This window comes from Odocoileus virginianus, chromosome 1 (genome assembly GCF_023699985.2).
Source record: "Odocoileus virginianus isolate 20LAN1187 ecotype Illinois chromosome 1, Ovbor_1.2, whole genome shotgun sequence".
Taxonomy (NCBI): domain Eukaryota; kingdom Metazoa; phylum Chordata; class Mammalia; order Artiodactyla; family Cervidae; genus Odocoileus; species Odocoileus virginianus.
The window spans coordinates 63,422,938-63,495,026 of record NC_069674.1 but is presented as its reverse complement, the minus strand read 5'-3'; the positions used below and the strand labels follow the sequence as shown (position 1 = coordinate 63,495,026).

The 72,089-nt window shown below is 38.2% G+C and overlaps 1 protein-coding gene across 3 annotated transcripts; it reads right to left on the bottom strand.

The window, feature by feature from the left end:
* Window positions 1-14,522: 14,522 nt before the first annotated feature.
* Window positions 14,523-67,442, bottom strand: TES (testin LIM domain protein). 3 transcript variants are annotated; one of them, XM_020874469.2, is made up of 7 exons: window positions 67,227-67,442; window positions 39,621-39,706; window positions 26,563-26,815; window positions 25,249-25,584; window positions 24,074-24,289; window positions 23,512-23,670; window positions 14,523-15,776 (listed from the first exon to the last, which is right to left on the bottom strand). In XM_020874469.2, the coding sequence occupies exons 1-7, from the start codon at window positions 67,251-67,253 to the stop codon at window positions 15,588-15,590; spliced, it is 1,266 nt and encodes a 421-aa protein (XP_020730128.1). In that variant the 5' UTR covers window positions 67,254-67,442; the 3' UTR covers window positions 14,523-15,587. The 3 variants fall into 3 exon arrangements, with proteins under 3 accessions (XP_020730128.1, XP_020730129.1, XP_070324801.1); XM_020874470.2 differs by lacking the exon at window positions 67,227-67,442 and adding an exon at window positions 66,697-66,947; XM_070468700.1 differs by lacking the exon at window positions 67,227-67,442 and adding an exon at window positions 56,219-56,310.
* Window positions 67,443-72,089: the final 4,647 nt, after the last annotated feature.

The window sequence follows — 72,089 nt, the reverse complement described above, 5'->3', positions numbered from 1 at the left end:
ATGTGAGCAATACCGTGACGTTTATCTTCTTTGTCTGACCTGCTTCATTCAGTTTGACAGTCTCTAGGTCCGTCATGTTGCTGCAAATGGCATTATATGAATTGACCTTTACTGCTCCATCTCTCTTCTGAAGAAAAAGACCACATCCCTGTGTGTTCCTTTTCCTGCTCACAGAGAACACTTCAGTGGCCAGATCTGTGTTTCCTTGCAATCACACTGCACTACTTTACTTCTGGCATTTCTGATCACCAAATATGTGGTACTTTTCCCACACCAGACAATTTTGTGACAGCAATTGGGTATTCTACACTTTAACTTAATTCCGATACTGTCTACCTGGAGATGGCATCAGATCCCACAAGTTAAGGGCCCAGACCCACAAGACTACTTCCCCTCCATTTCAGATGCCAGTCACAAGTCCAGGTTGTTACCTGGAATCTGACCACTGGCTGTAAGTTGGGAGTCCCTAGAGCCTACTCCTCGGGTCAATTAATTTGCTAGGGAGGCTCATAAAACTTGGGAACATAGTCTACTTACAAGAATACCAGTTTATTATAAAAGGTATAACATAAGAAAAGCCAGATGGATGAGAACAATGGTGAAGTTTTGTGGGGAGGGGCACAGAGCTTCTCTGTTCTGTCTTGACAGACCACTTACCTTGTATCTCCACGTGCTCACCAAATGGAAACTCTCAGAACCCCATCCCTTTGGGTTTCTCTAGAGGCTTCATTACCAAGGCATGATTGATTAAATCATTGGCCATTGTTGACAGGTCTCAGTCGCCAATCCTTCTGCCCTCCCCAAAGATCAGGGACTGGGGCTGAAAGTTCTAACCCTCTAATCACATGATTGGTTCCCCTGGTAAACTCAAGTTTGGTTGAAAGGGACTTGTTATGAACAACTAAAGACATCTTTGTCTCTATTATCACTTATGAAATTCCAAGGGTTGTGGGAGCTCTGTGACAGGAACTGGACAAAGGCCAAATACACGTTTCTTACTCAAATATGTATTTCTTAAATCACGATATCACAACCTCCCACCCTTCTCCTGGGTCACTTGCACTCCTGTTAGTGACCCAGTTCAGCTGTTGCCTTTGTTCCTGAAGTCTGCTCTGCTCTTCGCCTCTCTGCTTCCTTCATGCTCTCTTCTATTGATGGCTTAGCATGCACTATACTAATTACTTGTTTCCATGTCCGCTTCTTCCCCCATCGTGAGCTTCTTGAGCTTATAGACCTCTTGCACACCTTGTAAACATCACAAAATTTGGCAAGCCTTGAGAGGTTGATTGTTGAATAAATGAGTGAACACACGCCTGTTATTTTCTATATACTTATGAGATTGCTAACATCAGCCATATCCAGTGACTGTGTCAGATGATTGATACTGAAGGGACTTTTGTATCAAGTCAAAATTATGAGTATCCAAAAAAGGATTACTTTTTATTCATTCTTCTTTTCTCACATCATTCACCTTTACCAGGAAATACATGTTGCAAGGAATATGAGTAAAATAACTTATTTCTCTGAATATTAATCAAAGATTCATGAACTAAGAAGTTATAATCATTTTATTGCCTGGTAATCAGAGGAAACTTTGTGACATACGTGAATTTTATACTTCTGAAACATGATTTATCCTCTATAGTTTGAGAGAATATGTGAGCTTGATATGAGCTTTTAGGGCAAATTCTAAGCTTCTAGCCACACATTTTCCAGTTTTTGTGTTCATTCAAAAATGCCTTTGTTGTTGTTTTTCAGTTGCTAAGCTGTGTCTGACTCTTTGCGACTCCATGGACTGCCTCACGCCAGGCCTGCCTGTCCCTCACTATCTCCCGGAATTGGTCCAAGTTCTTATCCGTTGAATCAGTGATGCTGTCCAACCACCTCATCCTCTGCCTCCCTCTTCTCCTTTTGCCTTCAGTCTTTCCAAGCATCAGGGTCTTTTCCAATAAGTCAGCTCATCACATCAGGTGCCAAAGTATTGGAGATTCAGTATCAATCCTTCTGATGAGTATTCAGGGTACTTTTACTAGTTTTTTTTTTTTTTTCCATTTAAGATATTTGAGTGATTAGTGCAGTCTAAGAAGAAAAAAAGATTTGGTTCGTACAGTGTATCTAGTTTCTTTAAAACGAAATTTAGAACTTGATAGCTAGTTGCAATTCATTTTGCCAGATAAGTGCATATTGCTGATAAGTAAATCCATTTTCTTTACGTAATATAAACAGGTGATGGCAAGTGGGCCCACATCTATTCTGACTTTTATAAACATACCGATCTTGTAATGTTCTTAGTCTTCTTGCAGTTAATGATGTGAGCCATCAGACTTCATATTTGTTCAGTAGAATTAATGAAAACTATTATTTATGGCAACTCAGTCTTCTCAAACTCATGCCTTTCCACTTCAGCACTCCAAAGGATGGGATAAAAGCACATTAACTGACAAGGAAAGCTGGGTCACCTAAAAGGGTCAGGAAATGGACTCCTTCCTAATCAGAGCTCAGAGCCCAGAAGTGTGCAACTTAGTTCCTGTCCCTTTGGAGACAATGTTAATGGGAATAAACTTTTCCATAGCAATAGAGACACAGTGCTTTTTCCATATTGCACTCCAGTTTTTTTTGATAGTGTGCTTGAAGTCAGATGTTGAACTAAACTCTAGATTTGTCTTCTATTTCAAATGCATTCCATACAGATTATGGCACAAGTGAGGGGTATACCACTCAGTCTCCCCACGCGCTATGATTCATAAGGAAACCCCTTTTACCGGCTGCCAACAAATCAAGAGCTTGGGAGAGCAGGGTGTGAGAGTGCTCAGATTCAGAGTGAGCTGGGGCTAGGCAGGAACACAATGTGCATTCCAGGTTGGCAAAAGTGTGTGGTTTACAATTACAAGGCAAGGCGGAGCTGCTGGTGCTGAAGAAGTCAAAGAAGCTAATAAAATGAACAGTTCTCTCTCTCTGTATTTCTCTCTCATTTCTTCAGTGTTTTCAAAACTGAGACATTAATTATAAATTTTCCAAAGTCTGTTATTCATTGTTAATGGGCAAACCACCGTGTTATACTAAGCAATCTCTGTAGCTAGACACTGATCATTCCTTAAAACTACAGCTAAGTTTACAGTGCTGAGCAATGTGGTGGTTTGAATCGGTGTTACCATACAAGGCAGCTTTGAATTCCTCATGGTAATCTTTTGTTACTCTTTTCACATTTTCCCTAGCACTGCCAAATATCTTGAACTTTGTGGAACGAATATAAACTCTATAAACATAAACCTTTGATTCCACTTTGAAATCTGTTAAAGAATGCCAAAATTATATTAACAATGCACATTTCAAAATCAAAGACCTAGATTATTTTGGTTACTTTAACCCTAGAAAACATCTGTTGTTATCATTGGACAATTAGATAACTGGGCATTGCAACAGCTGTTTTCAGAAAGAAGATTATACAACCCAGAAGCAATGCTTGGGCTGCAAAGCTGGCCTGTATCTGGGGTTACTTGCAAATGTCTCAGATATTTAGAAAGCTGTCCCTTTAAAATCTCCAAAACATTTGTTAGAAACAGTTCATAACGTAAGTATGTTTCCCTTGGCACCTCGGCAGGGCAGTTCTTGTTTTCAGCTCAAAATATGAGGGATTTGGTTGAGAAACAGAAAGGATTTTGTCTTTAGCAGGCTGACATGGGGCTGCTGCTGAGCTGCATGGCCCACGGTCAGTGTGATGTGGAGCAAATCCTTAAGGAGAGAAAAACTTCCTCTAAAGGACGAGCTAAATCTTTTGGGAGATGCAAAGGTGCATATAAGAAATCCCTGTGCAAAGGCAAACAAGTGAAAAAAAATTTATGTGGTCTTGACATAGTTTATATGAAAGAGAAGATACATATACTCGCTATGGCAGTATAGCAGAAAGAAAGAAAGAAAAGAAAGAAGGGAGGGAGGGAGGAAGGAAGGAAGGGAAGTCGCTCAGTCGTGTCCGACTCTTTGCGACCCCGTGGACTGTAGCCTACCAGGCTCCTCCGTCCATGGGATTCTCCAGGCAAGAATACTGGAGTGGGTTACCATTTCCTTCTCCAGGGGATCAAACCCCGGTCTCCTGCATTGGAGGCAGACGCTTTAATCTCTGAGCTACCAGGGCAGTATTGTGAGGTGAATAAGAATTCAGACTTTTGGGCCGGATTGCCAGAATGTGAATTTCAGTTCTTCCCCTTCCTAGGGCTGTGACTTGGGCCAAATTACGTAATTTCACTGTCCTCAGTTTTCTTATCTGTCAAAAGATTTAATAAAAATACCTACCTGAAAGTGTTGTTATAAGGACTGAGTGTATGTGCATAAAACATTTAGAACAGTGACTAACTCAGTTGTTCAAAAGAATCTAAAGGAAATTTTAAAAAGGAGAGAGTGACTAAGAATGAATTTTGTTTAAAGAAAATGTTTCAGCCCAAATTCGCTCTCATTTAATGCTTGTCCCAACACACACGAGTAAGAAAGATCACTCTAAAGCTGTTAACTCTTCCTTTGGTAAAATCCACATTAAGTACTTTGAAAAAGGCTTTGAAATTATCCCCCGAAGATTTTTTGACTGGAAATAAGTAATGGAAATGCATGTTCATTTTATAAGTGAAGAAGCAAGAATTATTCTCAGCCTTCGATAGGATTGCAGAACTCTCCCTCTGGGATGAAACCTTTTATGCCTGTAGTGTTTGCTCTCTCTATATAAAAGCATAAATATATATATATATATATATACATATATATAAAGTTTATATATAAATTTATATATAACTAATATTTATAATATAATTATATGCATAAATTTATTTATAATTTTGCCTAAATATAAAATAAATATAAATTTGTATAAATATAAATATAAAATCCTATATTTATAAAAATAAAACTTTTTACTATCTGTAGCAGATTTATATATTTTGCAGGAATGCTCCTTTATGTATAAAGTATAGTGTGTATATATTATGATAATACATACATATGTGTGTATATATATGTATATATATATATATTATGCATAGTAATACAGAAATTGAAATTGAAGTAGCTCAATCATGTACAGCTCTTTGCGACCCCAGGATTGTAGCCTACCAGGCTCCTCCCTCTATGGGATTCTCCAGGCAAGAATACTGGAGTGGGCTCCCATTTCCTTCTCCAGGGGATCTTCCCAACCCAGTGATCGAAGTTGGGTCTCCCGCATTGCAGGCAGGCACTTTAACCTCTGAACCAAGAAGATTCCTGTAAAACATATATATAATAATTCTGTCCAATCGGTGTTATAGATATCATGACTGCATAGACGATTACCCCAGATTTTGTGGCACTAAGTAACCTTTATGCTCATGGATTCTGTTGTTCCAGAAGTTGGCCAGGACACATGGGTTTAGCTTGTCTCTGCCGATCTCAGGGTTTCAGCTGGAAGACCCAAGGCTCTGGATTGGCATTATTTGAAGAATCATTCACTCACGTTTCTGGCAGTTGATGTTGGTATTGGACTGGGAGCCTTAGTTCCTCTCCACATGGACTAAGTGGGCTATTTTTGTCTTCCTTACAGTATGGTGACTAGGTACAATCCTTGAGGCAAAGAGCCTGGAGAGGTCATATCACTTGTTATGACCTAGCCTAGGAAGGCATGCATGTCACATTCTCTTCATCCAGGTAGTTACAAAAGTCCTGCTCAGGTTCAAGGGGAGGGAAGATAGACTCCAGATGGTGAGTGGCAAGGTTCTGGAAGAGCATATAGGACCAAAACTATTACCACAGCTCTTTTTCAAAATGCAGTCTGCCACATAGGGATTGATATTTTCATTTTATAGATGAAAAACTGAGACACAGATAGGTTATGGTTGTTCAGAGCTTGTAATGTATATCGTGGAAGTACCAAAACTGTTAGTATACTTTTTATTTTCTCAAAAAAGAGGAAATACCCTAAACTTGTCTTAATTTTATCATGGAAAAGTTAGTAATATGAAAATCATTTCAAGAGTATTTTTGACATATAGTCACATTTCATAAGAAAACTTGGGCCCCTTTTTGTAAGTTAATATGAGATATTAATGTAACTTTTATCCATTGGTTTCTTAATCTACATCTGCAGGCAGAGGTTTTTCTTGAGCATCAGATTTCAGGTTCTAAACTTATCTTTCTACTTGCCTCAAACTCAGTGTGTTCCAAAGCAAGCTCATCGTTCTTTCTCTCAACCTAGCTCCTCCATAAGCAGCTCTCCCATTTCTCTGGATTTTACTGTCATCCTTTCGACTGTCAGGGCTGGGGCTTCAGAGTTGTCGTTGACTACTTCCTGTCCTTCTATCCCACTATGATAGGTCTCTTAAGACTATGTTTTTGCAGTGTTTCTTCTGTTTATCCATCCAGTCACCTAAGAAAATTAAATACAACTTCTGCTATTAGAGAAGACATCTCAGTATCACAGTCACTCTGGGATCATTTTCATTGTCTTCTCTGAGGGACAGGTCTTCATTATTTTAATTTCCAATTGACCTGTCTCCTGCATGAGACTATGGAGAAGATAGCAAGAGAAGAGCAGAAGCCTTGCCTTGTTCACCTCCTGTTCCCCTGCATCCCAATATAACACATGACCAAGTCAAGGGATGTTTGTAGAATGAGAAGAAGGTCTGCTTTATTTATCGGTATTAGTTGGGAAGGTTAATTCCTATGCCAAACAAACCTAATCTCAGTGCTTACAACAGTAAAAGCTTGTTTCTGGCTCACATATGTTCCAGTGTGAAACAGTTTATTTCTTGGCTCCACCATCTTCTGGGGGATTCTGATTTTTTTAAGGCCAAACCTAGAAGGAAACTACTTATTTTTGTTCATTTTCTCTTGAATAAAATCACAAAGCCCTACACAACTGTAATGGATGCTGGGAAATATAGTCCCACTGGAAATAGGCAATGTTTATCACACTGTTGGGATTCCATCATGTCTCAGTGGTAAAGAATCCACCTGCCAATGCAGGATGTGTGTGTTCAATCCCTGGGTCAGGAAGAACCCCTGGAGAAGGAAATGGCAACGCTACTCCATTATTCTTGCCTGGGAAATCCCACAGAGAGAGGAGCCTGGTACATGGGGTTGCAAAGAGTCAGACACAACTTAGTGACTAAACAACAACATCACACTATCATTCTGTGTACATGTTTGCAATCAACAGTAGTCATCTTGAGCAATATCTTTCTGCTCACAATGACTCCCTAAATAGCTGACCCTACCCCCCTTATTCTCACTGTTTCTCCCTCAAATCTCATTTAGGCAGATTTTTAACTGTTTACTTACATTGCATGAGTCTAGCCCCTGGAATTAAACTATTTTGTCTAGTATGAAACAACTAGTATCACTTAGATTTTCTTTTGGGGAAATTTGGAATCAGAACCTAAAGACAGCCTAGAGACAGTCTCTCATTGTGACTAAACCCAGAAATGTGAGGGCAGGCATCTTTCACTAATCACATGGACTGAGGACCGGAGAGAATGCGTCTACAGCAAAAAGAAACATGGAGCTGATGTGCACGGGAGACCTGCAGTGAGGGAAGGATGGGACGAGATCTGATGGTTGCCCGGACTATTTCTGTTCTTTCGTTAGGCCAATGACTTCCGGCCTGTACCCTTATGATGAATAACCTTTTTGGCCATTTGGAAAAGAAACAAAAATAATGCTAACCAAAAAGATATGTTACCTAGTTCCACAAAGAATTTGAAGTAGGTCAAAGGGGGAACTCATATAATAATGTAGTCTGGAAAAATAATAGAGATACTTGAGTCATAGTTGCTATGTTAGTGGAGGGTCAGATTTTGCTCAAAATTTCCTGGAAGTAAAATGAAAGGGAAATTACAGTTATTTTTTTTTCACTCTCAATTTCAGAAATGTGGAAATGAATGCCTTCTTTTGGAGAGTGAAGCTCTATTAATACTGACATCTAATAGTAATTTTCTTAGGCCGTGGGGTAAATAATCCATGTGAGAGAGTTTACAGCCTTCCCTCAGTCCACTCAAGAGTGTCAAAGAGGTTCCCAGTTCTCACATGTAAAGATTAAGGGCAATGCTTAGAATCATAGAATAATGTGGACCTCCGTTTGTAGCTACTAGGTAGGTCCTTATTCTTTAATATTTTAATGGCTTTGACCTCTTTGTTATTTGTATATATTCCGACTTTGAATCTTATTTTCCCCAGTTGGCCACATTTCATTTTTTTGTGTTAGAATTCTTTACTTCTCGTCTCTCTAGAACATAAAGCACCATAACAGTAGGGATCTCGTCTCATTTACTACTTTGCAAACTGCAGCCATTCCAGACATATAGCAGATGCTCAATAAGCATTAATTGAGTGAGTGAGTGAATGGATGAAGCACTGGAGAGAAGTGGAAATGGTAGAGGTCAAGAGAGGAGAAGTTGGACAAGATTGGGGTTTGGGGACTTGTGGACAGAGCCGATGGAGGTCTGAGGAAAACTGGCAGGACAGAAGAGGGAATTAAGTATTGCTGTGAGCAATGTACTTTGATTCTTGTAGCAATATATTTTTTAAATATTTAAGTAAACCTTGATTTTTTTAGCTTACAGCTCCTGAGCTGTTTCTTCTACTGTTGTATTCTTTAGAAATGACCAAATGAATTCCATCAAACTTAGTAAAATTCTTACCTGATTTTCATGGCTTATAGAGATCTCACTTAATTCATTTTGTTATTCACCATTTTGGAGGCACAAATTAGACAGACAGAATGAGATGGTGGTGGTGGTGAGGCTAGCCACACAATATCTGGTAATGTCACCCTAAGGACTTCACAGTGTCTTGCTCTGACTCCACATAACCTCTGGTCATATAAGTGATGTCCTGCCTAAGAAAGATGCTCCCAAATGATGCCCCTGTCTCATCTCACAGGCCAACAGAAACCCCGTTTCAGAATAAACAGTTGCCCGGCTGTCCCATACCTCCCAGCTAAAAGACTCCAAGCTCTAAACGACTATTCATTTATGTGGTCTTTGTCATCAACAACTCAGTGGTCATTTCTTTTCTTCCTATATTGGAACATTGATTTTGCTCTGGATGGTCATGCACTCAGCTCTTAGGGTATGAATTATGATCAGAGAAGTCAACCCTAGGTACTGTTTTTTCTTCTCATGTGAATGAGCATGTGAATTAGTTCTAGCTAATGAAATGGAAGGGTAGGTAGGTCTGCTGGGGCCTCTGGGAAAAGGTTTTTCTCCTTATTAAGAAAATGAAATAACCTTTTGCCCTCTCTCTGCTCTGTATCTTGGAGGCTATTACGTGAGGGAGTGGTGCTTGAATGGAAGGACAAACCTGAGAATGGAACGCAATACAGAGAGAGAGGATAGCAGAGCAGAGAGAGAAAAAAAGAGCTTCTTCTGAGCCAAATTTGGACTAGCCTATGTCTGGTCTTTAAGCTAATCTTAGCTGTTTTCTTAGTTATGTACAGTCAAAAGCTCATCCTTCACTAGCAATCTAAACTTGGTACGCCCCTCAGTCCTGTTTACTCCAGATAGCTAGATTTTTCTGGCCTCATTTGCAAACTTGATATCCATTCTTTGTGGATTTCCTAATTTGGCTCTTTTCCTTCCTACACTCCTTAACTTTACATCTGGGCTCTCTGAAGTTCAACTTCTATGAACTGCAAACTCCCTTGTACTCTCAAGAGCTTCATCTTGCTCCAACTGATCCCTGGTTATCCCGTCTTTCAGCTTTTTCTCCCATATAGGAGTCCTGCAGTGCCAGTGGAGTAAGTACCTTCCTCATTCCCTTGTTATTTCTGATGCCCAAAGCTCAGCCTCTCTGTACACCAATGTAAAACTGAATCTCAGAGATAGAGTTTTGGGTAAAGAATAGCTTTATTGTTTAGCCATGCAAAGGGGGATAAGTGAGCTCCTGCCTTCAAAAGCTAGGTATCACAACCTTGGGGAATCTGATGGAGTTTTATAGCAAAAATGGGGTTTATATGGGGTTGCCAGGGATGGAGGAGCCTGGTGGGCTGCTGTCTATGGAGTCACGCAGAGTCAGACATGACCAAAGCGACTTAGCAGCAGCAGCTGACAAGATTAGGGTGTTTGCAGGGCCTCAGATGGTTGGTCTCCTAGTCTTTAGGAGCGTCTCTGGTCCCTTTAACGTTGCCTCACGTGGTTTCTTGACTGCTTCTCCTCTGATTAGCAACTGTCCAAATTTGTCTTTTGGAACTCAGAGAAGACCGTGGAAACTGGAGTCTTGCCTACAACAAATGGGGCATAAAAAGACTTCTGTGCCCAGGAGCCCCTGAAGATCCTTCTTGGTTTCACGTCAATTCCTTTTTGTTTCCTCAGTCACAGCTCTTTAAAATGTATCTAGTACATGGCCACAGACTTTACCACCTATTTCTATCCTTAGATGCCATGTGCTACCAAATCCAGCACACGCCTTCATTTTTTAACATGATTTTGGCCTTTGGCTCATCTTCTCTCTGCTAATTTCCCTATTGTTATTCTTGGTGGTGGTGGTGTTTAGTTGCTAAGGTTTGTCTGACTCTTTGCAATCCCATGGATGGCAGCATGCCAGGCTTCCTGTCTTTCACTATTTCTCAGCGTTTACTCAAACTCATATGTCCATTGAGTTGGTGATGCCATCCAACCATCTCATCTTCTGTCACCCTCTTCTCCTCCTGCTCTTAATCTTTCCCAGCAACAGGGTCTTTTCCAGTGAGTCGACTCTACACATCTGGCCAAACTACTGGAGTTTCAGCTTCACCATCAGTCCTTCCAATGATTATTCTGGGTTGATTTCCTTTAGGATGGACAGGTTTGATCTTCTTGCAGTCCAAGGGACTCTCAAGAGTCTTCTCCAACACCACAGTTCCAAAGTATCAATTCTTTGGTTTGCAGCCTTCTTTATAGTCCAACTCTCACTTCTGTACATGACTACTGGAAAAACCATGCTAAGTCACTTCAGTTGTGTCCGACTCTTTGCAATCCTATGGACTGCCAGTCTCCTCTGTCCATGGGATTCTCCAGGCAAGAATACTGGAGTGGGTTGCCATTTCCTTCTCCAGGGCATCTTCCCAACCCAGGGATCGAACCTGCATCTCCTGCCACTCCTGCATCGCAGGTGGGTTTTTACCACTGAGTCACCAGGGGAAGCCCATACCTTCAAGTATATGGACCTTTGTCAGCAAAGTGATGTCTCTGCTTTTTAATATGCTGTCTAGGTTTATCATTGCTTTTCTTCCAAGGAGTAAGTGTCTTTTAATTTTGTAGCTGCAGCCACCATCCACGGTGATTTGAGAGCCCAGGAAAATAAAACCTGCCACTGTTTCTACTTTTTCCCCATCTATTTGTCATGAAGTGATGGGACCAGATGCCATTCAAATGTTTTTTGAATGTTGTTTTAAGCCAGCTTTTTCACTTTCTTCTTTAACCCTAACCAAGAGGCTGTTTAGCTCCTCTTTATTTTCTGCCATTAGGGTGATATCATCAGCATGTCTGTGGTTTGTTCTTTCTCCCAGCAGTCTTGATTCCAGCTTGTGATTCATCCAGCCTCGTCATTTCACATGATGTACTCTGCATGTAAGTTAAATAAAGTGACAATATACAGCCTTGACATACTCCTTTCCCAATTTTGACATCACCGTTCTTGGTGACTTCAATATATTTGTAGATGTCCAACCCACACTCAGGCCTGTTATTCTCTAGACTCCTCAAATCCAACAATCTTTCCTCTGTCCCACTCAGTGTAACTGTGAGGAGAGAGAAGATCAGTGGGACTTAGCCAGGTCTCCAGACTCCTAACCCCAACCCTCCTTTGAACTACGCCATAATGCTTTCAAAGTTAGTCACTACTTGGGAACATCAATTCAAATGTTTCTGCATTCAATAATGGCTGGCTCTAGTAAAGATAACTGGGTACAAGTTGTTTGTGTTATTGTCTGAAGGTCAAGATATCCTAGGGAAAAGTATCACTGAAGAAAAATCAATAGTCTCCTTTAAAAATGTCAGCATAAAATGCCATTCAAAACAACATGAAAGGTTAATGATGTCTTGAGGGTTTCAAACTACATTATCAGATTAAATAGAAGCTACAATGACATGTTTTCAGCCCACGAAGAGACAAAATACTTAGCTAAAGCTATTTAAACATCTAGTAAATACATGAAAAAGAAATCTCATTAATCAAGCAAGAATATGTTTTAGGTTGTTTGCTCAAAACACACCCATGTACCCCAGTGAGTCCTTTCATGTATGTGAATATCCAGTTCAATGTTAAGAGGTCTTATTGAGCACTCAAACTGGGAGAGGTCAGGGAGGGGCAGAACATATCTAGCAAGAATGTGTGGTAAAGTGCTATTTTATGGAGACACTGATGGAGTCATAAGTTTTCTGAGGAATTAAGTGAACAGCCAGAAGACAAGTTCAGATATGCCAGGGCATCTTAAGACAAAGGCTTAATGCTCATCTTGGGCTGCGGTGTCTCTTTGGTAACCATGGTGAAGTTGGATGAGCTTAAACACTTCATGTTGAAAATTCCTTAAGAATGAGTCAGGAATGAATCTCTCGCCTTTGGTGAAATTGGGCTGAAATACTTCAAAGTCAGATTTGGAAATCTGTGCTTGAAGACTTCAGAGTCACAGAAATTGCAGCTAAAGTTGATTAAAAGGAAAAACAACCTTCAGCCCCTTATTTAAAAAAAAATTTTTTTTTAGATAAAAAAAGACACCATACCAAAAAGTATGACTAGTCTCTTGAGCAACTTGTATTTCTTAAAGGGACTGGATAACAAAAATACACTAATTTCTTAAAAAATTACAACTGTATTCAAAAGTTGCGAGCAAAATCCTTCTCCTTAGAGATGAATACATGTGCCCTCAGTCATGTCTGACCCTTTGAGACAATCTGGACTGCAGCCTGCCAGGCTCCTCTGTCCATGGGATTCTCCAGGCAAGATAATGGGAGTGGGCTGCCATTTCCTACTCCAGGGAATCTTCTCAACCCAGGGATCAAACCTGCATCTCCTGCATTGGTAGGAGGATTCTTTACCACTGAGACACCTGGGAAGCCCTTAAAAGAGGAATAGGATATGCAGATTCTGTGATGAGTTCATGATTGGTCATTCTAGTATGTCTGCTTCTTCCAATAAGGATGAAAAGTGTATTACTTCAATATACTCCACCAACTGATGTGTCAAAATCTTTCGAACTTCCTGGGTCTCAGGAAAGAAATATCTCCCTTCTCTTTCTGCATCTAACATTGCTGTTCTGAAGTACCCACTGCTGAACAGGTGACTAAGAGGGGAAATTTTATTTATTTTCTTACTGTCTGTGGTACCTTTATTGTGTGGTTCATATCCCAGTATTCTGTCCCTCCTGATCTAGTCCATTTCAGGCTAAGTGTCTCTCAACTGCTAATTATCAATACACAGACATGTTAGTCAAATACCTGCTATACTGAGTACAAAAAAGGGATAAGCTATATATTTGAAAAATATAACTTAAATGGGATTTGGATGATAGAAATTTCCATTTATTGACCCCAAAAGAAGTAAGTAGGCCAAAAGGTTATTCTTCATATCTATTTTTGAAGGAAAAAATGCACACATTCAGATAGAAATATTACTTTCTTATCTTTTCCCCATTGCAAGTGAAGGATTTAATGCTGGCACCTGTATCAAGTAAGCCATTATTTAGAATTGAAGTCAATGCAAAATATATAGTGATCATTATATAAAATGGGGTGACCATATCCTAAGTGCTAGAGAAAAGGAAAATCTTATAGAATCTAGTAACCATCTTACTCTCTTGTTAAGTGCTCAAAGGGCAAAGTATTCGAAGAACATTTAAAAAAAAAACTGTGATGAACAATGAAAATGGTTCACATTCTCTTGCATTACCTTTCATTACAGTTCATTCTATTGTACTACAAGGCCAAAGTAAAACTAAGTCAGGGTAATGAATCAAAACAAAGGTTCTGTATTCCTCAGGCAAAGTAGTTTCTTCTTCCAGGAAATGCCTAATATTCATGCAATCAGTATCTCAGGTAGTGAGTGATGGATTTAGCCAAATTTCTTGAGCCTCTACATCTCCTTGGAGAAGGAAATGGCAACCCACTCCGGTATTCTTGCCTAGAGAATCCTGTGGACAGAGGAGCCTGGTGGACTGCTGTCCATAGGGTTGTATAGAGTCGGACACAACTGAAGCGACTTAGCAGCAGCAGCAGGAGCAGACTTACCTCAAAAGAATGTAGCTTTCCCAACTTCAATTAAAACGACACTTTCTTTTTTCTGAAAGAAAAAACTCATTCATACACGACTTGAAAACCAACTATTTAAATGTTTTCACTTACTATGAAGTTTCGTAAAACTTATCCCTTCACCATAATGAAAAGTCTAGTTTGTCCTGTTTCGTCAGGAAGTAGCCCTTATTTGTCAGGTTATTTTTTATCCTTGGAAACACTGCCCCCTGCTGTAACAAATGCTTAATTGCAGAAGGATTTTTTCGCTCTCAAATGAAAAAGATACAAAAAATAAAGGTATAATTATTAAAGTGAAAGAGACTTTATTTTGAGTAATAATACATATATCATTCATTACATTTAATTTTAATAGTGCATAGCTATGTATGGAAGTAGAAAAGGAAAAATAAACATTAGAAATACCTAAGGAAGGAAGTATACAGGCAAAGAAGGCATTTGTTATATATCCACAAACAGGCATTATATCATAGGACAGTATCCATTAGAAAAGAATGGAAACCATGCAAAAAGTTTATTCAAACCACACAGCCAAGTGCAAAGAGTACAAGTTATAGTTTCTTGGATACAAAAAAAGTATACATGTTCTTTGGATTGAAAATATAACATTAAATGAGTGGCTTGCCAAAAATCATCTATAGAAGTAAAAAGTGTGGAAGCCACATGTGACAATAAAATATTCAAGGCCACAAATGGAGGTCATCAGCTTACAAAGAGAATATTGAGAGGTAGAGCAGATTAAAAAAATAGAGATACGCAGTAAAGCCATCCCTGCCTAAGTTAGGAAATAGCAAATGCATAGACATTAAAATGATAACAGTTCTTCATATTATGCTGCATTTCTATTTTCTCTGTCAAAAGAATTCACTGTGTATTACTACAAAATTCAGCGAATAAGATGAGGCAATAAATGTAGAGCCCTGGCATTAGGGCAAGTTTAATTTCCTTTTCATTTTATACAAGAAGGGAAAAAGAATATAGAACATGAAATGCTCATCTTTCCATTCAAACACTACCTTTTAAGTTTTCATATATACTGTGTTTGGCACAAAGAAGGTAGGAATATGAAGATATTAAACTCAAGCTTCCAACTCAAAAGATTTTACATCTGGAAAGCCAAAGAAAGGTAAAATTCTTTACCATTTTAAAAATTAAATGCTTAACGCAGGTTTTAAAAATTGAGATGCAAAAATTTGGTTAGGAAAAACAGCAAAGAAAGATACTGAACAAATTTCCTGGTTTCCTTTATAGTTTCTTTTTTTTCCCTTTTATTTTTCCAAATTGCATTTTACAGTAGAAATGCAGACCACTCTGGATAGCTAGGGCTCAATATTGCTTGGTGCTCTCCTCTTAAGACATCATCTTCTTACACTCCACTGAGCAGAAAACCATCCCTTCTACTGGCATGAACTTCTGCCCAATGAGACACTTGCTGCAGCAGGAGCACAGAAAGCACTCTGTGGACGCGTGCCAGCTAAAGTTGTTATAGGTCACCCGCTGCACTTCGGGATCAATGGCATTGTGGCATCCTTGACATACCTGTTAAGGTGGTTATACAAAGAAGAGAAGAGGATGAGAGATCAAACTGTGATGGGAACATTTTCACGTTAGAACAGTACATTTCTTTAGATGGCAAAATAAACCAAGAATGACAACCTCAAAGATACACAACTGAAAATGACCTTCTAGTTAACCTTCATAGCTATATGCGGAGCATGTGAGAAATAACAGGTGAAGTCCAAATAGCACTTGATGCTTCTAAGATAAACCATGGGTGTTCAAGGCAGAAAGTCTTGAAGTTCCAAAGCAGTGTGTTCGGTTCCAGTGTATCTATTAGATTGTATATTAGCAGTTATATATATATTTTAAGTTTTATGATTTTTCCTAGATTACAAATGCTGGCAAGAATAACAGATACTCTCATTCATTGCTGGTGGGAATGCAAAATGTTTCAACTCATGTGGAAGACAGTTTGGCTGTTTCTTATACTAAAACTAAGCATACTTTGATCATATACTCCAGCAGTCATGCTCTTTGGTATTTATCTAAATGACTTGAAAACTTATGTCCACAAAGAAACCTGCACATGGTGCTTTAATTTTAATTGCCAAAATCTGGAAGCAACCAGGATGTCCATCAGTGGGTAAATGGACAAAGAAACCATAACACATTCATACTTCTTAGAGCTAAAAAGACATGAGCTATCATGTCATGGAGGAAATGCACATTACTAAGTGAAAGAAGCTAATCTGGAAAAGCTATATGCTATATGATTCCAACTATATGACATTCTAACAAAGGCAAAACTACGGAGAAAATAAAAAGACCATTGATGGCTAGGGGTATGGAGTAGGAGACAGGCAGGTTGAAGAGATGAATAGGCAGAGCACAGAGGGCTTATAGGCCAGTAAAAATATTCTCTTTTACAATAATGGATATATGCCATTTGTCCAAACCAGAGACCACACAACATCAAGAGTGAACTCTAAGCTAAATTATGGACTTTGGGTGATTATGATGTCCATGTAGATTCATCCTTATTAAAAAATGTTAACACTCTGGTGAGTGATGTTGATAATGCACAAGGCAATGCATGTGTGGGAGTAGGGAATATATGGGAAATCTCTGTATTTCCCTCTTAATTTTGTTATAAACCTAAAACTGCTCTAAAAAAATAGTCTTTTTTAAAACGATTTTTTCCTCATTCACTAAAGCTCGGAAGTGATAATTTTATCAGTCTTACCTATGACACGTGAGATGATTAACACTACTAATTTCTAGACAACAGTAAGTGAAAATCTCGAGAAGGGAATGGCAACCCACTCCAGTATTCTTGCCTGGAGAATCCTATGGACAGAGGAGTCTGGTGGGCTACGGTCCACAGGGTCGCAAAGAGTCGGACACGATTGAAGTGACTTAGCACACAGAAGTGAAAACTATGTTCAAAATAATTCAGGACTCAATCAAAAATACTGACAGTGTTTGAGAATAACTAGTGTGCACTAAAAATATCTCTCCTGTCATGTCATAATTTATGTGAAATCAAATATCATGGAATATTAGCACTTATATTCCATATGCCATTCGGTATATATGTATGTTATGTACGGATAAATATGAGATATACACATCCACACCCACAAACACACATAATTTTCTTCTTTAGCTGAACATGTTTAGCAAGAAAATAAATGAATAATTGGCATTATCACAGCAGAAGACAAAACTACCCAACTGAGAGCTCCAAAACATTAGATAGTTCATATGCCTTCTTGTTTATATGTGTTATGAATGAAACTGCCGCCTAATATTCTTGTTTTAAATATTTTATAACAAATGAGGAAACCAGTAAGATTGTCCAGCATTACATAAAAGTGGCTAATCTTCTGCACTCTTGGTCTCTTAATGTGATTGTCAGGAATTCCTGTGTGATGAAGGTGGATGGGTTGAGGAGGGTCACAGGTGTGTGACTGCCACTCACTGGGTGAATTGAATTAACATGTGGTGGAGGCCTTGGTATAGATATCCATTTCAGACCTGCAATATAGTAATATTTTCTATATTTTTGGATAACTACAAGGTTTCTAATTACAGAGACTGTAACTCCTTATCTCACAGTTTATGTCAACCCAGTCTTCCCTGGGAAGCAGGGGAGATCTTTGAATGATCCGATCTTGAATACAACAAAAATGACTTTTGATTACAATGACTCCTAATCTATAGCTGCACCATGCAAGCAATGGCTTTTGAACACTTAGAATGTTGCCCTTTGTTGTTTTCACACTCAATTTTTTATTCCCCTGATTTTAGATCATGATCTACCCTCTGTATTTCAGCCCTTTAATAATATTTTTAGATCATTTTATAGTCTTTCAAAACTCATGTTTTCACTGTAATTTTTAAAAGTGATAAATACTGTTCTATGTACAATTAAGGAAACTGTTTTGGAAAAAAATTTAACATACTAAATAGCAGTAACAGGCAAATTTAGAGTACAATTTGGAGTACAGAATGAAGCAGGGCAAAGGCTAATAGAGTTCTGCCAAGAGAATGCACTGGTCATAGCAAACACTCTCTTCCAACAATGGAAAAGAAGACTCTACACATGGACATCACCAGATGGTCAACATCGAAATCAGATGGATTATATTCTTTGCAGCCAAAGATGGAGAAGCTCTATACAGTCAGCAAAAAACAAGACCAGGAGTTGACTGTACCTCAGATCATGAACTCCTTATTGCCAAATTCAGACTTAAATTGAAGAAAGTGGGAAAAACCACTAGACCATTCAGATATGACCTAAATCAAATCCCTTATGACTATACAGTGGAAGTGAGAAATAGATTTAAAGGACTAGATCTGATAGAGTGCCTGATGAACTATGGATGGAGGTTCGAGACATTGTACAGGAGATAGGAATCAAGACCATCCCCATGGAAAAGAAATGCAAAAAAGCAAAATGGCTGTCTGAGGAGGCCTTACAAATAGCTGTGAAAAGAAGTGAAAAGCAATGGAGAAAAGAAAAGATATTTCCATTTGAATGCCGAGTTAATAGCAAGGAGGGATAAGAAAGCCTTCCTCAGCGATCAATGCAAAGAAATAGAGGAAAACAACAGAATGGGAAAGACTAGAGATCTCGTCAAGAAAATTAGAGATACCAAGGGAACATTTCATGCAAAGATGGGCTCAATAAAGGATGGAAAAGGTATGGACTTAACAGAAACAGAAGATATTAAGAAGAGGTGGCAAGAATACACAGAAGAACTGTACAAAAAAGATCTTCATGACCCAGATAATCACGATGGTGTGATCACTCACACTCACCGAGAGCCAGACATCCTGGAATGTGAGTCAAGTGGGCCTTAGGAAGCATCACTACGAACAAAGCTAGTGGAGGTGATGAAATTCCAGGAGCTATTTCAAATCTTAAAAGATGATGCTGTGAAAGTGCTGCACTCGCTACGTCAGCAAATTTGGAAAACTCAGCAGTGGCCACAGGACTGGAAAAGGTCAGTTTTCATTCCAATCCCAAAGAAAGGCAACCCCAAAGAATGCTCAAACTACCCCACAATTACACTCATCTCACACACTAGTAAAGTAATGCTCAAAATTCTCCAAGCCAGGCTTCAGCAATATGTGAACCATGAACTTCCAGATGTTGAAGCTGGTTTTAGAAAAGGCAGAGGAACCAGAGGTCAAATTGCCAACATCTGCTGGATCATCAAAAAAGCAAGAGAGTTCCAGAAAAACATCTATTTCTGCTTTAAAGTCAAAGCCTTTGACTGTGTGGATCACAATAAACTGTGGAAAATTCTGAAACAGATGGGAATACCAGACCACCTGGCCTGCCTCTTGAGAAACCTATATGCAGGTCAGGAAGCAATAGTTAGAACTGGACATGGAACAACAGACTGGTTCCAAATAGGAAAAGGAGTACGTCAGGGCTGTATATTGTCACCCTGCTTGTTTAACTTATATGCAGAGTACATCATGAGAAATGCTGGGCTGGAGGAAGCACAGGCTGGAATCAAGATTGCCAGGAGAAATATCAATAACCTCAGATATGCAGATGACACCACCTTTATGGCAGAAAGTGAAGAAGAACTAAAGAGCCTCTTGATGAAAGTGAAAACGCAGAGTGAAAAAGTTGCCTTATAGCTCAACATTCAGATAAATAAAATTATGGCATCCGGTCCCATCACTTCATGGCAAATAGATGGGGAAACAGTGGGAACAGTGGCTGACTTTATTTTTTGGGGCTCCCAAATCAGTGCAGATGGTGACTGCAGCCATGAAATTAAAAGACTCTTACTCCTTGGAAGGAAAGTTATGACAAACCTAGACAGCGTATTAAAAAGCAGAGACATTACTTTGCCAACAAAAGTCCATCTAGTCAAGGCTATGGTTTTTCCAATAGTCATGCATGGATGTGAGAGTTGGACTATAAAGAAAGCTGAGCACCAAAGAATTGATGCTTTTGAACTGTGGTGTTGGAGAAGACTCTTGAGAGTCTCTTGGACTGCAAGGAGATCCAACCAGTCCATCCTAAAGATCAGTCTTGGGTGTTCACTGGAAGGACTGATGTTGAAGCTGAAGCTCCAATATTTTGGCCACCTGATGCGAAGAGCTGACTTATTTGAAAAGACCCTGATGATGGGAAAGATTGAGGGAAGGAGAAGAAGGGGACAACAGAGGATGAGATGGCTGGATGGCATCACCGACTCAATGGACATGAATTTGGGTAGACTCCGGGAGTTGGTGATGAACAGGGAGGCCTGGTGTGCTGCGGTTCATGGTGTCGCAAAGAGTTGGCCATGACTGAGTGACTGAACTGAACTAGCATAGAATGTAGGGTTTGTGCGTTTCAAAAAATTTAGGTTTATTAATAATTTGATTGCCATTCATCCCCAAATCTGACATGTCCCCAAGTAAAAACTACTGATCCATATCCCTAATTCTTCATAAGTCTGAAAGCTGCCCAGGAATCAACTAAGGGTCTGGAGCCTCCAGGACCAGTCAGGGAGTTGATGGACTTCATTCACCACACTATGCTTGATATTTGTTTATCCTGAATTCTTAATTAAACTGCTAATAATCCAATGTTATTATTTCCTTCAATTCCTCCTACTTCTTTTACTTATTTGTATATAAATTATAAAATTTAAAAATTGATAATGACGCTTGCTCTCTAGCAGTAGGGTCCTGTGAAATCTCAGAGATGTGAAATCTTGGAGTGGCCATTTGAGACTGGAATTCCAGAAACCATGCAGAGACAAACTAAGTGTATTTCCCACTTTCCTCCTTCCAGGTTAATTTTTTCTTCAGAAAAGTCCTTTTTTGAGTTGAGGTTTTAGCTTCAGGTCTAAAAATAACTATATTCTCACTCCTTTTTTTTTTTAAATTAAAAGATCTAAGCAGATCAATGCCCAGAACTAGACAATCTTCCAATTTTTATATCCTTTAGCATGCTGCTATCACCTAAGTTTTGTTCAGGTGATGAATATTCATTTTAGTATTAAGTATGTGGCAATAAGTGTATCTTATTGAGAAAGTATACCTTCTAAAATAAATCATGCCATATTATAAAGCTAAATAATTTAGAGTTTCTGACATTCTCTCTGTAGTTATTCCTCTCCAATAACTACTGCAACGTAATGGAGAGAAGCCTGCATTAATAACAAAGTAGCTTCATCTGTTAAAAGCTTTATTCTATAAATATGAGTGCCTGCTGTGTTGTTCTAGTGTTGAAAACAGAACAGAAAAGAAGCAGACAAAATCCCTGCCCTCATGGAGTTTACATTCTAGTCCTTAAGGCCAAGGTAACACACCATACAGTGAACTGCATGCTATGGTAATCCTCTTCTCTACAGAAACTGTTGCAACTACATTCAGGGAAGCATTTTTTTTAAGCTAAATAATCTATTAGACTGTATGGTAATTCAACATCTTATCCTCAGATATACAGAGGGTCCATGTTGACCCTCAAAGAAAATGAGAAACATTAAAACACAAGTCAGTCACTCAAACATTTCCTAAGTGCAAACATTGAGGGTATGGAAATAGAGGGAAGCTCTGTGCTCCAGCTATTTACAGTCTGGTGGAAGAGACAGATGAGTGATTGACAGTCACACATGTGGGCAAGTACACAAAGAGCCCCAAGGGAACAGACGTCCTGCCTAGCCGGAGAGAAAGGGGTGGCACGTGGGTAGGGAATCAGGAAAGGTGTTCTGAAAAAGTTAAGCTTAAACTGAGTCTGGAGGAGTGTGCAGGCATAATCAGGTAAAACAGAGAGGGGATCCTCGGGCAATCCAGTGGTTAGGACCTAGTGATTTTACTGCCAGGGGCCTGGGTTCAATCCCTGGTCAGGGAACTAACAGCCCACAAGTCACGTGGCACAGCCAAAAATAAATAAATAAATAAAAACAGAATAGGAAGATATATCAGACAAAGGAATGAGTGTTAGCAGAAGACAAAGAACAGTATGAACTGCGAAGTGCAGGTAACTTGGGAAATGGTATGATTTGGGTTAGGTAACTAGCAGGGGAGCCTGGCCTGCTGCAGTCCACAGGACCACAAAGAGCTGGACACAACTGAACAACAACTAGTGAAAGTGGCTGGATAGGTAAGAAGGGGCTGGACCTATTAAGTAAAGGCTTGATGTTCAGATTTGCATTTTAGAAAGATTATTTCCATCATTATGGAAGGTAGCTTTGAACAAGAAGAATGGAAATGGGGAGGCCAAATTTGAGGTCGCTATAATAATCAAAATGACAAAAAAATAAAGCTCTGAAGTGGAATAGTTGTGACTGTGATAACCAATGAGATACATTGATGAGGCAGAGTTGATAGAAAATGATAGCTGATAGATTATATCTGAGGGCAATGGGTAAAGGTTGAAAATTGGCACTGACACCAAAACTTCTTAACCTATTTTCATATTAATATCATACTCCTAAAACTAAATAAATACGTCATTATATTCCGCAGCCAGGAGTCTCCTCTAGTTGATAGTTCAGGGAGATCTTTAGTACTTATTTACCTGAGTATAAAGTAAACATCTATCCTTTTAATATTCCTGGATTATAAACTTTATATGGTCAACTCTTTATCTACTCTTTATCTATCTATGGGCCATCATGCAATAGAAGCTCTGTGTAAGCATGGTAGATTTTATACATATACTTATATGTGTGTGTGTGTTTGTATACACACAGAAGACACACACACACACATATATATATATTTTTTTTTTCACATTAAATATTTGAATGTTTGGCTTATGCAAATAAACATGCAAGTCAAATTTTGTTCTGAAATTTTGTTTCACATATATATTAACTCAGTGAGGGTTTAAGAAAGGGCACTGTACAAGCTCCAGGTAGCAAAAAGAAAGCCACAGTGCGTAATCTGGTAACATGAACAGAAACATAAACATTCAAATAGAGCTAAGGCATATGAACAGTCTCTAAAAACCTTTAGTTAAGTGAAAGCTGATCTGTATGATAAGAATCAATCAATCTTACTCCCATTAAGGAATTTTTTTGGTGGAGATTTGGTTATCAAGTAGCACTTTATAGTGTAAACTGCACATACAGAATCTTGAGGTGGTTCATCCTAGTCAACGCATGTACCTGGATTTTAACGAATTACCTGGACTTTAACACCCTATGGTAGAATTCACCTGTTTCCTATTTGAGAGTAGTACTTTGTTTCTCCTCTGTAAGAGACTTAAATAAAGCAGGTCAAGGCTACCGAATCCCAAGATGTCTCTTACCACAGCATGGTTCTTCACATAACAGGGTTTGCACACGGGCTTGTCATTGACCATCACGTATATTTCCCCAGCTAGGATGTTGTCACAGTCAAAGCAGCAGAAGTGTTTCAGATGCCAGTTTTGGTTTTCTGCCTGGGTATACTCGTTACTGAATATCAGCTAGAAAGAGAATAAAAATAAAATCAATCATGTTTTTTCCTTTTTGCTTCAAATGACCAAGCTACGTTCTTTACACAACAGATTTAGAACCACAAGAAACATCAGTCTACTTTTGGGGGTTTGAAGTCTGAAGATAACCTAAAGCTTGAACTTGAATGATTACTTGGTTAGTTCAAATCAATGTTTTAGGTATCTGGACAGTCTTCATTTGTCAACACAATAAACATGGCATTCAGAATGACTGAACGTTTTTTTCATTCAACTTTTTTGGATGTAAATAAAGCACACGATACTGGGTTAATTCATTCTGCTTTCTTGCTAAGGGAGGCCTGGTTAGCATGGTGAGGGAACCATAGGAAGATGCAAAAGGGCGCCTGCATGCAGGTGGCCCTCGAGAACATACCTCATCACAGCCAGCGCACCGGGGTTTCTCACTGTCACAGTAGTGTCTGCCACAGTACAGCTTGCCATTCTTCCAGAAATAAATCATGTCGACCAGGAGTTCATGGCAGGTACTGCAGACAAAACAAGCTGGGTGCCACAGTTTATCGTATCCGGCCCTTTCAGCGTAGATGGCTGGGTCTCCTTCCTGCATACTCAGTTTGCAGCAGTAGCAGGACTGAAAGGGAAACCAGCCAAACAGTCTAGTCATCCAAGACCGGCACTTCTCATCAACAGTGCTGGTAGGAACTCAGAGAAACCACTTCCAAGAGAAATAATTTCTACTGAAATTAGTAATTCGTCCATATAGGCAGTATGGTGTTAGTATTTGTGAAAAGGAATCCCTTGTCTTTTTCCAGTTCTCCAAACATAATTCTTGCACCCAATGTGTAACAGAGCACTGTTTACTGAATCAAAGTTGCTCATGGAAAAAGGCTAATAGTAATTTGCACCTCAGTTTTAAGTAGTTCTCTCAAAAATGATTACCTTAAAACTTACTGTATCATTTTTTTTTTTCTGTTTTAATACAGGACTAAGCCTGGTTGGTTGATGTGCTAACAGGATCTATAAGAAATATATTACAGTAAGTTTAGTTCTTATTTTTGGTTCATCTGGGTCACAATTTTTTTCTATTTTCAAGGCATAAAAATGACTTCAATTTCCCTGTCTTAGGAGACATTTTTTAAAAGTATGATTGATTATATATCCACATATTTAAGTTTGAATTTTATGCCCATTCTCACGAGCAAAACCGAATTAACCTAAGTATATATTATTCTTATTTATGGGAAGAGAATAACAATTAACAGAAAAATTATGTTTAGAAACAGATTCTAGATTGTATGTTTTATTCCAGCATGACACCATGTTAACTGCTGTGTATACATAACACTTGTAATTATCTTTGGCAACAGATAATCAGAAAGCTTGGCTTTAGACCAAGGTTTCAAACATGATACATGATAATTCTCTAAAATAAGCCTAAACTGAAATTATAATTCAATTTACTTCCCTCATCTATTCCCTTCTGGAAACAGAGGAATGCAACTTTCCCCCAATAGTCTCCCACAATTCAAAGAACTGGAATGAACCTGTAAAATATACCAAAGGGGCCACCATCATGACTGCTTCACTTACATACTGAGTTCTTTTGTGTTCCGCTGACTTGTCCTCCATGGCCCCTACTGCTGTTGTGGTGCTTCTGTCCCCTCCAGGAATGTACATTCTGTTGGGGCCTTGAGTGTTCATGTCACGGGGGAGCTTGACATCTCCTACGCCCAGAGCCTCGCTCTTGTATTTCTTCACAAACTGCTCCATCTCCTTCACCTCTTTGGGAGACAATTCGTGGCATTTTGAAGGGTCCTGGTCGTGGGCAGGGAGTTGCTTTGCCAACTGCTTCTTCCGGTACTGTGCCCCCTCTGAGCCTGCCACCGGCTGCTTCTCTTTGGGCAGCATTTGCATGTACTGCCTGGCCTAGACCACAAAGGAGACCAGTGTTAACTGGGAGATGCCCTGGCCATCAGACAAACGATACTATGTAATACTCATTAGAATCAAATTACCGAAGAAGTCAGTTTTATCCACTAATAACAATTGATCTTCATAATACAAGTTATCTTGAGATGTTAATACATTAAAAAACACATTAAAAATTGTGCAATAAATTTAGTCAGTAAAAATGAACAAATTTTTTTTCTTCATGAAAGTAAAGCTTTATTTTTTTAGTTTGTAAAGACTTAGGTTACTAATATTTACTTGTGTTAAAATTACTTTGCTATATACCTGAAACTAACACAACATTGTAAATCAATTATACTCCAATAAAATTCATAAGAAAAAACAAAGCCCCCTAAACAAACAAAAATACAACTGTGTAACTGCAAAAGAAAACAATTTTTTAAGCCACATGTTCAGAATGGCCTAAGGATCATCACTATTCTATAAGAAAATGATATCACAAGATTCATTCTCATGATTTAACTAACCATCTTAAAAGACTTCCAAATGTCTCATCTAGTTATTATCTTAGTGGAAGGAGCTTGACACAAAATTGCATTTTTTTGCCTTATACAGTAAAAGAAATATAGTGTTGACCACCTTTTGAGTTACAAAAAATTGAAAGAAATTCTTTTCTTAAGATTTTTCTTAAGAAAAATCTTCCCAAAAGTAACAAAGAAGTTACTAGCTTTATACAAAACATGTTTTTCATTTAATTACTGAAAATGTCATGCCATTTCTTTGAAAAGGTTAACACCGATTTTCTATGTAGTGAGAAAAATTCTATGAGATATCTAATCTTACTTCTAAAAGTCCAATAGGAGTTGGAAGTCAAGGTAGTGGGAACCCTAGAAAAGTAACAGACCTGAGGTCAGTTAGGTCACTAAAGGAACTGCCCTAGATAAGTAGCCTAGGAGCTTTAATAAAGGGACTTCCCTCCCCCTCATTATTTACCAGTGCCTGATTCTGGACAGGAGGAGCCCATTCGTAGGTAACTGTATTGATGGAGACATTCTTCTTGGCAGCAACTGGATTGGTCAGGATCATAACATTGCGTTTATACATGGGAATGCCATCTGACTTCAGCTTCGCAATCAGGGTGGTGTACTTGGTGTCTTCAAAAAGCTTCCCCACTTTTCGATCCTCCTCATTGCTCAAGAGGACATCATGCTCTTCTTGGCCACACTTGCAGTTACGACATATTTTTCTATAATTTTGGAGATAAGCAGGCAATGATTAATTATATTTAATCAATCATACATATATAGTTCATACTATATTTTTACAAATATTCCTTATAATGGTACGCAAAGTCAAGTCTTACGATGTGTAGGGAGGAGGGGATTACAAGTAGAAATCCATAAGTTTAAGTAAAGAAGCATAAAAATGCATCTTTGCTTTATAAGACTTTGAAAAAAATTTTGATTAGAAAGTGCATGCTCAAGGGGGTATGGCTGAGGGTAACCCCATGTGATATTCCTCATTCTCTCAACCAGATATGTAAATAAAACAAAATCACCAAAAACTATCACAGCAAGCATTTTCATATTTTATTGCATGATAGCAGCCATTATCCATTTTCTTCCCCTAAGTGAGAGATAAAGAAGTTGATATAATTTTTCTCAAGGACAGTAACCCAAGATTTATGTTTAGTTTTTTTCATTTTCTTTCCTGTCCCCTTTCCAATTTCCTTTTCTCTCTTTTCTCATGTTCCATTTCCTTTTCTTCCTTTCCCCTTCTTTTATTTCTTCAAAACATTTAGTGACCACCTAACCTGTGCTCCCTTATGTATAAAAGACAGATAAAGTCTCTTCCCTTCTTATAGTTGAAAGACATGGTCTCCCTTCCCCAATCTGGTATGGGATGTAATCTTTCATTCATGCAAAATATATGAGTGTCCACGTGCCAAGCAATGTACCTGATACTAGGACATAATGATGAAAATAATTAGGCCCAGTCTCTGACAGTCTAGAACTTATGCTTACCACCTGGTGAGGAGACAGACATTAAACAAATATACACACACACACACACACACATATACCTATAACTGCATTTGTGATAATCACAGAATACTTTGAGAGGATGTAATGTTGACTTGGAACTGGTGAGCAAAGGACTCCATAAGAATATTACTCCTAATTCAGGTTGAAATCTGAAGGATGTGTAAAATGAATGTGAACTTTGTGTGTGTGTGTTTGAGAAGAGGTAGAGACAGGAGAAGAAAAGCCTCCAGACATTTTGGGTAGAAAGAGTATGTGTGATCGTCCTGTATTAGGAGACTGCGCCCTTAGACCCTGTGATCAGAGAAGTCTGCTATGTATGACTACAGTGAGCTAAGTAAATCGGGCAGTGACAAGGCTGCAAAGGTAGGCAAGTCTGAGATCATGCAGGGACTACTTCTAAGGCATATTAAAAAGTCTGGCTTTCATTGTAAGAGCAATCAGGAGGCACTGAAGGCTTCCAAGTCAATGAGTAACGTGATTAGATCTATCATTTTAAAAAACTGTAATACCTGCCATACGGAGAATGACTTTGGGATACATGTAACTTAAAGCAGGAAGACCAGTTAACATGTCAATGGTGCATCCAGTCTTCAAGGTCCTAAGGAACAGGGATTCTACTGCTATTTCAAAAGTGGAATTTACATCTTGGATGGTTACTGTTTTGGCCTGGGTAAGATGTGTAATAGCTTGCACTGAAGTATCTGATAGTGGAGATAAAAAGAAAGGAACAAATTTAAGATATCCTTAATGTGAACTAGACTTCCCTGTGGCTCAGTGGTAAAACAATCTGCCTGCAATGCAGGAGACTCTTAGGAAACCTGGGTTGGATCTCTGGGTCATGAAGATCCCGTGGAGAAGGAAATGACAACCAACTCTAGTATTCTTGCCTGGGAAACCCGTGGAGAGAGGAACCTGGCAGGCTACAGTCCATGGGGTGCAAAGAGTTGGACAAGACTGAGTGACTAAACAAATAATGTGGAATGAATTAAGCCTTGTGAATACAGTGATGAAGGGAAGACAGAATCAGTTAAAAAATGAACCAGGAAAAAAAAAAAAAAAACAAGAACCAGGTTTCTGGGATGAGTAAGATGGTAAAAGGAATGTAATTTATTAGATTATAAAAGCAAAATAAGAATAGAACTGAGGTATGGGATGAAAACGTTGGTGAAATCTATCCAAACTGAAATAATAAATTTGAAATGCCCATGAAACAGGGTAAAGATATCAAGTAGGTTACAGGATATATAGATCTATTATTAGAAACTGTAGCCTGGTGGAAAATATAAATTCAGAAGTCAGGGAATAAGTTGAACAGAGCACTTTCACCTCCTGGGGGAAAAGCGGAGGGAGATGAGGGCTCAGGAGGGAGCCTGGTATAGGAGCAGCAGCTGGCAAAGATGACAGAGGAAAACAGAGAGCAGAAAGACTTTGTGGGATTAAAAATATAAGATGGAACTAAAATTCAGGACAATGATAGCATATAAGTTAGAGGGAGAAATCTGAGAGTTAAAAAAACATTTTAATATCCTTACACTGTTCAGGAAGATACTGAAGATACAGATTAACATTGGATGTTGTTAAATATGTATGTTAAAATATCTAGATAACTAAAAAAAAGAAATGTAATTTCTAACTATTACAAAAAGGGATGAAAATATGAAAATGTAATTAGTCAAACAAGATCGGAGAAAAATGAACTTGGGAACTTAGGACACATAGAAAGCACAAATTAGATGGCTGATATAACCCAAGCATATCAACAGTCACAATAAATGGACTCATTTCTCCAGTTAAAAGATGAAGGCTTTCAGAAGGATAATATAACAAATTAGTTAAACTATACGCTGTTTAAGAAACATTTTTTTTAGTGTTTGAAACACTTATTTTTTTTAGTGTTTTTTAAAAAATTTTATTTATTTTTTTCCATTTATTTTTATTAGTTGGAGGCTAATTAGTTTACAATATTGTAGTGGCTTTTGCCATACACTGACATGAATCAGCCATGGATTTACATGTATTCCCCATCCCGATCCCCCCTCCCACCTCCCTCCCCACCCCACCCCTCTGGGTCTTCCCAGTGCACCAGGCCCGAGCACTTGTCTCATGCATCCAACCTGGGCTGGTTATCTGTTTCACCCTTGATAATATACATGTTTTGATGCTGTTCTCTTGAAACATCCCACCCTCGCCTTCTCCCACAGAGTCCAAAAGTCTGTTCTGTACATCTGTGTCTCTTTTTCTGTTTTGCATATAGGGTTATCGTTACCATCTTTCTAAATTCCATATATATGCGTTAGTATACTGAATTGGTCTTTATCTTTCTGGCTTACTTCACTCATATTTTAACCACATAGAAAGGATGAAAAGTATGGTGACGCAAAAAGATAAACCTGGCAAATACCAGCAAAACGTTGTTCCGTATATTCAAAGTGAAAGTCGCTCAGTTGAGTCCAACTCTTTGTGACCCCATGGAGTAAGTCCATGGAATTCTCCAGGTCAGAATACTGGAGTGGGTAGCTTTTCCCTTCTATAGGAGATCATTCCAACCCAGGGATCAAACTCAGGTCTCCCACATGGCAGGCGGATTCTTGACCAACTGAGCCATGGTATTAGGGAAGCCCAAATGTCATACAATTAAGGCTTTTTCCCTCAATGAGTATCAGAGTCACTTCACAGTAACAAATATTTAAAAATACCTCTCTGCTATAACAATTAACTTAATACAACCTAATAACCTAACTTCAACATATATAAGCAAAAGTAACAGAACTATAAGAAGCAAATGGACAAATCCATCATTATGGTGAGATTTAAAAAAATTAGAGATAAAGATGTGAATAACACAATTATCAAGCCTGACCTAAGAGACACATGAAAGCATTATATCCAGTGACTGGAGAATATACATTCTTTTTATAGCTATTTGAAACACTTTGAAAAACTGAACATCTACTATGCCATAGAGGAAGTCTCAAGGACAGATCATCAACCAGATAAGCTGAACAGAATGCAGTTATGTTAGAAATCATCACCAAAAACATTACAAAGTACTTTTAAAAAAAGACTCTTAAAAAATTAAATGTTGAAAGAAAAGAATTATAATATAAATTAAAACAAAAAATATTTTAGGAAAAAAGAAAGCAAAACTATTACTTCCTGAAACTTATAAAACACAACTAAAGGGATGCTGAGGAGGAAAATTATAGTTAAAGTATGCTCAAGTTAGAAAGAAGAATAAAAATTAATAAGCTAAGTGTTTAACTCAGGAGGTTAGGAAATATTCAGACAAAACCTAAAGTAAAAAGGAAAATAAAGACAATAACAGAAACTAATAAAGGTTTGCTTCTCATCGGATACAGAAAACATTCAATCATATCAACATTTCTTCTGATTACATTTAAAGTAATTTTAGTTGTAGAAAGGAATTAGGATTTTAGAAAGGGTTTCTGGGGGGAAAAAAGTCCATAAGCACTCAGCATCCATCATACTTAGTGCATTCATTTTAGGATCTGAAGCAAGAAAGCAACCTTGCCATTGCCACTTCATTCATTTTTCCTTGGATACTAATGAGAGCAATAAGAAAGTTCAAAGAAATACAAGTGGTAAGGATTCATCAGAAAGGGAGAAACTAAACTGTTAATTACACATGCTCGAATCAATCATATAAAAATGTATTAGCATCATTAAAAGCTTATTAAATTTTACATATTTAAAATTAATATAAATCATTGGATTTCTCTACATCAGAAAATTACAAAAAAAAAAACCCCAAACTAAACACTTTGCCAAATAACAAATTATTAAATAATTATTTATTTTTATGTTCTGTTTTTCTTAAGGTGAGGTATGCAAACTGAAAATATTACATTGGACTTATACAGTCCCAGAAAGAGAGAAAAAGTGTGTCAAGAGATGTGGGGTAGGGAGGCAAAATACCTCCCTTGTGTACACATCGGTAAGAATTCTTTATTTGGTAATAACTCGCTGAATAGTTTGCATATTCTAGTTCAGCTATAAAAGACTCTTACAACTGGTTATCTCATACTTTCATCTACTGGAAAGGAGCATACTATCCTACTACAGTATGTTCTCCATTCTTGTTCTTCAGTTAACAAAAACAATCTAATTATTCATAAAACTATCACAGTGCTTTTGGATCAAGTTTAAAATGACACCTTCCTGAAGGGAAAGAGGTGGGCTGGGAATTTAGTTCTTATATAAATAAATAGTTCCTTATATGGCTGTGAACTATGGCATGCATCCTGGTATTAGCAAAGTGACTGACTAAAGAAGGAAGTAACAAGGATATTGATAAATATTGGAGTTCCTTTAAAAATGTTTATTATCCAGGTGTACACCAGTAAAACATGTATGCCAAGAAAGAGTAAGATTCTAAAATCTGAAAGATTAATAGTAAAAGAGTAAGTGAAACAAAGCCTGTGGACTTTCTAAAGCATGAACTATACTGTGACAAGCTGTAGCATGGTTAAATAAATTATATTTACTATGAAAATGTTATATGAAAAAAAGTATATTAACCAATGACATACTAGCCGTCTCTATACTTCTTCTTATTAGTCTTGGCTATTCTTAGAAGATTCACATTCTGAGAAAATCTATATTCCCTGTCTACCTGTTTACCTATCCAATATAACTTTATTAAGCAAGTAAATTCAGGTTAAGACACCACACTGATAGCACAGTGATGAGGGAAGAAGCAGTAGCTAAAGGAGTCAGCCTATGCCTGATTAACAGTTTCCTAAGTGGGGAAAACCTATGATTGATTCATGATCGTTTTTAAAATCCCAATATACTATAAGCCTCATCTGCATCCTTACTCCAACACTGTGAACTGAAATAACAGAACTGGCAAGAATGTGACTCAAGAAGGGTAGGATGATTCTTTAGCCAGAGAGTTGTCATCAATGAAGTAGCTGGAATGACCACATTCCTTCCAGACTCCTAAACCCAGAGCACCATTTCTGCAATAAAAAGGGACAGCTACAAACCACTAGGCAAGAAAGAAACCCATAAAATCTGGGCCAGGTGCCAAGAGCTATCCTTGTGGAAATGTGCACTATCCACTGCTTATCTAGGTTTTAAAAAATGTTTTTGGGGGGTTTTAGTCTACAGTGTTTTATATTGTAGTCTCCCATATTTAAATTATTATTTTTTTTATTTTTAGAAATATCTTTTAGGAAATGTCTAGTCATTTGGAAAATAGTCAATAAATTTATTAAACAGAAAATTTTGTTGAGAAATTAGGGAAGAGAGAGATACCATTATTTTTTATCTAAGAGAAAGTTTGAGGATGAGTAGGACATTTAAGAAAACAAGGAACTTTTAAAAATTGGTTTTAGACCAACCTGAAATAAAATGAAAACGGCATAGGTGAGCAGAGTATCCGTGTGCAAGGGGCTATGTTTGTAAGGTTTGTACAGTATGTTTCTTCAGATGATTCACACATAACTTTTGATGATATGTGTAAGGCTTAAAAAGTTTATTTTTATTGAATTTATTTGAGCTATTCGTTTGAGGGAGGTTTATAAATCAGCTCCCACACTTTAGCACAGCCGTCCTGTCTCTAAATCTCCTAAACTGCCCTATAGCATTTCCACCCAAATTTTCCATGGGAGGTTAATTAAAGTTGTGTGAAGGGGAAATGTGGGGGAGACTCTGAATTAAGTTAGTTTAAAACTGTCTTTTTTATATGACTTTCTAAAAAAGATGTGAGGGTAGACTGGTAGACTGGGAAGCTCTATGATGTAGGGTGAGAGGGCTATTCATCCTAAAAAGTTTAAAGCTGTTAACACATACACATGCAAAGATTAATATGCATGACAAGTCAGAACTGTATACTCACAATTTTATATTACAACTTCAGAGTTCTTGAGGTAAGTTCAAGAGAGTACAAAACTTACCAAAAGCACTGCCTCAGAAAAGTAGATAGATTTATAGTTTCAAGCTGTCAAGAAACTATCCCTCATAGCGTCTCAAAAGAGAAGTTATTTTTGTAGTACTATTTGTAAAAATTATTATTTTTCCAAGGCAAGTAGTAGCAACTGGAGTGCTCTGACATACCGCCAGCAGTCATAGTGATTTAACGGAATGGTCATGACACTGCTATAAACGAATAATTTAAAAGGGCTGGAAGCTGCCCTTTTACAACAGGGATATACATATATGGACTTAAGAGAGGGCCTCTGTTATAGAATTCAACACAAGCATTAATCCATTTATGGTGGGGAATTTTCAGTTTTCAGACAGCTCTAACCCAATCAGAAATTCTCTGGACAGATGTATGCTATATTCATCCAAATAACAGTTTTCTTGTAAAATGCAACTGTTTTATTGAAATGATTTATCGAGGATTAGATAAAATAATAATTTTATTACTTATTTTATTACTTATATAATAAATGATCTATGGTTCCAATGATATTACTTTCAATATGGAATAAATAATTGGCTATAAACTTGATATCCTGGGTTTCTGTCTTGCATTTCGTAAATATTTGTTACTTCTAATTACTTAAAAGTGTGCCCAGAAGATTTATATAAGTATTAATATCAGGTATCCTCAACCTTTTATTTTCCCCTAGTTTTGTAATTACTGGTACACTGGAAAAAAGGAGAGCTCACAGTTACAATATTTTTGTCACAACCATGTCTATGCTGCAAAAGTGCCACACTGGTAGGGTGCACAGCTGGTGCAGTCCACAGTTCACTGGCAGAGGAACGTGGGTTCAAGTTTTTCTTATGTCCTATAGAAAGGTGGTGATAGGAAGGTTTTGGTAGGCTTTGGGTCCAAATTTCAGCTCTGCCATCTATAAGCCATGCCTTAGTAAGTTATTTAACTTTCCTTAAGTCTTTTGACTTCTCCAATATAAAAAAGGAATACTACCACTTATCTCAAAAGGTATTATGAGGATTAGGTACAATCAAGTAAATAAACTCCTGCGATAAGCAGAATTTTAAGACAGTCCCTATGACCTTCACCTTGGTATTATTCCTCTTATTTACTTTATATGGAAAAGGAAAGATTATCCAGGTGTGCCAAATCTAATCACAAGAGAAGAGCCCTTAGAAAAATAATAAGTTCTCTGGCTGGAAGTGTAAGAGGAATTTGAAGAGATCAGAGGTGCAGAAAGGATTATAAGCCAACTATGTTGGCTTGGAGGTTGCCATGTGAGTGGCTTCCAGAGGCTGAGAGTAGCCCCTGGCTAACAGCCAGCAAGGAAACAGGGACCTCAGACCCACAATCACAGAGAAATAAATTCTACCTACCTAAGGAGTGAGACTGGAGGCAGATTCTTACGAGCTCAACCTGGCCAACACCCTGATTTCAGCCTTTTAGGAGCCTAAGCCTAAGAATCCAGCTGCTTCTGACCTAAAGCACAAATGGATGTTGAGTTAATTAACATCCAGTTATTGTTTTAACCTGCTAAAATTATAGTAATTTGTTATAGAGCAACAGACAAGTGTTTATTGGTGTGCGACAAAGAAGATGTTCCTATATTTCTTACTAAGAACCAACAGGCTCAAATAAGTCTTTTTTAAAAAAACTCCTTTGGGTTTTAGTTCGATCTGTAAAATGAGCTTTGGCTAGCTAACTTACGAGTCCCACTATAAACGTTCGTATGTGTAAGAGTTCGTTTTCAGCTTCTACAACCTTTGAGACACACTCTGAACAGGCAGCGTGCCTGCTGGGCCTCTGCCACGCACTCTCTAGACCCGCTCTGCACAGTGCCCTGCGCAGTGCCGTGGCGGGTACACCCTCAAAGACTGCCGCAGTGGGCGGACTTGCCCACCAATGGAAAGCACCAGCAGGAGGTCCGAACGGTGAAGAAAATGAAATTTGGGCATTTATTTCCTTGCTTTCTACACATGTACAAGGTGCTAAAGGGGAAAATGATTTACTTGGGTGTGTGTGGACCAGGAAAAGAGGGTGCTATGGAATGAACAGGGTCTCTCCCCCAATTCATATGTTGAAGCTCTAACCCCCAATGTGACTGTACTGGGAGAGCTTTTAGGAGGTAAACTTTAAATGAGATCATAAGGGTGGAGTTCTAATCAGATAGGATTGGTGGCCATATAATAAGAGGGGAGAGACCTTCTCTCTCTGCATGTACACACACAGAGAAAAGGGCATGTGAGGATACGGCCAGAGGTGGCTATCTATAAACCAGGAAGTGGTTCCTCACCAGAACCCAACCACGCTCATGTTTTAGTCTTGGGCTTTTAGCCTCCAGAAATGTAAGACAATACATTTCTGCTATAATCAGTCTATGGTATTTTACTACAGAAGCTGAGCTGACTAATACAGGGAGCAAAGACGACTTCTCAGATACAAGAGACTTCTCTTGCCTGGCCCAAGACTTGAAGAGAACAGGAAGGACTTTTTGTTTCCATGTGGTGAGATTTCTTTTTAGTTTGACCACACAGGGTCTTTCCAGGCAAAGGGAACATGAGATAAGGCACAGACATTTTAGGAAACAGCATGTGTCTAAGTAATTGAAGCACAGGGTACTTGAAATGGAAGGAAGGTTGGAAGAGTAAGCAGAGGACAGATTCTGAGATCAAAGCCAAAGACTTTGTTCAAAGGATCAAGTCCAGTGGGAAAGCATTAAGATTCTTAAGCTATTGGTAAGTACACAATAGTATCCATTTTCAAAAGACCATTCTTGTGGCTGCATAGAAGGTCAGACTGATAAAAGTGAAGAATAACTAGGCTTTGATTTTCACAATGTGCTCCAAGAAGCCCTAAGGGTCTTAGAAGTCAAGGGTCACCATGAAGATGGAGGAGGAGGTTAAGTGGGCAGGAACTTGAGACCCCATGTCCACTTCAATCACAGCAGTTCTGGGGCCCTGGACCAAATCTGGAATCTTTGTTATACTCAGGACAACCAGCCTTAGAAAGTCTGTAAAAGTCTTCAAAGACTGTACCGAAAATGGCTCATCTGGAGGTCAAAGACACCCTCAAGCTTTCCAGCTGCGGTGAAAAGGTCAAGGAACTATCAAAAATTCTGAGAAATGTGTCTGGACTCATGCCAGGAAGAAGACAGAACTACTAAATAACACCATTTGTACAGACTATATAAATCCAAGTTAGACCGGAACCTGTGGCAAAGCCCTAGTCTTTTATGAATATGTGTGAACATGTATGCATGCTCAGTTGTATCTGACTCTGTGACCCCATGGACTGTAGCCCACCAGGCTCCTCTGTCCATGGGATTCTCCAGGCGAGAATGCTGGAGTGGGCTGCCATTTTCTACTCCAGGAGCTTCCCGACTCAGAGATTGGACCTGCATCTCTTGTGTCTCCTAGATTGGTAGGTGAATTCTTTACCACTGAGCCAGCTTGGAAGCCCTAGAACAATGTGTATCAGGAAGGAAAGCAACATGGTACATTAAGACAGAGCAGCAACAGAATAAATCCACGTAAATGGGGAAATAAGAGAAAACAAAAAACCTGTCTGAAGAGGTAACATTTAAGCCATGATCTGAGGGTTGAGCAGCTACCCAACAGCATAAAGAAACCAATATCATTTGTGCAGACTATGTAAGGGAAAATGTAGGGGGAAAAAACTGTATTATGGGGGATAAGTAACTTCTTAAATACTCTAGGGAACATAGAGAAACTAGTAAATCATAGGAATCTCTACACTTTGGGTAAGATCAGGGACTTAATCTTTCTTCAGTTCAGTTCAGTCGCTCAGTTGTGTCCGACTCTTTGCAAGCCCATGAACCACAGCACGGCAGGCCTCCCTGTCCATCACCAACTCCCGGAGTCCACCTAAACCCATGTCCATTGAGTCGGTGACACCATCCAACCATCTCATCCTCTGTCGCCCCCTTCTCCTCGTGCCCTCAAAGCATCAGGGTCTTTTCAAATGAGTCAGCTCTTCACATCAGGTGGCCAAAGTATTGGAGTTAGCACAAGACATATTTAAATACCTAAATCATAACAGATGCCTGGTGAATGTGTGTGGAACAGCAAATAACTCAGCCTGAGTTCTGAGACCCTGGGAGATTAGGCAGCAACATGCTAATGAAAATACTACTAGGCAGTAGCCAGAGTTTGTTTCTTTTTACTTGCATATGGTTTCTTATAAGCAACCTGAGGCAATCAGAAACAGAAGAAGTTTGCAGGTCCCTAGAGGGTAAAATTATTCAACAACTACCACCTCTAGGAAGAGTTTCAACTGATCTGACTTTTGTCAAGTGCCCATAAATGGATAAATAAACCAATCAGTGCGAACAAGGAAATGATGTACCATGACTGGGTCAGCTTACATCACATACCCAACACTGTGGTTAGGAACCAGAAGAAGATGTAGTCTTTTATGGTTTTTAACAGATTCTCAGATAATACCGAGGTCAGGAGATGAGACTACATGAAAAAATGATAATGAATAAAGTGATTTTCATGTCATACAGATCTGCTCTTATCTGATATTTTTATCTGAAAATATCAGATGATAGTTATCTACAATATAAAAATAATATAGAGCAAATAAGAACTACTATAAACTAACCTGCTTTAGAGAAAAGACATCATCACTGAGGAAAGAGCTTTAAATAAAAATCTCATTAGCAGTTTTGGCAAATGTATACTCAAACTAAAAAGAGCATGACTTGAGACTGCAAAGCAAGAACTGTGTCCAGCAGAGGGCAGTGCAGCTCTCCACAAAACCCACTGAGTCCAAAGAGCTGTGCTCTCATTAGGAGCTGGAATATTCTAACGCATGACTATTTTGTGTCTGGTGACTTTACCTTGCCAAAATATTACGGACATATTCACAGACTGCTATGTCCCTTGGAGAGGTAGCACAAAGAAGATCCAGTAAAGTCTTGTAATTTTAAAATTCCCTGGACCATTTTAGCTCCTTACACATAAAGAACTGTATCATCATTTGGGGGAGGGCTAAGTTTCTTTTGCCTTCACTATTTAAAACTGTCCTTGTTTCCTAAAACTTATTATGTAAATGAGCTTTTAAGGAAACTTAATATCCCAAATTTTATTTTACATTCTTCTTTAGCTTATAGTGTATACAACCCCAGAGCCAATGACATTTTTTATTCGACAGTGTTTCCTATGGAAATATTCAGTGCAAGAGTGGTCCTCAAATGAGATTCATTCTAACAGTCAGCCGCCATCCTAATGATGTATTGATCACTTTAATCTTTTTCTTGTAGCAATAATGTGCTAATTCTAACTTTGAACACTTATTAACTATCGTTATGGTCTTGGCAGCCACTGATGAACGACATTTATGTTCTTTAAAAGACTGGATTTAAAATACCAGTTTTAGGTTTATATGACATAGAATAATGATTTTAAAAGAAACATGCAAATAAGAGCTATAAAAAATTCACATTTTTGATCCACTAACATTTATCTTCCATATGTAGGCACTTGATTCAAATCAAGACAATGGCAATGGATTATCATTTTTTTAAACTCAAGCTTTTCAAAGGTTTTCAGTAGTAAATTTACCCAGCTGAAAATTTTGAAAACAAAACAAAACAAAACAACTAGATTCAAGTCCATTTCCTGACAACTAGGACATGAATGCTCAACTCATTGTATTTATTGTTTAATCACAAATATACAGATGAGATGTGCATAGTTGTCCATTTTAATAAAAGAATAATTGTCCATTCTTAATAAAAGAATAACAATTAAATTAATAAATAGTCCTTCAGGATTACCATAAACTTATTTGCCACTCAGAGAAGAGACATATTCAATATTTTAGTCTCACAGGAAAACTGAAAACTAGCAAATAAATCAAGCAAATAAATACAGTCACTATAGCCGAATAAGCTCAAATAATGATAGGAAGTCAGAATATCTTTATTTCTTATTTATTTCTTAGAAAAGAATACAATAGATCACAACTTAGCAACCATGTTGGATAACTTGTAAGCAGTCTCCAGTGTCCGAGGAAGCAGCGCCAAAAAGTAGAAATTACTAATGTGGTTTTAGTTTTTAAAACATTACCTCCAGAAGTGCAGTTCGAATCCCTCACATTTTTCTTTGCATTTTAAACAGGGGGCTCCAAATCCTTGCTCATGACCTAGACCCATCTGTTAAAGAGAAAACAACATAGATTTATTATTATGTTTTTAGAAAATCTTTAAAAAAATCAATAGACTACAACTTTAATTCCATTTACCACTACTCTTCATATAACTTTCACACAAATCTTTCATGAGTATCACATTGTTTAGTCAGTGATGACACCCAGGTATGCTATATGGTGATTCCAAGTGCATACACAACATAACCCTGTATTCTTATTGCTTTTTCATGAACAAAAAAGCATTAGAATACAACTGTATAGAAGACTACACATATTGCAAAAGTCACAAAAAGTCATGAATTTATCTTTTTGGTCACTACATGCCCTGTATATATAATAGGTACAGGGAACAGTCAGAGGAGCCAGAGCTTGGAAAGCAAGTCTGGCCCCAAATGATGTTTTTTTGAGCAAACAAGGAATATGCAAACAATTTGGGGAAATATTGTTTTAATTATTTAATTTAATATTGATTTAATATTATTATTTTATTTTTTATAAATATAATAACAATAATAGCAAGAACAAACACACTGAACAACAGGGATAGAAATGAGCACTTATCTCACTGAAATTTTACAGAACCTCATAAAATGCTTATAAAGTAGGCAATTCTATTCTCCATCTTAAGAGATGACAACTGAAACTCTGAGAAGCCACAGAGTTTACTTAAGATCAAAGTGTTAATAAATGGTGTACAAGAGATCTGACTCCAAGTCTGATTCCAAGGTCTGTGCTCTTATGCCCTAGATAGGAGTGCAGGGATTGTAGTATTGCCCTTATATAGCAAACCATTTTTTTCCTTCTACCGTATTAATAGTAATTCTCAGGAACTGCTGAGACATGACTTAATAAGCAAAAGAGGAGGGGTGCAGATGAGGGAAGGACACCAGAAGGCAATGTAAGCTCTGTACCCAACTATTGGCATTAGAGTGAAAAAGATCAACTAGCTTTGCTTTAGCACATCAACAAATCACCAGTGCCTCGATTATTCATATCACTGACTGCTGACAGATTTGTTACTGTTTGTGTCTGGAGTGAGTGTTACAAGTCAGACAAGAGATTTTTTTCAATGGTTCCCTTTTGTAGCTTTACCAAGTTGTGTTTGTCACTGCAATCAAAACCACAATATTGTAAAGCAACTATCCTTTGATTAAAAAATTTAAAACAAAACAAAACACATTGTAACTTGTTCCATGAAAGATCAGCTTGATCAGCCCATGAAGTTTAAATGAAGCCCTTCCTTTTTTCTTAAGAATTTTACCACACCCTTTTACATAACTAAGGGTATATTCAAAACCAGCTGGTCTACCCAGCTGCTTAGGCGAACCTACGATTTTTAAAGTTAGACCATTTCAAGAATATTTGCTAAATGTGATAAAAATCTGTCCAGCATTAACTGCACTTTATTACCTTTGCCATGTCTCCATTACCAATTTTCAAAAGATTAAAAATTCTCTAAATTGTGTATTTTAACACTAGCCACTTTGTTTTTTTCTTTGAAAGAATCAAATTATTTTCTTGTCACTGATCATTATAGTTTACAGTACAGAAATAAAATGGATTACCAAAAGAGAGATTCTAGCTATTTTAGTTTACTGGTCTTTTGCGATGAACGTAACTAAAGAGTTTTTTCTCCACTACAATATCCATAGTAAAATGAACAGCAAATCTAAAAAGGTCAATTACTTTTCCAGCCAATTCTAGTTTTCCATTACAGGAGAGGTAACAATCCTGAATCTGTCTGGTATTATGGATTTGCCTCATACTATGTTCCATGTATCTCCTGCTAAACTGAACCTCAGATGAAAATTAAGATTATATTATTAAGGCTTAATCACATAGCTCAGCTTAAACCAGCTGCTTCTAAACTCACAGAAATACATTTTATCTCATGAAAGAGAACACGCACACACATACAAACTTATATGTTTGTAGGTGTGTATAAAATCCTGAAACAAAGGTTTACTGGCTTATATAATATGGAGAACTAAGTGTGATTCTGCCTCTAAGTTAAATGGCCACCTAAACAAATTCTTGCCTACCTTCAAATCTGAATCATCTGGTTTGAGCAATACTGGCCTAAAATACCAGAAACATACTAGACCAATACCACCTCATTCTGTATTTCTGAATGAAACTTGGAAGCTCAGCTAATATAACTAGAGTATAACTCAATCAGTTAGGAGAGGTTTTATACTAAGAACTCAGTGTAGCTCATTGCTCATTTACAAAGTCAGCCTTCAGCCAGTTCAGTTGCTCAGTCCTGTCCAGCTCCTTTTCACAGTTCCAGATATTTAAAATTACTCAAGTAATTTAAGTTTGGAAATGACAATTAGCCTTTTAAATTTTACTTTTACTCGCTGCATCATGACTAACTTCTATACCCCTCCTGTGAATTCCTGGAAAAACTTCTGCAGCACTTACTTACCGTGCAGTATTAATTAGCATGTAACAGGTATGCTTAAGTTTATTATGTACTTGTGTAATTGGTTGATTATAAATTTCAGAAAGTATTGACCACATAAGAGGGTTTCTCCTAAGTGTCTCACAGGGCTTGATACTTTATGCAGAGTAGTTTTTTGAATAAACATGTGGCTGAATTCAGTGCCAGTCTGGAAAGGACATTAGATTGCAAGTGCCTTGGAGGCATCAGTTCAGTTCAGTTCAGTCGCTCAGTCGTGTCTGACTATTTGCGACCCCAATGACTGCAGCACGCCAGGCTTCCTTGTCCATCACCAACTCCTGGAGCCTACTCAAACTTATGTCCATCGCGTCGGTGATGCCATCCAATGATCTCATCCTCTGTCATCCCCTTCTCCTCCCACCTTTAATCTTTCCCACCAGCAGAGTCTTTTCAAATGAGTCGGTTCTTTGCATCAGGTGGCCAAAGTATTGGAGTTTCAGATTCAGCATCAGTCCTTTCAATGAATATTCAGGATTAATCTTCCAATGAATATTCAGGTCTGATTTCCTTTCAGATGGCCTGGTTGTATCTCCTTGCAGTCCAAGGGACTCTCAAGAGTCTTCTCCAACACCACAATTCAAAAGCATCAATTCTTTGGCATTCAGCTTTCTTTATAGTCCAACTCTCACATCCATACATAACTACTGGAAAAACCAAAGCTTTGACTAGAAGGACCTTTGTTGGTCAATTAATGTCTCTGCTTTTTAATATGCTGTCTAGGTTGGTCACAGTTTTTCTTCCAAGGAGCAAGTGTCTTTTAATTTCATGGCTGCAGTCACCATCTGCAGTGATTTTGGAGCCCCCCAAAATAAAATCTGTCACTATTTCCATTGTTTCCCCATCTATTTGCCATGAAGACTGGATGCCATGATCTTTGCCTTTGAATGTTGAGTTTTAAGCCAACTTTTTCACTCTCCTCTTTCACCTTCATCAAGAGGCTCTTTAGTTCTTCTTCACTTTCTGCCATAAGGGTTGTGTCATCTGCATATCTGAGGTTATTGGTATTTCTCCTGGCAGTCTCGATTCCAGCTTGTGCTTCATCCAATCCAGCATTTCTCATGATGTATTCTGCATATCAGTTAAATAAGCAGGGTGACAATATGTAGCCTTGACATACTCCTTTCCCAATTTGAAACCAGCCTTTTGTTCCATGTCCAGTTCTAACTGTTGCTTCTTGACTTGCATACAGATTTCTTGACTTGCATACAGGAGGCAGGTCAGGTGGCCTGGGATTTCCATCTCTTGAAGAATTTTCCACAGTTTGTGGTGATCCACACAGTCAAAGGCTTTGGCATAGTCAATGAAGAAGAAGGTGTTTTTCTGGAACTCTCTTGCTTTTTCGATGATCCAATGGAAGTTGGCAATTTGATCTCTGGTTCCTCTGCCTTTTCTATCCAGCTTGAACATCTGGGAGTTCACGGTTCACGTATTGCTGAAGCCTGGCTTGGAGAATTTTGAGCATTACCTTACTAGAGTGTGAGATGAGTGCAACTGTGCGGTAGTTTGAGCATTCCCTGGCATTGCCTTTCTTTGGGATTGGAATGAAAACTGACCTTTTCCAGTCCTGTGGCCACTGCTGAGCTTTCCAGATTTGCTGGCATATTGAGTGCAGCACTTTCACAGCATCATCTTTTAGGATTTGAAATAGCTCAACTGGAATTCCATCACCTCCATTAGTTTTGTTCATAGTGATGCTTCCTAAGGCCCACCTGACTTCGCATTCCAGAATATCTGGCTCTAGGTGAGTGATAGCACCATTGTAGTTATCTGGGTCATGAAGATCTTTTTTGTATAGTTCTTCTGTGTATTCTTGCCACCTCTTCTTAATATCGTCTGCTTCTGTTAGGTCCATACCATTTCTGTCCTTTATTGTGCTCATCTTTACATGAAATGTTCCCTTGGTATCTCTAATTTTCTTGAAGAGATAGATCTCCAGACTTTCCCATTCTATTGTTTTCCTCTATTTCTTTGCACTGATTGTTGAGGAAGGCTTTCTTATCTCTCCTGGCTGTTCTTTGGAACTCTGCATTGAAATGGGAATATCTTTCCTTTTCTCCTTTGCCTTAAGCTTCTCTTCTTTTCTCAGCTATTTGTTAGGCCTTGTCAGACAACCATTTTGTCTTTTTGCATTTCTTTTTCTTAGGGATGTCAGCCTTGGAAGGGGGCAATTTGTTTCTTTCCTACCTGCTTTTTAATCTTCTTAAAATTGTTATCAGTTTATTCATGAGAGTTATTAGAACTGGTGGTGTTCCATGAACATCTACTCTTTTAAAGTGCCCCACATATTTTTCGTGCTGGACAGGCCTAGACATCCCCGTGATGTAAGAAATCAGGAAACCAAAATTTAGAGGGGATGATTTGCTGCTGGTTACACGGCCAGTCAGCACAAACGAAGCTAGAGCCCAGTGTCTGACCTGTGCTCCACCGCGCTGCTGGGGCAGACTCTGTAGCATGTCTAGTGGGAGCCCTCCCATTGTCCAAAGAGATTCCCTGGCTCATTTCTGCTTCAAGGAAAAGGACTACAAGCCCCGAGTCTCCTGCAATACTTCTCAATGGAGATGACTTTGAAACCTACATAAAGAGACACTGTGAATCAGGCAGGGAGAATGGGAAAGATCTTTTGAACAAGTGATAAATGAAATAAGCTGGAAAGGATGAACATCTAACTCAGCAAAGAGGAGGAGGAAGTACATTCAAAGCAGAAGGGACACCATATTTGAAGCCTGTGACAGAAGAAGGATGGTTAGCGTTGAGGAACTTTTACAGAACATGAGAGGTGACAGGACCAGCCTTGTAGCAGGCCAAGAGGGGCTTTCTATCCTTCTTTTTTTCCTTTTCCTGAGGAACAAATAAATCTCCTGAAGCATCTGGCACCATGTCTTAGGTTACCAGGTTTAAAAAAGAAGACATCCCCAGAGAGAAGATGAGACTCTGAGGAAGGTCCTAGAGAAAAGGCATGCACGCATGGGATGGGGTGGGGGGTGGGGGAGCAAGAGCACCTCTTAAGTTCTGCTGGCCAAACCTCAGGGAGACCCTCAGGGAGACTAGGAGACCTAACTCTGAGAGAAGCAGTAATTTGAGAAAACAGTTCTGCAGCCCCAGCTCTGAAAGCACTGCTCCAGTATTCTTCTACTCCTGCTGGCCTGCCTGGAAGATCAACTTCATCTTCTTTCCTGCAGTTTGGGTTTGTGTCCACCTGAAGAATGTGTCCCTCCCCACCTTCCCAAACACACACAAATTCCTCTTCCCCTGGGGTCCACACATAAGGAGTGAGGAGACTCTCAAAATATCACAAAGAGACAAGTGAATGAAAGACAGCAGAATGAGGTCACAGTAATATGATACACACACTCTCCTGTTACAACCCAATGTTTCTAATTAAAAAACAACGCACAAGTGAAAAACAGCACCTAGGTTTCAAAATCATTTTAGCAGCTAAAGTGATCAGAGTTTCAGACTGACAATAAATTTACTTTCTTTACAGGAATTTCATTAAGAGAAATTTTATAGATATAAATGAAGCTATAAACCCAACCTCCTTAACACCCAGCACTGAAGATCTCTAATTTACACCACTTACTGGGATGGGAACTTCCTCCATAATCTTACCCTCTTTATCAAACTCTGTTAGGATACAAAAGCACAAACTCTGTTAGGATACAAAAGCTTTTGTATCCTACTCAAACAACAAAGATCTGTGGAAAACAGTGTTTTATAGATTGCCTACTTTCAGATTAAGTAATAATCCAGAGTACAATGTGTTCTGTAATCCTGTTCAACCCAATTTATATGATAAAACTGCACCCCAGCAGACATATCTCTACTGGTATGAGGTAACTTCCTTCTGCTTTTGTTCCTGCCCCAATTTAGGCATCTGCCATCCTCCCTTTAACAAGTCAAACATATAAAATGAAGTAAAGTGTACTAAGTCTACTTTGTAGTAAAATGGATTTCAGAGCCAGAGCTTCCCCAGGTACATTCTCAAGACCTATTCCAAGACTCTCTTGGGCAGAGGTCACAGGAGCTTGGATTCTCCAACTTTTCTTAGTCTCAGTTTGAGGGTCTGGAATACCACCTGTTCTAAGGGCTCAACCGACTTCTCTTCCTGCTTACTTCGTGTTCAGGATTCCCTTAAGTCCAGGACCCAGAATCCTCTCTATACCTCGTGCTTCCCTTTACCCACAGTACAGACTGCGCTCTTTGGTCAGTCAGGGTCCTTCTCCTCTCCTCAAGAGTTATGGCTACTACTCTTAGACATCCAGATCTTATAGATTAATTTCTGCCCAGGTTTCTGGGCTGGAGAATTCTTGGTGAGTGATGAGAACAAGGAAGTTGTTATTTAATGACACCCACGGTGTGTGGGAAGGGGTGATAGAGGAAGTATTAGTTTCCTCACCTAAGGCAGCCTGGCTGTTTAGAACAGGAAGGTCAGATCCTTGGACTAATATAAACACCAATATATATGTGCTTATATGTAATATATATGAGAATTAACTATACCAGGCATTAATGATCAAGAATTACACGACTAAATGGTGAAAATGAGAAAGAGCATTGGAAGAGAGTCAGGAAAACTGTGATGTGGTCCTAAGGAATTATGACCAAGTCCAGTGATTTTAGAGGTTACTCTTCTTCTCTAGGCTTCATCTAGGTAATGAAGGAACTGAACTAGATCAATTCTAAGACGCTTTTCAATTCTAAAATTATGGCTGAAATTTGTGTTTCAGATTAACTTCATCTCAGTTGCTATTCAGCATGGTCACCTGCTTAATATTTAAATACTAAATAGAAAATAATTATTTGAGAAAGCTAATGTATTATTGGCTCTAACAGGTCAGAATCATCTGGAATTCAGCTTGGAAGAGTAGTTTAAAAACTACATAAGAAACACAAAATTTAAGTTCTGGGGGTAAGACACAGTTCTGTTGTACATAATTATTTCAGCAGCAAATGGGATGTAGTATTCCCTGCAGAATCAACACTTGGTGCCTGAAAACACGTGTTTTTCATAAGCACACAAGTCCAAAAGTTGTCTACTTCATATAATTTTAGTAACATATTCTGGCCAGCATCAATACAAGGATATGACAGATTAATTTTTCTTCTTCAGTGTCCAAGAAAACAGGTCCTTTGGATTGACTATATTTGGAAAAACTACAGTCATGCTTTAGGAATACCTATCTAGGTCCTTTGAAAAAATAAAAATGATTGTATAATATTTATCCTAAAATACCAGTCACAGACAAATGAGACTTTTTAAATATCCTTAACTATAGGATCCAGATACTGAACATATAGCACTGTGATCTGTGCCTACAAATATCCCTCATCTCCTGCTTATTTCAGAGACAGAAATGAGAATGGGATCAATTTCTCTGTATTTATCATTTCAGGCAACCACATAGGTTGGCAATATTTCAGGTGACCCTTCTGACCCAGGAAAGGGTATTACATATCAGATACTTTAAAGTAAAAGGAAACTAGGGAACATCTGGTATTTCGAATACAGTCTGACTTGATTTGGATACAATTTAGGTCTGGAAGATATTATTCAGTATTCATAGTGAGATCATCTGATTCATGCTGTTTTCATAACCAAATTCCCCTCTGGAGCAAAAAATCATATGTGGTTACTAAACACACAAGTGTTACTAAGAATTCTTTAATCATCTTGGAATGAAGCTGACCAAGGTAGATTATATGAAATACATATATATTCTCTCTCTGTACATGTACACATCTATTCATCCACATATATATATATATATGTATGTATACACACATATATTCATAATACACTCATGTATTTTAGATCTTGTTCACATAAGTGAATATTCTGGACAAAGGAATTAAACTTCTAAATAAATAATTCCTCTCAGCACATGGCTCTTCTAGAAACCTGGTATAATCTTTGAAGTTTCTCCCCAATCCAACTTCAAATTGGTATGTTTTCATTAATATCTAACATAAGATTTTAAACTGTTTTAGTTTTTTAGCTCGATGCCTGTTTCCCAATATCTACTAAGATTCTCAGTGACCACCCACCACCAAAAAAAAAGAAAAGAAAAAAAAAAGGTCAGGTTACACAGAAAACAATAGAGAGAGACACACCTTCAACTTTCATATAGTTTGTCAAGTTTTTTAGGTGGGAATACAAAGGAGTAACTTATTGTGATTAAGAGGTATAATTAATCATTCCTAGTAAAATTGCTGTTATATTTTGCTTTGCTCATAAGAACAAAAACTTTCCATCTCTCACTTAATTCTGAAATACATGAGAAGAATAATGAAGAAAAAGTCATTACACTTATCTAGTTACCCAAACTTGGGCATGAAGGCCTCTTTATCCTTGTCAAAGTCATGCTTTTAATGTCCAAGTTTTGTTAAAAACTACACTTTGCTCTTTCATCTCCACTCCACTGTTCATGTCCAAATTTCTATCACATCAACCTGGGATCACACTCTCCAAGCTGATCACTCCCTTCATATAATGTCATAGTGCTTCTCCCAAAATTATTTTAATAAAACCCAAAGGTGATCATAATATTACCCTTGTTAGACACTTTTAGTGAGTTCAATGAATTCCACGTGTCTTAGCCTGGGCAGAGAAAGGCCTTTCAACTTGGCACCACCCTCAATCCTCCAACTCGCACCCCTCCCCCCCAGCCATGCTCTGCTTCTAGACGAGCTTTTCCCTTGCCTGGATCTCATTCCTCTTCTCCTCCACCTGGTAAAATACTACTGTATATACCCAATTCAAACAGCAGTTACTCTGTATCCTTTTTGAACCATCCTCAGCAGAGTTCTTCTGAATTCCATTAGTCTTAGTTCCAATTCTATTATTTATTCCTTTTTTTTCTATACTATGATACTCATTTACCCCACTGGACTGAGTTTCTAGTTCATATTTGAATTTCTGCTGCACAGCCTGAGATTTATAGAAATGCCAGAAAGTGTTATCTACTTATTTAAAACTTGCTTTAATTTAATCAAATCTTTTATGACAAAGCACCAAGGAATTCCCATTGCTTTTCACAAAAAATAAAGATTTTAAAAGGGCTCTGGCAGGGTGGTGGTGATAATAACTACAATGGCAAATAGTTATTGAGCAATTATATTTTCAGGCATGGCTATAAATTTTTACTTGGGTCATCTCATTTTATACTCGTAAGAATGCTATGAAACCTGTTAATTATTATCTGCATTTTCATCCAGGTGAAGAAACTAAAGCAGAAAATTGTTGACAGGTCTAAGGTCAGCTGCACTGCAGAATGCCTGTTCTTAACCACTAGTGCCTAAGCATACATAGATCATGAACATGGAAACACCTCAGGTCAGATAAATATTTAATATATTAATTCTTTTTAAATAGAAAGAAACATAAATTTTAATTTGAGATCAAAATATTATACCAAGAATAAAATAATCAAGTAAGGATCTTTAGTTGTCAGGACCACTTATTCAGAAGCAAGTGGGAATAAAACTCTTCACAGCAGTTTCTAGAATTCATTTTCACATCCTTTCAGCTTTTCAGTGCATGAAGTACAAAGGCATAGCCCTTCGTGAAACTATATCATAAAATCCACTGTGAGACAAATGAACTGACACTTTTTTGTTCACACATAGTAGTAAATCATCACTAACAAATCACTGTGATAGGAAGGAAAAGGAAACAAGTGATCTTTCAGTCTAAATAGTTTATAATAAATTCTATTCTGGAGGTACTGGATCAATCTTCCTGGAACTTTAACAAACAAATTAAATAGATAACTCCCAGTTAGTCTTTCCCTATATTCTTTAAGGCAGTACCAGTATTAGGTAAGTGATAAAAGGACTGTTACCAAGGCAATTTGTCTACTTTGGTCTGGGATATAATCGAATCGTAGGTTACTTAAAACATCTATACAACCTCAATAAATACAGTAACATTTCTGACGAAGACCAGAAGTAGATCCTGCTGCTTTTTTCTAGGAAACAATAATGAATTGTAGTTTCATTAGGGTACCTTAAAGCAATTCTAATTATGCTTTTTCTTAAATGACCACTGGTAGTTGTGAAGGTAGAAGTGGTAATAAAAATATCTCAACTACTATTTGTTAGGGGCTTTCCTGGTAGCTCTGGAGAAGGAAATGGCAATCCACTCCAGTATTCGTGCCTGGAGAATCCCATGGACGGAGGAGCCTGCTGGGCTACAGTCCACAGGGTCGCAAAGAGTCAGACACAACTAAAGCAACTTAGTATGCACGTGCGCCACTTGTTAAGATGTTAACACCTACCAGGCATAATACATACATCACCTGATTGAATTTTCAAGACAACTGATGGGAAAGTGTTATTACTCCTATTTCACAAATAAAGACACTGAGACTTGGAGAGATTAAGTAATTTGCCTAAGACTGCCCGGCTATCTTGCGGGCAATCTGCCAAATGCAGACAGAGCTGATTTGAATCTTGGCCTTTCTAACTCCAAATCCTGAGCTTCACTACAAAATCACTATTTTTTCCTCTAAAATGAGACTCTGAAGATAAGTAATAATTTAAATGAGTCATATTCCTCATCTGTAACTTCTGTAGAACAATAGATTTTGATCTGAAAGACAGTCTATTTGTCACCAGCTAGGAATTCCTCCTTCCTAGACAAACCTGAGACTGATTATAAGAAACCCGGGTGTCTGCAAACCAGCTGCACTAACACAGAAAGCCCTGAGGTGATTATTCACACACACAAGAGGACCCTCAAAGTATGGGGCATGAGTCAAGGAAATATCCAGGGTACTGATGCAAAATAGCTCTCTTACAATGTTTTAGGAAGAGGAAAAAAAAGTTTTAAAAGAAACAACGAAATACAAATGAACAAGTTAAATCTCAAAGTTGAAAGATCTTTATTCAAAACAAGTAGGTTTATCAATAGTACTGAAAATTATTAACTATATTATATAGAATATTCCATATATTTATGCAGTGTCCAGGGGTAATATAATGAAGCAAAAACTGCAATAATTCTTTTCATTTTTTTTTTTTCCAAATCACTAAATTCCTAGATTCCTAGTGGAAAACTCTGTATTACTTTCAAATTACTCCAAAATTTGGGGGCTGAAAATAACAAACATTTATCATCTTATAGCTTTCTGTGTGTCAGGCAGGTGGGAGTGGCTTACCTAGGTGAGCTGGCTCTGAGCCTCTTGCAAGGTTGCAATCAGGGGTCAGCTAGGGCTGGAGTCACTCCTCGACTGGGGAAGATCCACTTTTAAGCTCTCTCACATTGGTACCTATGACACGGCAGCAAGTTTTCCCCAGGGCAAGTGAACCACAAAGAGTGAGTGTACCCCAGATGGAAGCTGAAGTCTAATCTTTGAAGGGATGTACCATCAAATCTGCCATGTTACATTCCTTGGCAGCTACTGACCAGGACCAGCCCACACTCAAGAGAAGCAGAACACAAATGACTATGAATCCCAGGAGGTGGAATCAGTGGGGACCATCTTGACAGCCTCTATTCGGTTTTGACTTAAAATGCTAAGACTAAGTGATCTGTAATGACAGACTTTACAAAGGGAGGGGATAAAAATGTGCTTATCTACCACCCTTGCCTTTATTTTTTTCCACTTCAAATATTTATGTCTCTACTCACCCCAATGGGCAGAGTAAACAAAACTTTGCTCTTTTCTTATAAATGCTGTCATTTTATTCCCCTCAGTTTAACTGTTCACTCAGTCAAGATCAGAGAACAGTCTTTCAGAAGACAGAGTAGAATGATTTTGTCTCTCATCTTATTCTCTAACCATCTCAACATATATACACATTTGTGTACACACATACTTGTTTTAGAACAGTCAGAAACCAGAATACAAACTATCAGGTTTGACTAGCAAGAAATTTCTAGAAATACATTTAAAAAAAAAATTTCACAATTTTTATAATATGTCATAGTCCTCCTTAATGAACAGAGGATAAAACTGGAAAAAGACTGATATAAACCTTATTCTATTATATAACTTTTCTGTTATGAAAAGGAAAAAATATATAGTACTTCTTTCTGATATCAGAATGTAAATTACTTGATTCAAATCAGGTACTATTTATAGGCAGCAGTTCATAACTAACTTTTCAGTACTGTATACTTATTCAAAATCTAATGTATCCTCACAGTATTATTGGCGACAAAATAATTTAGTTTTTTTTTTTTAAAGATTGCACTTATCTTAGGTAAGTCAATTATAAAAAGAAATGTATTGCATCTGTTCAGTTTAGCTGGTTCCTTATAAACATTTTTCAAACTGACTACTATTAAATTATCTCTAAAGTCTTACATGAAGGCAGTCACCTGAGCTGTTCACCAATTCTCTTCTGTGAATTCTACTCAGAAAGAGCCTCCTCCTAATTCTGTTACTTTGAGAAAGACAATGCAGGCCATAAAAGTGTCACAGGCTACAGCTGCTGATGAAATGATTTCTTAATTAGGATTGGCTGAGCTGTGGCTCAGTGGAAAGACTTTGTAATGCATGTGCTTTTATACACAGGACTCAGAGATTCCTAATTATCAGCTATAAAAGGGATTTAAAAAATGTGATTCCAAAAGGCGTCTGTAGAAGTCTCCTAAAAGAATTTAGATCATGACAAACAATTCTAATTTGGTCTTGTGTCACTAACTCCACAGCTGGCTCAAAGAGTGGATTCCACAGATACTGCTGTGTATTGAGAAGCCTTTTTAAAGGCTGTACATACCAAAACTTGAATATTGCCATCATTTCTCACCAGGCTTAAAGGCTACAGTATTTCTTTAAGAGTATAACTGAGGAGTAAGGATGACTATACCATTAAGTGATTTATTGCCGTTGACTGTCTACGGCAATACAGTACAGACATGTACAGGCATGTTTTCAGAGACGGAATGAAGGGAAAGGCCTGTGGCACTGGCTTGAAAGAGTTGTTAGAGCAGGCTGCCCAGGCAAGCACAAGCATCCAAGGGAATCTGGAGAGGAAAAGCCCAATGAGGAGAAGGCATAGAAAATCTGGGGTAAAAGGTGTCAAAAGACAAACTTATTTTCCACTTTGCCCAGAATTGGCATTCAGGTGTATTTAGAGCAAAAGTAAAGTTTTAAAGCACTGGTAGAGGTGTTAGAAACTTTGAAATGAAGGGAGAGATGCAGGAACCCTACTGCCAGATGCCTTATGCTTAGGTACTTATTGTCTAAACTTTTCACACTTTTTTTGCTCTGGAAAAAAAGAATTATGTTTATATGATGTGCTTTGTAAATGTAAGTGCTTCAATTAATTTTTGACCCATCGTTTGATTTTTGATTTATTAGGGAAGTGGTGCGAATTCACATGCTTTTTGTTCTATATTTAAACTACAGCCCAAGGACTTCCTCACTGCAAAAGGTACTGGGATTCAGGGGAAATAGACAACTTTCAAAACATACATATACCACCTTTTTACAACTAGAATCAAATTTCAGTTGCAGAGTAATTTAACTTTCCTTTATATTGATGAAACAATAAGCAAATAAATCAAAATTAGATTTGACTAGGTTAGAAAGGGGGCCGTTCTCAAGTGATCAATGATGTCAGGGAAGCTACAGTGTCCAGATTCTTTCTTATGTACAGAGGGCTAGGAAGGTAATTCAGAATGAGAAAAGTCTTCTCTAAGACCTTTTCCATAGTTTTCACCCTGGGAGGCCAAGAAGACTTACATCCTAGCAACAGAGGGAGTATAAGTTATAATCTGTTGCCTAACAAACCACCCTTAAACAGAGTGGCTTAAAATAGCAACTATTTAGTTTGCAGTTTCTGGTCATGATATTCTGCTCATGCTTCTGCAGTTTAGCGCCTTGGGCTGGGTTCAGCTGATGATTCTTCTGGTCTGAGCTGGGCTCACTGCATTGGTAGTCACCTTTCAGGTAAGCTAGGGACAACTAGTTCAGGGGAGCCTCATCTGAGATGTCTCATCTTTTCTATGTGGTCTCATTCTCCAGTGGGCTGAGCCAGGCTAGTTCACATGGTTGTAACAGGGTTCCAAAACAGAGATGCAGACAAGCCCTGCAAAGTCCAAGGTTACAGCACACACACCACTGTCTACCAGCAGCCCAGATTCAAAAGGTAGGAAAATAGACTCCACTTCTCCACAGGAGGTGCGAAAAAGAACTGTATCCATTTTTGCAATTTACCACAAAAACTCTAAGGAAGATTGCATTCAGGAAAACATAACTGTTTGCTATACTGGACCAGAGTACCTGGCAATGTTACATCAAGTGCCCCCACTAGAGGCCCAATAATATAGCTCTGAAATCTTTCCCATAGTGACTAGCATACAGCATGTACTCAACCAACTTCTAGCAAGTTACTTATAAATTTTTATTTTTATCATAAAAAATAACTTGCAAATTTTAAAAAAGGAAAAAATGAAATTCAGTAATTTAATACATTCCATTTATTGAATTTTAAATATTTCTTTGTGTCCAATAAAGCATCAAGTATCAATAATTTTTCTGAAAGTGTTAGGTCATAAAATCCTTGATGATATATTCGGGTACCTGTTAAATGGTTTAAAAATCCATGCAGGATTTTCTTCTGTCTAAACTGAATTTCTTGATAATAATTATGATACACCTATTTTTCGTATGTGCAGGTACCATACTTTGTGCTTTAAAATGTTCATGTTAATTATTCTTTATACCCCTGTGAGATAGATGGTTGTAATGCATTTTCAGATAAAGATCCTGAGGATTAAAGGGTTAAGTAATTTTGCCAAATTCACACAGCCAGTAAGCATCAGAGCTAAGAATTTAACTCAGAATTCTAAAGCTGATGAACTTTCTGCAATTCTAGATCTCCAAACATTTACTATTGATACTAAGGTCTAGATAACTAAATAAAACTCATCAGAGAACATGAATAATAACACTGATCAAGTACTTGCTACATGTCAGGCACTGACATGTGTTTACATGTATCATTTTATGTAGTCTCACAATAACCCAATAAGAAGGTATTATCCATGTTTTACAGATAAGTTTCCTAAAGCCAAGGAGGCTAAGAAACTTGTCTAAATTTCTAGGGGAGTCAAACCAGGATTCAAACCTATCTAAGGTCTGTTCTGCACCCTCTAAATTCCCTGTGTTCCAGAGAAGTGGGCAGCAGTGGTCCACTGGATGATTTCCATCCCCCAGCTTGATTTCATCTGGTCCATGAGAAAAGTGCCAACAAACAGCATCTCAATTATTTTTACCTGTGACATCATAAAAGAAACATGGATACTGAGCCACTCATCTGTCTTGCCTCTCTCTACCGCTAATCTGCCTATTTCTCTTGGGAAAATTTTCTATTTTGCTACCAATGGCAGAGTATAACACACAGCATCATTTGAATATTTGTATAATCTACTTTCAATTTATTGCAGTATTTAAAAGGTTAGATTTTGTAATTCCTCTTAAAAACCTTTGGCAATTTGATCTTTTCCAGAGAAATGAGTTCTACATTTCTTCACATGGAGATCATATGACCTAGCTGGGATGAATCTAGAGAGGTCTGTTAGTCTCAAAACTAACAGAAAAGGCACTAGATCACTCTAAAAATCAAGTAAAGGATACTCCAAGATTTTTTCAGACCCTTTTCAGAAAGGTCAAAGACTATCCTGCTTTGAAGTACCAGTTGTCTATGAAACTGTGCAGAATATCTTCTCGAAACAGACTCGTGTTACAGAAAAAACTTCAGAAAAGTATATTTCAACCCCCAAAATTTAAAAAAAAAATTAACCCCACTATAGAATATGTAATAGTCTGAAGTAATGATCTGAATTCTTCATTCCCAGGTAGTAGTATTAAACATCCAGACCCTTGCCTCGTAATCATTAGACTGGAACTTTCTTCCCCTTGAGTTTGAACTTGGCCATGTGACTGCAGTGACAGAGCAGAGGCTTAAAATGTGCTCCTGCAAGTGGGCACGCCCACTGTTCTCCAACCGCCTGCTTAAGACATCCAGTGATCTAAGGAAGGTGAGAGATGGAGAACCAGTGTAGTCCCAACCCACAGCTTTAAGCCAAGCCCAGGCTACCTCAGTTAGACTCCAGTGTGATGTTTCCTCCAAGTCAAGAGATGACATTAAACAAGAATCATGATTAGGATAGAGATATAGATCCGCAGCAGTAGATTAGGTTCCCGTACAAGCTCACTGGCACACTTTGAAATTCAAACCTGTAATTTAGGAAAATCACAAATCATATACCTTAGCTTTATTCTAGAAGAGTCAATGCTGAAAATGTTAATGGTGAGAATGCCAAGGGTTTACTGATGTTTTGCAGCCATGTTTCTTTGGTTCAGATTATCTATTCTTCCTGGAAATCCTTCTTTGCCTACTTATCCTTCAGGAGTTAGTTTGAATGATTTTCCTCCATAATGCGGGTCCCAATCCACCCAATTATAATGCTTCTGCTTCTGAAACCTCATAACACAGTAGTTGCCCCTTATCCACACTTGTGCTTTCTGCAGTTTCAGTTACTTATGGTCAACTCTGATCCAAAAATATTAAATGGAAAATTTCAGAAGCAAACAATTCCTACATTTTAACTGCATTCTGAGTACTGTGATGAAATCTGGAGTCTGCTCTGTCCTGCCTTTAGTTACAAATCATCCTTTGTCCAGTTTATCCAGCTAGTCACTTAGTAGCCATTTTCATTACCAGACTGATTGTTACAGTATCAATGCAGTGCTTGTGTTCCAAGTAACTCTTATTTTTACTTAATAATGGCTCCAAATGCAGAAATAGTGATGCTGGCAATTCAGATATGCCAAAGAGAAAACTTAAAGTAATTCCTTTAAGTGAAAGATGAACGTTCTCCACTTAATAACAAAAAAATTATATGCTGTTGCTACTAAGATCTATGGTAGGGGGATATATATATACACATGGCTGATTCACATTTTTGTAAAGCAGAATCTAACACAACATTGTAAAGTAATTAAATTCTAATAAATGAAAAAAACTTTTCTGAAAAAAAAAAAAAAAGATCTATGGTAGGAAGAAATCTTCTATCCATGAAATTGTGAAGAAGGAAAAACAAATTCATGTTAGTGTTGCTGTTGCACCTCAAACTTCAGAAATTATAGCCACACAGTGCATGCTAATTGCCTAGTTAAGATGGAAAAGGCATTAAACTTGTGGGTGGGAGACATAAGCAGAAACATATTCGAGTTGGTGGTAACATGTGGCACCAGAAAACACGAAGCCCACATGAAGACTTCAGCAAGGGATCCCCTAAAATGACTTGCACCATTTAGTGCTTCCCAGGAGGTGCTAGTGGTAAAGAACCTGCATGCCCCTGCAGGAGTCAAAAGAGACACGGATTTGATCCCTGAGTCAGGAAGACGTCCTGAAGAAGGACATGGCAACCCACTCCAGTACTCTTGCCTGGAGAATCCCATGGATAGAGGCGCCTGGAAGCCTACTGTCTATAGGGTTGCAAAGAGTGGGATATGACTGAAGCAACTTAGCAAGCACGCATGCACGGGATGGTTACAGATATTCAGGAATAGGTTTGGACAGAAAAATATAAAAATTACTGCAGAGACTGGGTCTGCCATTGAATAAGCCACTGCTGCATTTTTGGTAGGAATAAAGAAGTTAATTAAGGAGCGAAACCACATCCACAAAACTTTTACTATAGTGTATAGTTATGATTTTTCTATTTTTAGTTCTTGTTGTTAATCTCTTACTGTGCCTAATTTATAAATTAAATTTCATCATAGGCATGTGTATATAGGAAAAAACAGTATATATAGGGTTTGGTACTATCTGGGGTTTCAGGCATCCACTGGGGGTCTTGGAACATATTCTCCACTAACGAGGGTAGAGGGTGGTAGTCATAGTTGTCTGTATTCCTATTATCGAAGTGCTACAAAGTGTGCAATCTGCAAACTTTTGGTCACCAGTTTGTGATAGAACTCACAAAGAAACTGAAAGAAATTAGGAACTGTTAAGCACTTTGACAGTATGTCTGGTATATTTTTTAAATTGGCCTCGTTTTTGTCTTTTTTTTTTCTTTTAGTAATTCATTTTTATTGTGTTTTAAAAAGTATTGGCCTGGGACAGATTCGGACTTTTGAAAAAAATGGTTCCTCAACACAGATATTCTGAGCAACACTCTATTACAGCACTTATGTCATTCTATCCAGCACTGTAGTTAATTCACATCTTGCTCACTAGCAAGCCTGCCTTCTTTCCTTCTTTGATCCACCAGAGATGACATCATGGAATTTTGGGGGATACAAGCTCAACAGGTGATACTGATAGAAAAGGAATTGAGGTTCTGTAGTTTTACATTTAAATTGAAAATTTAATATCCTCTATGAAAAACAAATGGTGACTTTGTTTTGTTTAATCCTCAATTATTTTTATTGTATGCCAGTATCCCATAATGGAAATACATTCTTTACCTTTACTTTGTGACTCATTCTATCAAGACTTCCATGATATCACACTCATAAAAAGAAAAATATACCTAATATTTGCATGGTCATTTTGCAATGAAACATGATATCATCTTTAAACAAAACAGAGATAATAAGTTCATGGTGGCAACAGACATTAACAGACTCAGCACCAAGGCATCTGTGCTAGATTTTCAGTCTTTTTTTTTTTTTTTTTGGCTAGGCTCACTGTTCAGATAAGAAGCTATGTAATCAACAGATGCCTTAAACCCCTTTTTAAAATTTGTATGGTGGTCAGAATGTCACTGTAATACAGACAGACTGAAGCACAGGTGATTTGAGGATGATCCGGCCTCATCCAGAGTTTAATTATATTTACATAGTGGCAGCCTGGCTGTTGCTTGGCAGATGTGCTCTCAGCAGTCCTCAAACTGCCTGGCTTCTCCTACAATCCCTCCCTCAAGCAGTACTCAAGCCCAAGCAGTCCTGCACTCTTGACTAGCCAAGGATAAGAGAAACTTCCTAAACTATGCTTTTCTCCTTTGTTGAATATGACCAAAATAAAAGCAGTGATACCTACAATCAACAGATTTTTATGGCTAAATACTACCGAAACATGAAGTACTTCCATAGCAGTCCCCAGATTATACCTAGTGAGTTTCTTTCGGTTCTTTCTATCACCTTCTATTCTTTCTTATAGTTTTTGTCACTGGAAATGAACAGTGATTATAATGGTTGAGAAAAAAAAAGAAAGAAAAATAGTTAAAAAATCATTTTAGAATCACAGCTTGAACTTGCATTAGAAAATTATAGTCATGCATATGAATTCTTCTAATTTCCTATTATTTAAGTAGGGAATTAGGTAGATCAGGTATTTGGAAAAAAAAAATAAGTGAAACTATTTTAAATATGACTGGAGATTTTTTATAGGAGAATCAAAGACTGGAGCTGTATAGCTGAAAAGTATAACCTCTAAGTTTAATCCTCTAATAACAGTGTTTAAGGCACATTTTAATCCATGGATTTTACTCAAAGATCAAATACAAATTTATCAATTATCACATTAATTTTTCCTTAAAATCTTGAAAATGTGAGGTTCTAAAACCCATTTTCAATTTGGTTAGTCTTTTCTCTATTTTCTTATCATTGAAAAAGTTATTTCATAATTCATAATTTATATAATCCCTGAACATCACTACTTTGTAAAAAGCAAAATACTTTCCTGTGTGTATTATATATCAATGATCTAATAAATAGATTTTTAAAAGTCATTCTTTCAGGTACCATGACAGTAGTTACCAAACAAAAATTAGTAATGACTGTAAACAGAAAATGCAATACAGGAATGACCCTTGAAGTGAATCTGTAATCCAGAAAAAGACAGTTTGTGTATCTATAGGTGTAACACTGTAAATATTTTAGCTTTATCTGATTATGAGCTTCTTCACATTCTAATACATATAAGCGGCTTTCTCATTTCTTTTTCATTTGCCATTACTTAAGACAAATAATCATTCCTAATTACAAAGCTTGCAAAGCTAACAAATGCCAAGAATCACCACTAAAATGGGACATTCTGTGTTACAAATCTAGTGTACTCTTGACCTGTAAAGAGTTCACTAAGGTATATAATCCCATTTGTACTTACTTTCTAGCATTTATTTTGTCATTTATTTATTTATTTATTTAGCTTTATCATCTCTCAATAGTGTAAGTTCTGTAATACAAGGTTATCTTGTCTTTTTATTCATACCATATACCCAGGGCTTAGAAAAATGCTTTGCACATAAACTACTCACATAGTTTTTAAATGAATCATCTTATTTTGGGAGAGATAACTTTTAAAAACAACTAAAACTCAATTATTTATCATTTTCCTGTAATTAAGTACCATAGAGAGTGATATACATCATGACTAGGCTTATTTGCCTTATGCTAACAGAGCAATTTATATGCCTTTGAAGCTGTAAACTAAAGAGTTAAATGAATTAAACTTAATGTTTTAAAATACACCACAAATATTTAAAAGGCAAACTAATTAAGTAAAAACAAGTTGAAAAATCAACTAAGATCTATGAAAAAAATTTTCATTTTCTCATGGACTTCATAGGAATATGTAACACTTATATGCAGGCCATTCCATTGAAAATCATATATATTCATATATTCTTGGTTTGTATGATTTTTAAGCACTGTGGGACATTATTATATTTGGTAAACTACTGATAATATTTTCCAAAGTCAAAAAGAGTAACTGGGTTTGAAGAAATCTTAGAAATCATTTGGCTCCCCTATTGATTTATATAGATATGGAAACAGATCCACAGTGGCCAAGACCACAAAGACTACAGTGGACCCAGATCTGCTAATTCTCAGCCCAGAGTGAATTTAAAACATCATACTGATAAACAGATGTGAGAAAGCTAATATACCACAAAAGATTTTTCTGTACACTACTGCGCTTTACCTATACTGGGCACTTACTAACCTTTTCTAATTTTTGAATACACTGTAGTGATTTGGTGTGTAAAAGCATATTCAAATTAGCATGGGGCAAACTATATCCCTACTTCTGGCTTTCAGAAAAAGAACATAGGAAGTAGTACTCTTTTACCAATTTATCATATCTACTAAATAGGCCCCTCAGACTAACTCTATGGTCCATGATGTTAACGCCAGGCTCACAAGGCTGGTACCCTCCTGGAGTTCAGTGAGTGCCTCATTAAATAGTTCATTTTGGTGTTTCCTGCTACTGCTACTGCTGCTAAGTCACTTCAGTTGTGTCCGACTCTGTGCGACCACTGCTTCTCAATAGATCTTCTTGTATGAACAATTCTCCTAACACTGAACTTTTTGTTTTTAACTGCTCTATTCTAAGCTGCATGGTTTGCTATTCCAGGGGCACTTAGAGCACTTTGTTGCTAGAAGAAACAGAGGTTTAGCCTTCCATGTTATGTGTAAGGCTTACTATCAACTCTGGGGTTCAGCAGGTAGAACAGTTTTTCTACAGGCCAACCATGAGAAACTGTATACAATTCCAGATGTCACTAGTTGAAAACCTGAAGCAAAGAGCCAAAAGCAAGGCTGTTATTGTTCAGAACCATATTAAGTAGCTAAAAGGCAGCATTATCACTGCTCCCAACAAAACCTGGGAATCCTAGAAGATATGGTCCAGAATATTATTGGAGCTTATGGAATTTCTTTGACTGTAAAATCTCCCAGAAGTTACTTTTCATGATATTTGTATTTATTTAGACTTTGTTTCCATGCAAAAAAGGTCAAAGGCAACTTACACTAAAGGCATACATATGACCATGGGTAACATATAGTCCCACCACCTCATGAGAAATAGATGGGGAAACAGTGGAAACAGTGTCAGACTTCATTTTTTGGGGCTCCAAAATCACTGCAGATGGTGACTGCAGCCATGAAATTAAAAGACGTTTACTCCTTGGAAGGAAAGTTATGACCAACCTAGATAGCATGTTAAAAAGCAGAGACATTACTTTGCCAACAAAGGCCCATCTGGTCAAGGCTATGGTTTTCCAGTAGTCATGTATGGATGTGAGAGTTGGACTGTGAAGAAAGCTGAGCGCTGAAAAATTGATGCTTTTGAACTACGGTGTTGGAGAAGACTCTTGAGAGTCCCTTGGACTGCAAGGAGATCCAACCAGTCCATCCTGAAGGAGATCAGTCCTGGGTGTTCATTGGAAGGATTGATGATGAAGCTGAAACTCCAGTACTTTGGCCACCTCATGTGAAGAGTTGACTTGTTGGAAAAAACCCTGATGCTGGGAGGGATGGGGGCAGGAGGAGGAGGGGACGACAGAGGATGAGATGGCTGGATGGCATCACCGACTCGATGAGCATATTTGAGTAAACTCCGGGAGTTGGTGATGGACAGGGAGGCCTGGTGTGCTGCAATTCATGGTGTCGCAGAGAGTTGGACACGACTGAGCGACTGAACTGAACTGAACTGAATGTATAAACAAAATATAGAAAACCAGTAGAATGGTAATTTTATTGGAATAGAAACCATTTCTCCAATATAATTCCTTTAACTGAATAAAAATGCTGAAATGCATCTTAAGTTATTTCTCTTTTATATTAGGGTACTTCATTCAACATATATGCAGTAATCAAAGCCAGGGTATCAGATGACTCAGGCTAGGTGATGTGATGTCACCTGGATTATGTCACATGGATATGTGTCACATATATGGATTATGAAGACTATGGTGCAAGATCATAGTTACATTCTGCCAGTTTTAGATTAACCTATCTAAGCCTTAGTTTCCTTATCCTTAAAATGAAGCTAGTCTGCTTCGTAAATTGCTTTGAACAGCAAACAAAATAACTATACAAGTATAAATAGGCTATGAATTTCACTCTCAAGAAGCTTGCGATCTAGATAAGAAAAAGACTATAATCTAGAGGTAAAAAGTAATGAGTCTGCTAAGAGTTATGATAACATGCTTTGGGAATATAGATGAAAGAGATTTCCTATCTAGCTAGTAACAAGAAGAACAATTACCTGGAGAGTGATGTGTGTGTTGTGGGGAGAAGGGGGCAGGTAGGGTGAGGAATGTGTCTTGGATTAGTAATATTTAGTATTATTGAAGGTGAGCTAGCAAAGTCAAGGAGAGAGGTGATGGTACACAGCTTGACCGCCAGTAGAGACATAAACCCCTAATTCAACTTCATAGGATAGCATTAAGGAACAAAATCAACAGAAAGCCTACTACAGTTCTATTCAAACCAATATTCAAAGCAAGTTAGAAAAAGTGACTTTTCATATCCAATTAATGTAATGACTCACACTACGGGTTAAAAGAGATAAAAGCCCTGCTGAGGAACACTTTATTCTGTACTTGTTCTGAGAGAGTAACTGCCTCTAAGGTAAAGCCTTGGAAGCACCCTGTCCTCCCATTACCCCAAGTCTTGCCAATGATTCTCAGCAAGAATGGCTTCAAGCAGAGAATTCAACTGTAGATTTGAACCTCCAGGTCACCATTTACTTGCCTTTTTCACTTCAGTCAAGGACCACCCTAAGAGAAAAGGTTTATTCTAATTTCTAATGGAAATAATCTTTGTGTTTCAGTTATCTTTCCAACTGCAATCACATGGTTTCACTTTGATTTTTCAGCAAATGACAGAAGCTTTCAGAACATGTTTGGATGCTGAGAAATGGGATATTTTAGTGACTCTGTAATCTTTAAAATCTCATCTTTTTAAAATTAAAGAAACAAAGAAAAGTGTCCTACAGAAAAAATACTGAAGACATCAGGAAGGATCAAAAGATGGAGGTTAGAAAGGAGGCAAACAATGAATAAGGTGTAAAATTAAAAGCTCTATAGCAATTCAGGCAGCATAAGGGAAATTACTATAGTTTTCTTTCTCTCTGGTATGTTTTTAAAGGGAAAAAAGTGATTCTCAGGGGAGAGTAACACAGAAAGGAAAGAGGAAAACAGCTGGCTGTGGGCCATGATTTAGCATTCACCACAAAATGAGACTCTGTGTCTGTATCTCAAAGGTCATTGCTTTTTCCAAGACACAGGCTCTACTTACACAAAGTCAATTATAATAAAGAGACACAAGACATAAGGAAGAGATCTAGACAAGTAACTCCAAAGAAAGGGCAAAGATGTAAAAGTCAAATTTTACTCTAAAATATTATTAAAACAAAAGCTCTGTATAACCAAACTAGCTTTCACATCCTAGCAATAGCTCACTTCTCTCAAACACAATATAGTAAAATCTAATTGTAAAAATGCCTTGCCTTTCTGATGGTGTAGTTTAACTGGTTATTAATCCAAATTTATGCCAATGATGCAGACACCCAAGTTCTTCTTTTAAAAACAAAGAACCTTACAATAACATCATCCACCTAGGTGGATGTGAAATAAAGATGACACTCTAATTCTTTTTACATGAAATGTTAATGGGAAAGTGACATTTGTAATCTGCCTGGAGAAAATTTTTTATGAAAACAACAGTAAAAGGGTTTTAAAAGGGGGAAAAATGCCATGTATCTTAAAACAGAAGTCAAATTTAGTTTTACTTAAATGGCTGTGTTTTTATTTCAACTTTCAGCTATGATTTTTAAAAGGTATATTCAAACTATCAGTTTTCTTGTATACCCAAGTCAAAAAGAAGGAAGACCTGAAAAGTATCTAGATACCAAAATAGATGATCTTGTAATGTTTCCTTTTTCTCATGTGTTAGAAAACAATTTCTAAAGGGAATTCAAGTTTATGAAATGTATTCCTGGGGCCTCTAAATTCTTTGTACTGGGAAACATTCTAACAAATACACAGAACATTAATCTGTCAAGGGTCCTACCTAGACACAGAGAGGGTATGTTGGCAATCAGATTGGACATCTTTGGGATCTTTTACTTTTCAATTTACTAGCTGAGGACTTTGCCCTGAGAATCACCAGTGATGACAAGGCAGTGAAACAAGGTTTTGTTACTGCCATGGTATTGTCTGTACAAATTTTAAATTTATGGAATCCTTTTTCTTGGGGCTGGAGGAAGAGTAGGAGGAGGATTAGAGAGAAGGGTAAGATTCTCGGTTGAAAAGATAACCTTTTAAAGTAAAGGGAAGATGCTGGAGAAAAATCACACCATATATCAAGACCATTATTTATGATAATCCACATTCTGAAACTAAGGAAACTGTGTATAAATAATGTCTGGATTTTTCCCTTGCTAACACATATAATTCTTAACTCTGGACTTTCTCCCTCAGAATTACTTCTTGTCCCAAATAATTTCAAAATCACTTTTGAATGTTACTGGTTTTTTTTTTCCTTTTAAATAGAGCGTTTTTTTTTTTTTTTTCCCCCAGAACACTTTTAGGCTCACAGCAAAATTTAGCAGAAGATACAGCATTCCCATATATCTCCCTAGCCCCTTTCAGACCACCTCCCCCATTATCAATATCCCACACCAAAGTGGTAATTTGCTACAACTGATGAACTTACACTAGCACATCATCATCCCCCAAAGTCCATAGTTTATTTAGGGTCCACTCCTGGTGTTCATTCTGTGGGTTTTGACAAATATATAATGACATGTATTCACAATTACAGTAGCATACAGAATGGTTTCACCCATTCATCCCTCCCTCTCAAAGGATCTGGGCATTTAAAAAGTCTTTTTTGAAGCACTATGTTTAAGCATAGCTAAGACCCCCTCGAAAAAAAAATTTAGACAAGTACTAAATTACCCACTGTTTTCCACATGAAAAACAAAATAAGCAGTGTTCATCAACAGAAGGCTAATTAAGGGGCAAACAAAATGCTTTCCTAGTAGCAAGCAAGATTAACAAAAAATATTAGTGTCATCTAAAAGGAGAAAAAAATAAGAAACCAAACTAGAAGACAATAGAATTCAATCACTGTACTCTCAGAATTGACGTTTTCCTGTTCTTGAATTCCCTTTTGGATGCTGAGTCTAGTCATAAGGGGCAAACCTGTTTTTTCCCCCACTTCAGGCTTTTTATTTTTCAACAGCCTCCTAACCTAACCTAATATTTTGCACTTGCATATATTTTCATAAATCCAACTCTGGCCATGAAACAGAACTAATGCTTAGGTCAGAAACCTTGTTTTTAGAAGATGAAGTAATGGCAATGTTGATAACCCACAATGAGCAAGAGAAGAAAATTCAGTTCTCTTATTTTCCCCACCTTTACTCTCAACAGAACTTCCTTCCTTATTTGATAAGGAGCAACTAGCTTAAATTTACTGCAAAGTAAATATAAGCAATTCCCTGGAATGAGATGACCTTTCACTCAGAACGTTACACTGGAATGTGACATCAGCATTCCCTCTGAGTCTCGTCCCCACCCTTTTCTCCCAGGAAACGCGAGTCTCCTAAAATCACGGAACGGCTCAGGTAGTGGGTCCTGACGCCCGGAGGGCATCAGTTTCCAGTCAGGAAACGACGCCTGGAGGTAAACCGCCGCTGACAATCGTCTTTTGGGACTAGTTGCCAAAGAAGGAGAACATTTTCTTTGGAAGAGGAAGGCAGTGCTTTGAAAGTCAAGCAATGAATGACCAAAGAGAGACAAAAACAAAAAACAACCCAAAAAACTTCACCTTTCAACGCCATCACCAGCCGCTGCTGTGAAGGAAGCACGTTAATTCAAGGCTCACTCTAGAGAGCCTCTGACTGCCAAGCTGGGAAGGGAGGAGGTCTGAGCTGTCAAAAGGCTCATCAGTGACCCCAAACCACAAAGACTTAATAAAGTTCAGCTTCCTGAGACAGGAAGAAGTAGTGTCATGGTTTCGCCCGAACTCGCCCTAACCTCATCTTCTTCTTCTAGGGAAGCACAGGCCCAGCCGAAACATCTTAAGGAAAAGTTTCAAACACCTCCAACCGTTGGACTTGGTTAGACAGGGAGAAATGTCCCGCGCCCGCCCTCGCGCGCTACCCTCTGTCGCTCCTGGGTTTCAGGAGTTAGTAGAGCCAGCGGACGCCCCCTCTACCCGAAGGACCGGGTACTGGGGCCCGGGGCGCCGGAGATCCCGACACCGCTCGTGCCTGATGGCCCCTGCGCCCGGCCAGCCACTGGTAGCCAGGGGGCGGCGCCCCGCGCAGGTGAAGCGGCTGCTGCCAACCACCCTACCTTCTTCACTTTGGCCTCCAGGTCCATGTCTATGTGTCAGAGGGGGTTCTCCTCCTGTCGGGGATATCACGCCCAGGATCGCCTGGCGAGGCACCGCTGCGGGGACTGGAGGAGATGTGCCGGGACACCGGCGCCACCGCCGCAGCCACTTGCCTGGCACGGTCAAACTTCCGCCCCCCAGTCGGCTGTAGCCGGCCTGCGGCGGGGACCGGGAACAAAGAGGCCCAAGCAGCCAATGGCAGCCGGGCCCCGCCGGGCAGCCGCCAATCACCGAGCGCCGCACGCACCTTCGGGCCGAGCGCGGCGCCAGCAAGGTGAGGGGCGGGGCCGCGTTCTGGGCGGTACCCTGCGGAGCTCAAGCGGGCAGTCCAGAGCTGGTCTCTGAGGCTCCGCCGGCCGTTCTTACTACCTGCTCCCGAAAAATTGGAGCCCAGGCCGCCTCCAGCTGAAATGAGGAAGAGCCTTTTCCATTCAGTCAACTTGTACCTGTTTTGCTTGAGACTTTAAATATGAATTCAGAGCAAAAGAAGAGAAGAAGTTGTGGGGATTGTTAGGGATCTTCGTGATGGGCAATGCACTCTATAATTTCACTGCTGAGTTGTGGAAGTGGCCCTTGGCTAAATACTTTTCTCCAATATCCCAAGCACTGGCAGGAAACCTTATCTCAGACAGCCAATGAAGATGGTTATATGGGTTTTCTGAGCATTTAATAGTTCAAAAATGAGGATAATGTGAACCATTAAAGAGATAACTACACCATTCCTTTGGAAGGAGAGGCTTGCCCTTTGTCCCTGTTGTGTGAAATGATGTGAGGTTGCTCTTGTGCCTCAGGCTTTGATGAAGCAGTATAGGCATAACAAGCAGCGCTGGAGCTCTAGATTTGGATCCATATCATGGCCTCGTTCAGGAGCAATTGCAATGAATACTATTGGTTTGGTGGACTTGAAAGGAATTCTAGGGATTATTGAGTATAACTTTCTCATTTTGTAGGGAACTGAGGACCCCAGAGGGGTAGGGGTCTGCCCAATTTCTTAGTCTCCTGGGGACAGAGCTAAAGCTCATGAGGCTTTAAGCAGTGTCATTGCATGTTTGGGATGGAAAAAAACAACCTTTTGACTAATTAAAAGAGGGAAGTCCTTTTTTTTCCACACTCTGTTCATGGTAATAATAGAAAATTATAATGATTAGATAGCAAATGACCACCTAATCTGCATCGACTTTGAAAAGGGAAAAAGTCCCAAATCGTGTAGCTATTTAGGTCCACATTTCTCTCCCCTTTGGTGGTGGTGGTGGTGGTTTAGTCGCTTAGTCATGCCTGACTCTTGCAACCCCATGGAGTGTAGCCTGCCAGGCTCCTCTGTCCATGGGCTTCTCCAGACAAGAATACTGGAGGGGGTTGCCATTTTCTTCTCCAGAGGATCTTCCCGGCCCAGGAATCAAACCCAGGTTTCCTACACTGCAGGCAGATTCTTTACCAACCGAGCTACAAAGGAAGCCCTCTCTCCCCTTTACCTCTTGAAATTTGGTAACTGAAAAAAACCCAAGTTCATTTTAGCTAACGTTTTCAACCCCTTCACCTGAACAGGGACCTTCGCCTGAACAGACCCCTGGTGTCCCCTGCCTTTTGTTTGTAGAAGAACATTTCCTAGGCTTTTCCCAAGTTCCCAAAAGCAAACTTAATCAGTTAAATGAGAAATTGCAAAAACAAAGGAAAACAGTCAAATGAAATTAAATAATAATAGTTTAGTTGTAAAGTAAAGCCAAGGACCTTTAGTTTCTTCCTTCAGTGCTATAGATAGTATCCTGAGCCATATCCTTGTACTGGTTTTATAGAAACCAGCCCCCACTCCGACCAGATGAACCACCATCATGTAGGCCCCAGACCATTTGGAATTAAGAAGGTTGATGATTGGGATTCCTGAAATAGCATGCTGTTACTTGACCACTGACAAGTCAGAGAATTGTGCACAAGCTGGTCAGGTGCCCTACAACCCATACCCCAAATGCTGCCTTTAAAAACCCTCCCCTAAAAACCACTGGGGAATTTTTGTGTTTTGAGCATTAGCTGCTTGTTCTCCTTGCTTGGTGCCTTTGCAGTAAACACTACAGTTTGCTTCACCACAACCTGGTGTCAGTAACTTAGCTTTGTCTGGTATTGGATGAGCATATCCAAGTTCAATTCAGTAACAAACAGAGCACTGATTTATGATGTGATGTTTTTCTTATTCTATTAATAAACTAAAAATGGAATGACCAAGATGGTCATGAATTTTTCTTCTCACTCAGTTTAATTAAAACTTTTCCAAGCCGTTTTCCCAAACCATGCTACAATATTTGGGCTCCTGCAAAGTTTACCCAATGTAAACTCCAATGAACATGAGGTTTAGTTATGACAAGGCAATTTGGTCTCTTTCAGGGAGCTTAACAGATGGAAAATGTCCAGTGAAGCAGTTTAAATAAGACATCAAACAATGTTGTAACATAAATTTTGGGCTTATTTTGTGAAATTTGAGAGACAACACTAAAGAAAATATCTGGAAACAGTTTTTAGCATCATATTTTGCCCTTCTCTCTCTCTTCCCTTCCAAACTTCCTAGCTTCACTTTGTGTATCATTTGCTAGTTGAAATTAAGTGATATCTACTTGGAAACTTTACTGTGCCAATTATATAGAAGGTAACATTGAGGTAGATAAGTTTTAGGTTAGGAGGATTAGGTTCCAATTTCTTATTAGCTGTTCAAGTGTTACTCTAGCACAGGCACTGTTTGATGACAAGAAGTAATTGATGACAGAAAAATGAGTAGAAGATAACACATATGTTTCTGGCTTGCTCATTTTTGTAGGTGGTTCTGGAAAAAGGAAAATATAGGATGATAGGCTGTGTTTTGTTTCGTTGTGTTTTCCTGGGAGTGGGGTGAGGACAAAGTGTATAGTTTTTAATAATTAGGTTTGAGGTTGGGATACTGAAGTATCCAAATATTAATCTTAGAGATGAGAACTGGAGTAGAATGGTGATTTAGGTGTCAATACCTTACCTAGATGAATAATTGAAAGCCATAGATGGAAAAGATCAGCATGGGATATAGCAAAATAAGAGAGAATATCAATGACCTCAATTGAGCAAAGTTGAGCAAGAAAAGCACAGAAAGGAAATAAAGGTTAGTTAGTAAGAAAAAAAAAAATTAGAGTTCCCAACAACCAAGAGAAGAAATTCAAGAAGGAATTCATCGACAATGTCCAGCTGTAGAAAAGGGTCAAATTCTCATTGAATTTAATAGAAAGTAAACTTGGAGAGTGAAAGCTGTATCCCATAGCAAATAGGCTATGGGACAAGCTGAGGCAGCAACAGAGAGAGTTAAAGGAGTAACCAGTGATTTTAAGGAAGTAGAAAATATTGGAGTTGAGTGATTGACTCGAGGAGAGGAAGGATGAGCATTCCTAAGAGTCACTCTTAGGAATCTATTTTGGTGACTTGTACGATGGCTGTAGATCTCTCCTTGAGGTGGGAAGTTTCCCACCTTAAGATGAGTTTCATTTGTATGTAATGATTTTGCAAGGCCGATTGGATCTGAGTTTGGCAGTCAAAAGAGACATCTGGGCTGGAGGTACAGATGACTGGTTATAAATACACAGGCACAGACATCTACATATACACACACACAGTCAACATACTAAAAACACTAGGAAAAGGAAACACCGATAGGAAAGTTTTCTACACCAGGTAAGGTAAATTTCCAAGGTAAAGATGGCTGTACCTGTCTCCTCAATTATTAATGTAGCCCCAGGTGGCCTCTTTAGCAAATGTTCATAATTTATTAACACCTGTTAGAGGAACTCCTGTGCTACTGACTTAGCTATTATTGCTCATTAGCAGCTTGTATGGATTACACATTGTTCTATGGGGATACAAATATTTTCTCAGAGCAAATTATTACCTGTAAAAAATTTTTTTAATTGACCAAACACTGGGGTTTGGCTAGGGAAATAATGAATAATTCACATGATAAATTTATATTAATTTTTTCTAACAGTAAGCAATCATAATTTTTAGGAACAAAGTAGAAAATAGAATGGTATATAGATTGTGCTCACACTGTGCAAAAATATGCACAGAAAAGAAACATAAGGAAAACTCATAAAATGTTAGCAGTGGTTTGTCTCTGATTGATAGGTGCATGGGGATACCTTCTTTCCTTTAAAAAATATTCCATGATGATCATGACATATTTCTTAATTGAAAAACCTTATCTAAAAATATATTATTCAAAGCATTTTAGGAAGATGGGGCATTGGCAGTATAATTTTTCAATCTGCTTTAAAAATCTACATTAAAAAAAAAACACAGAAAACTGATCAACTGGTTAGCAAAACCAAAAGCCATGGACAGCCTTTACAATAAAACTGGCAAGGTATCTCCATAAATCCAAAAGCACCACCGATAAAGACAAGCCAACAAGAGCCACAAGACATGCATGTATAAAAAATTCTGACAGGAGAGGGAGAGAAGCAATAAGTTGGTATCTGATGGACACCAGGAAAATTCAAGATGTTCTCCTCCAGGTATCCATTTTGAAACACTGAAGGCCAAATTTCAAACAGCAGCTGAAACAGTGAAATGTGACTGAAGGCGCTGAATTAATCTCACCCTGTGATATCTCATAATTCACCCACTAGGACTTCTTTCTAGGAGAGGGTCCCACAATAAGAAACTTTGTCAAGGGAAATCAGAATAAGTAGGTTGGGGCAGAAGAAACAATGGAAAGTAAAAGGCAAGAGGAGCTCTCTCCAATGTAGTAGCCGGTAACCACATGTAGTTATTTAAAATTCAATTAATTAGGTTAACTAAAATCAATTAAAGCTTAA

What these genes read in the sequence shown, in the direction of transcription:
- TES (XM_070468700.1), bottom strand. Translation starts at nt 56,266, where the DNA reads ATGTCATCTCTTGACTTGGAGGAAACATCACACTGGAGTCTAACTGAG. An exon ending in AACACAAAAGAACTCAGTAT is followed by an intron (nt 24,290 to 25,248) that starts GTAAGTGAAGCA and finishes TTTCCCTTTCAG; the next exon opens with TCCTGCTACTGCTGCAAACT. An exon ending in GGTGCGCTGGCTGTGATGAG is followed by an intron (nt 23,671 to 24,073) that starts GTATGTTCTCGA and finishes TTCTCTTTCTAG; the next exon opens with CTGATATTCAGTAACGAGTA.